General features: G+C 49.3%; 1 protein-coding gene and 1 pseudogene across 3 annotated transcripts; one reads left to right on the forward strand and one right to left on the reverse strand.

Moving 5' to 3' along the window:
* Positions 1 to 22,813: 22,813 nt before the first annotated feature.
* On the reverse strand, positions 22,814 to 34,176 carry LOC147082752 (uncharacterized). Of its 3 annotated transcripts, XM_085980340.1 has the most exons (4): positions 33,790 to 34,176; positions 33,616 to 33,708; positions 33,205 to 33,531; positions 32,009 to 33,036 (listed from the first exon to the last, which is right to left on the reverse strand). In XM_085980340.1, exons 1-4 carry the CDS (start codon positions 33,946 to 33,948, stop codon positions 32,800 to 32,802), a joined length of 816 nt encoding a protein of 271 aa, XP_085836466.1. In that variant the 5' UTR covers positions 33,949 to 34,176; the 3' UTR covers positions 32,009 to 32,799. The 3 variants fall into 3 exon arrangements, with proteins under 3 accessions (XP_085836467.1, XP_085836465.1, XP_085836466.1); XM_085980341.1 differs by lacking the exon at positions 32,009 to 33,036 and adding an exon at positions 22,814 to 23,410 and having other exon boundaries at positions 33,370 to 34,176; XM_085980339.1 differs by adding an exon at positions 22,814 to 23,311 and having other exon boundaries at positions 32,866 to 34,176.
* Positions 34,177 to 49,543: 15,367 nt separating this feature from the next.
* On the forward strand, positions 49,544 to 51,217 carry LOC147082753 (uncharacterized; annotated as a pseudogene).
* The last annotated feature ends 20,872 nt before the right edge of the window (positions 51,218 to 72,089 follow it).

Here is a 72,089-nt window from a genome sequence, read left to right on the forward strand (position 1 = left end):
CCGAAGTTGACAAATAAGGAACCCCAGAAGCTCCGCGACCTTGGAGATCTGCTGTTGGAACTCGAAGCCGCAAAGCAGGATGGCTACCTACCCGGCCTATCATATTTGGACACTTCCAGAGGGGTAAGTCCCATAATTGAGAAGCTTCCATTCAATCTGCAGGAGAAGTGGATATCATTCGGGTCAGAGTTCAAGCTAAAGCACAACGTTACCTTCCCTCCATTCTCTGTGTTTGCCAACTTCATCCGTAAAGAAGCCCAAGCCAGAAACGACCCCAGCTTCAACCTCTTCTCCTCCCACACAGCACTTGCCAGAAGAGACAAGTTTGACAGACATGGAAAGATACCAATATCTGTCCACAAAGTGCAGGTGTCTTCAACCGGGAACCCAAGGGATCAGAAGAAATCTGAGGATATGAGCAAACAATTCCCCATCCATAACAAGCCCCATCCATTAAGGAAGTGCAGAGGCTTCAGGGAGATGTCCCTGGAAGATTGGAAACAGTATCTCAAAGAGAACTCTATATGTTTCAAGTGCTGCTCTTCCACGAACCATCTCGCCAAGAACTGCAAAGTAGATGCAAAATGCACAGAATGTTAAAGTGATCGGCACATTTCAGCACTCCACCCAGGCCCAGCTCCTTGGAAGTCAGAGACACCTCCTCCCACCTCAGAGCACGGCGGGGAGAGAGAGGGAGCTGCCGGTCCAGAGATTACATCCAAGTGCACCTAGGTGTGTGGAGAAGGAGTGAGCGCAAGAGCCTGCTCCAAGATATGCCTCGTTAATGTGTACCCTGTAGGACGTCGCCAGGAATCTGAAAAGATGTATGCCATACTAGACGAACAAAGCAATCGTTCTCTAGCAAGATCCGAGTTCTTCGACATCTTCAAGGTCAAAGGAAGTCCGTCGCCTTACACGTTGAAGAGGTGTGCTGGACTTTCAGAGACAGCCGGCAGGAGGGCCTGTGGTTATGTTGTTGAGTCAGCCAATGGGAAGATTAGTCTCTCCCTTCCTACACTGATCGAATGTAATCAAGTCCCCGACAACCGTTCTGAGATTCCCACTCCGAATGCAGCTCATCATCACCGTCATCTGAGACTCATTGCAGACGAGATCCCACCTCTTGATCCAGACACAGACATACTTCTTTTGTTGGGAAGGGACATCCTGAGGGTACATAAGATAAGGAAACAGATCAACGGTCCACATGACACCCCTTTTGCCCAAAGGCTAGACCTCGGCTGGGTCGTTGTTGGAGACAAGGGTGCTCACAAGCCATCTCAGGTGAGCACACTGTAAGGGGTCGTTTTAACGAGCTTGTGGTGTGCTAGATCGGTTTTGATTTCGCACTGCTTGTGAGCGGTTCCGAAGCGCTCCCCCCTCACCGGTTCTAGACACTGGGCTTATTGCCAGACAACCTTGATGTGTGGCCCAACTTGTGACTCGGAAGACAAATGGATCAGGTGAGACAAGGTGAGTTTTAAATCAGAAATATCTTTATTTTCAAGGAGAATAAACACAGAGAATGCAAGAATCAATTTAGACAAAAATCATTAGCACGTCTCCCAATGGGAACTAAAATTTAACACACAAGGAATAACTTTGACTATCTTAAATCATACAACAATTCTTAATCAGTGGTATACTAAAACGGGGGTGGGAAAAGTGCACGGACACATTGAGGGATAAATCACACTCCTGAATTACAAAACCCTTAATGTTACAAACCCTCCCGTTGCTAAAATATACCTCAACTATGTCAGTTAGGTAGAGTTGGGCCTTTATGCTCACCAGAATTTTAAAAAAAAACCTCCTGGACCTTGGTACTCCTTGTTACGTCCGGGATCTCCAATCTTCCTTATGGGACCGGCTCCTGGACCCGCTCTCCTGCACAAACTTGGAAGTCCTCCGAACTCCTCGAGCCGTCTCCTCTTCCGCACGGTCTTCGAACTCCTGATGGTATCTGGACTTGGACTTCACTGCTTCTGTTGAATCTTGTGGATCTGTCTGAGTCTGGCTGAATCTCTCTCCTGCACAATCTTGAAAGTCCTCCAAACTCCTCAAACCGTCTCCTCTCCACTCGGCCTTCGAACTCCTGATGGTCTTGGATCTGGACTGAACTTCTGAATCTGCTCTCCTGCACAATCTTGTGGGTCCTCCTCGCTCTGTCCTTGACCTTGTGTCTGTGTGAATCTGTGATGGATCTGTCTGAATCTCACTGAATGAAAAAGAAGAAGTCTTGCTGTTGATTTCCCCTCCACAGCTATACTGTTTCCTTGGCCTTATCTCGGCGCCAAATCAGGGGTTTTCTTTTGTCAAGGTAATGGGCAGGCTGCTTTGACAAAAGCAAGTACTTTATTTTAATGTCTTGTAAATGAAACTGATGGGATCTGTCCTGTGTCCCTCTGAGTTTGGTACAGATAATGTTTTTTTTTCTGTGCTCAGCGATTTCAGAGATGGGTTTGCGTTTTGCTAGCAATTAGCGCACCTCCAGGTGCAAATACTATTGTTTACGAGTTCGTTACTGCTGTAACCATATTATCATATTAATAGCAGTAAGTTCTGGAATCTCAGGCTGCTGTAAGATACTGCTGGTGTGTCCTTTTGAACTGAGCCATGAGAACTGCCAACTCCATCTTGTGTTCTCACAATGTGGCCATTTCAGGGGTTTTACCAATCTAGACTGTATTTTCTGGATTTTGCGAATCCTACAACACTCAAGACTTCCATCTTGGAGACTGGTCGTCCAAGTTACCTTACCCCATGCAGTAGTCAAATCCGAGTGACAGAGAAGTTCAGTCATATGGCCCAGCCTCAGAACTCCCCAGCGCTGATCTCCACAAACAGCACACAGATGATCATCACTGGTGAGAACCCGGGTCAGTCAGTCTTCTGTCGCACCGCCAATGACCACAAACTTGCTCCATCGATTGACGACATGAGATTTCTCCAGATTATGGACAATGAGGTCTCACGTGACAGTTCTAACAGCTGGGTTGCACCCTTACCCTTCCAGAACCCCAGACGACGGCTGCCGACCAACAGGGAGTATGCCTATAATCGTCTTAACTCACTCCGTCACACACGAGAGAAGAAGCTGAAGATGAAAGCACACTTCCTAGAGTTTGTCAAGAAAATGCTTGTCAACGATCATGCAGAGATAGCTCCCCCACTCCAGGAAGGTCAAGAGTGTTGGTGCCTCCCTTCCTTCGGAGTCTATTACCCCAAAAAGCCAGAACAGATCCACGCGGTGTTTGACTCCAGTGCACCATATCAGGGAGTCTCTCTCAACGATGTACTCCTCACAGGGCCCGACCTCAACAACAGTCTCTTGGGGGTACTCATGAGATTCAGGAAGGAGCCCGTCGCCATCACTGCCGATATCCAGCACGTTTCACTGCTTTGTGGTGAGAGAAGACCACAGAGACTTCCTCCGCTTCCTGTGGTATCACAACAATGACCCCAACAGAGACATTGTGGACTACAGAACACGTGTCCATGTCTTCAGGAATAGCCCATCCCCTGCTGTCGCCATAAACGGACTAAGGAGGGCTGCCAAGGAAGAAGACGACAACTTTGGCAGTGATGTGAGAGGGTTCATCGAACGAGAGTTCTACGTCAACGATGCACTGAAGTCATTCCTGACCGAAGCAGAGGCCATCAGTACCCTTGGACGAGCTCAGGAATTACTTGCACTATCCAACCTCAGGTTACACAAGATAGCCTCTAACAGACCAGCAGTGATGGAGGCATTCCCCCCTGAAGATCATGCTAAGGACGTCAAGGATCTAGACCTCTTCACTGATGACCTCCCCCTACAGTGTAGCCTAGGAGTGTCTTGGAACATAGCAACAGACACATTCACGTTCCAAGCCTTAGATGACAAGAAACCCTTCACACGTAGAGGAGTGCTCTCTACAGTCAACAGCCTACACGACCCTCTCAGCTTCTTAGCCCGTCACCATACAAGGCAGGCTGCTCCTCAGGGAACTCTCCACACACGCCGAGGAGTGGGATTCACCCCTCCCTGAAGAGATGGAAGCATAGTGGGACAGATGGAGAGACTCACTTCAAGACTTACAGGAGATCCGAATACTTTGCTCCTATACGTCCTTCTCTCCCTCAAATGCCCAATTCAAAGAACTTTGTGTCTTTGTAGATGCATCCGCTAAGGCCATTGCAAGTGTGGCTTATCTGAAGGTCACCACTCAAGATGGACAAAGCAAAGTCGGCTTCGTCTTTGGTAAGGCCAAGTTGGCACCCCAGCCAGACCTCACCATACCCAGATTGGAAGTGTGCACAGCAATATTAGCAGTTGAGATTGCAGAGTTCATAGTAGAGGAAATTGATCTGAGGTTCGACAGCATCACGTATTATATAGACAGCAAAGTGGTGCTAGGATACATCCATAACCAAAGTAGACAGTTCTACGTATACGTGAACAACAGGGTCCAACGTATTAGACAGTCCACATCCCCCGACCAGTGGAGGTACGTTCCCACAGACCTGAACCCAGCTGACCATGGGTCTAGATCTGTAACAGCGTCCCTTCTCAGCAGCACGACTTGGCTGTCAGGACCTGCTTTTCTTCAGGATCAGTACCTGCACTCCTCCGAACTCAATGAGTCATTCGACCTCCTCAACCCTGTTTCTGACTCCGAGATACGCCCACAAATCACAGCGAACGTTACTCAAATCTCTAAGGACCTGATGAGCACCAAATGCTTTGAGCATTTCTCTAAATGGAACACTCTCATAAAGACAGTAGCACACCTAACCCACATAGCTCATACCTTCTCTCAACCTACACAAGAGAGTAGCTGCCATGGGTGGCACATCTGTCATAAGAGTCCCTCTGAAGAGGAGCTCAAGAGAGCCAAAATCCTTGTGATGAAGAGCATCCAACACGAGTGTTACTCAGAAGAGTTGAAGTGCATAGCAGCAGAACGCAACCTAACCCCTCACAGCAGTCTACAGAAGCTGCATCCTATCATCAACACCAACGGACTTCTCAGAGGTGGTTCTTCTTTTGTCGCCAGCGGACTCCAGTGACAAGTAAAGTTAGGATTATGCGGAGTCGCTAACGACCCCAGATGTTCTGGACTTATTACATGCAGATAGCACCCTCTAGTGGTAGTTAGTGTATAGCAGTGTTAGTATACTGCAATAGGTCATTTGACCTTGTTCCTGTTTTAACCCGGAAGTAGTATTCCAGAAAGAACCTACTGAGTTATGGAGAATCTCCCATGAGGGATTCTCAATCCTGTGTCATCTCATCTTATATGCTGGACAGGATGCAATGTCTGTGAGTATCTTTGTTTGTTAACATGATAGCAACTTTGTTTATAAGAAGTTATTAGTTGGTAGTTACCGAAGTTTAGCTCCAGTGCTAGTTAGTTATACAATTAGTCTATTCTATTGTTATAAATATGTTTATATCTCATGTAACATTTAATGTATAGTACTCAGTTCTATGTACAAAACATACTTTGTCTTTGTTTACAGCTTCACAAATTTGTTCAAGTAAAGCTTCAAAACAGCAAACCCACTTGTCGAGGAATTATTTGAATGAGTGTTTAGCTGGCTGGATAACTAGATAGGAGCACGTCTAGCGAGACCAGTACAATGTTTGAAACAAAGCTGATTTATTCAATATTTATACAGAATATTAATCTCCAGTCCAGGTATAGGGGTTATTAAGATCAGCAGAAACACACTCTAACTGCTAGAACGAACATGGTTCAGTGCTCAATACAATCCCAGCAAATCCTGTTCTATTCACTAATTTGGCCTTTCAATGGTGGTGTTTTTACCCAGCATTCCCCGCGGGGAGTATGTGCCGCCCCCAGACTAGAGGAGCCCAGTGCACAGGCGCGGGACCAGCCTGTTTTTTGGAGCATGCGCAGTGCGTGTCATCGCGGAAGACGTTGGGTGTAGACAAGTTCCTGTTAAATTGTTGAGAAGCGGCCAGACGGGGCGGAGTAATGGACCGGCGGTGGGCAGGGACGCTTCAAAAATAACAGCTGTCGGACGCAAGCCCCGAATAATAACCTGAAGGTCTCACATTTGCAGCTTCGGGGCTTCTTCTGGTCACAGGCCCAGACTAACAGCCGCCATCTTAATTCAGTGAGTAGCAAAGCCAATGTGCGGTCATCTTGGTGAGGAATAGAGTGGGCGGGGCTTCAGTGACTTACCAACCGGGTCCTAGTGGCCGGGAGAGTAAATCATTGACTCAGTTATTTGATTCAGACTCTCCACACTTCAGATTTCTCACCATCTCTCCTGAAGGCGCTGGTAAAAGCAGAGCATACGGTTAACATCACACACAATTGTAACAGAAAAGCCCCAGAGCTGGGCCCCCTTTGTACAGTCCCAGAGTTGAAATGCCCATGTACAGTCCCAGGGCTGGAATCTGTTAGATCCGTGATTCTTTAAATGGGATGTTTCCCCAAGAACTACACGGAGGCTGTAACTTAACAATCAACAGGTGTTTACTGGAGTGGAGTAGTCTCAAGACTGAAGTACAGAAACCTGCTCCGGCTTTATATACAGGTGTGGTCACTGCCGGTACTTACAGTATACAGGAGCTTTAAAACAGCTCTCTCTTAAAGGTACATACACAACAGAATCCCCATGTACAGTCCCAGGGCTGGAATCCTCATGTACAGTCCCAGGGCTGGAAACCCCATGTACAGTCCCAGGGCTGGAATCCCCATGTACAGTCCCAGGGTTGGAATCCCCATGTACGGTCCCAGGGTTGGAATCCCCATGTACGGTCCCAGGGTTGGAATCCCCATGTACGGTCCCAGGGTTGGAATCCCCATGTACGGTCCCAGGGTTGGAATCCCCATGTACAGTCCCAGGGTTGGAATCCCCATGTCCAGTCCCAGGGTTGGAATCCCCATGTACAGTCCCAGGGGGTTAGAATCCCCTTGTACAGTCCCAGGGTTCGAATCCCCATGTACAGCCCCAGGGTTGGAATCCCCATGTACAGTTCCAGGGTTAGAATCCCCATGTACAGTCCCAGGGTTGGAATCCCCATGTACGGTCCCAGGGTTGGAATCCCCATGTACAGTCCCAGGGTTGGAATCCCCATGTACGGTCCCAGGGTTGGAATCCCCATGTACAGTCCCAGGGTTGGAATCCCCATGTACGGTCCCAGGGTTGGAATCCCCATGTACAGTCCCAGGGTTGGAATCCCCATGTACAGTCCCAGGGTTGGAATCCCCATGTACAGTCCCAGGGTTGGAATCCCCATGTACAGTCCCAGGGTTAGAATCCCCATGTAGAGTCCCAGGGTTAGAATCCCCATGTACAGTCCCAGGGTTGGAATCCCCATGTACAGTCCCAGGGTTGGAATCCCCATGTACAGTCCCAGGGTTGGAATCCCCATGTACGGTCCCAGGGTTGGAATCCCAATGTACAGTCCCAGGGTTGGAATCCCCATGTACGGTCCCAGGGTTGGAATCCCCATGTACAGTCCCAGGGTTGGAATCCCCATGTACGGTCCCAGGGTTGGAATCCCCATGTACAGTCCCAGGGTTGGGATCCCCATGTACAGTCCCAGGGTTGGAATCCCCATGTACAGTCCCAGGGTTGGAATCCCCATGTACAGTCACAGGGTTGGAATACCCATGTACAGTCCCAGGGTTGGAATCCCCATGTACAGTCCCAGGGTTAGAATCCCCATGTACAGTCCCAGGGTTGGAATCCCTATGTACAGTCCCAGGGTTAGAATCCCCATGTACAGTCCCAGGGTTGGAATCCCCATGTACAGTCCCAGGGTTGGAATCCCCATGTACAGTCCCAGGTTTGAATCCCCATGTACAGTCCCAGGGTTGGAATCCCCATGTACAGTCCCAGGTTAGAATCCCCATGTACAGTCCCAGGGTTGGAATTCCCATGTACAGTCCCAGGGTCGGAATCCCTCAGCAACACCGAGTGCAGGTCTCAGGCCCCAAGTCAGAGCCGGCGGACGTGCGGCCAGGACCCCGGCACCATTAACCCCAGGGTGCAGCACCTCCCCCAGACAAGAAACACAACAACTTGCATTTATACAGCAGAGGGAGCAATTCAGAGCCGGTTAGCATCAGGGTGGGTGGTGGATGTGGAACTCGGTCCCTGGCCTCCTGTGTTGGTCTTTCTTGTTGCATCAGTTTGAGCTGGAGTGGAGAGGGGGGAGAAGCTGCTGGGTTTAACCCTCAGTACTTCTGAGCCCAGAAGGACCCAACAATTTCCAATGTGGGACTGTGAAGGGAGGTGGATTCTAGGGGAGATTAAGTTACTAAACAGACACTGTCCATACAGTGTAAAAGATGATTGTTTTAGGAACAAGTATTTCTGTAGAGGCTTTCAATCCATTTTATATACAGGGTATACAGATTTTTAAAATTCATTCAATGTGGGTGTCACTAGCAGGGCCAGCAGATATTGCCAGTCCCCAGTTGCCCGTTGAGAAGGTGATGAGTCATAGAGTCATAGAGTTATACAGCACAGAAAGAGGCCCTTCGGCCCATCGTGTCTGCGCCATCCATCAATCCCTGTCCAGTCTAATCCCATTTTCCAGCATTTGGTCCATAGCCTTGTATGCAATGGCATTTCAAATGCTCATCCAAATGCTTCTTGAATGTTGTGAGGGTTCCTGCCTCTACCACCCTTTCAGGCAGTGAGTTCCAGATTCCAACCACCCTCTGGGTGAAAAGGTTCCTCCTCAAATCCGCTCTAAACCTCCTGCCCCTTACCTTGAATCTGTGCCCCCTTGTTATTGACCCCCCTACTAAGGGGAAAAGTTCCTCTTTATCTACCCTATCTATGCCCCTCATCATTTTGTACACCTCAATCAGGTCCCCCCTCAGCCTTCTTTGCTCCAAGGAAAACAACCCCAGCCTGTTTAGTCTTTCTTCATAGCTGAGGCGCTCCATCCCAGGTAACATCCTGGTGAATCTTCTCTGCACCCTCTCCAATGCAATCACATCCTTCCTATAGTGAGGCGACCAGAACTGCACACAGTACTCCAGCTGTGGCCTCACCAGCGTTTTGTACAGCTCCATCATAACCTCCCTGCTCTTATATTCTATGCCTCGGCTAATGAAGGCAAGTATCCCATATGCCTTTTTAACCACCTTATCTACCTGTTCCGCTGCCTTCAGGGATCTATGTACATGTACACCAAGGTCCCTCTGACCCTCTGTACTTCCTAGGGTCCTACCACTCATTGTGTATTCCCTTGCCTTATTTGTCCATCCAAAATGCATCACCTCGCACTTTTCAGGGTTAAATTCCATTTGCCACTTTTCCGCCCATCTGACCAACCCGTTTATATCGTCCTGTAGCCTGAGGCTTTCCTCCTCGCAATTTACCACCCCACCAATTTTCGTGTCATCTGCGAACTTACTTACTGATCATACCTTTTACATTCTCATCCAAATCATTTATGTAGATCACAAACAGCAAGGGACCCAGCACCGATCCCTGAGGTACCCCACTGGACACAGGCTTCCAGTCACAAAAGCAACCTTCGACCATCACCCTCTGCCTCCTGCCCCTCAGCCAGTTTAGGATCCAACGCGCCAAGGCACCCTGGATCCAATGGGCTCTTACCTTCTTGACCAGTCTCCTATGCGGGACTTTGTCAAAAGCTTTACTGAAATCCATGTAAACCACATCCACAGCATTTCCCTCATCCACACACCTAGTCACCCCCTCGAAAAATTCAATCAGATTGGTCAGACATGATTTACCCTTGACAAAGCCATGCTGACTATCCCCGATTAATCCTTGCCTCTCCAAGTGGAGACTAATTTTGTCCCTCAGAATTTTTTCCAATAATTTCCCTACCACAGATGTTTGGCTCATTGGCCTTTAATTCCCTGGTTTATCCCTGCTACCCTTCTTGAATAATGGTACTACGTTAGCTGTTCTCCAGTCCTCTGGTACATCCCCTGTGGCCAGAGAGGTTCTGAAAATTTGTGTCAGAGCCCCTGCAATCTCCTCCTTTGCCTCACACAACAGCCTGGGATACATCTCGTCCGGGCCTGGGGATTTATCCACTTTTTGGCCTGCTAAAACCGCTAGTACCTCCTCCCTCGATGCTAATATGTTCAAGTGTGTCACAGTCCCCTTGCCCGATTTCTATGTCTACATCGTCTTTCTCCATAGTGAACACAGATGCAAAAAATTCATTTAAAACCCCGCCTACATCATCTGGCTCTACACACAGATTGCCACTTTGGTCCCTAATGGGCCCTACCCTTTCCCTGGTTATTCTCTTGCCCTTAATATACTTACAAAACATCTTAGGATTTTCCTTTATTTTGCTCGCCAGTGTTATTTCATGGCCTCTTCTCGCCCTCCTAATTTGTTTTTTAAGTATGCCCCTGCACTTTTTATACCCCTCTAGGGCTTCCTCCGTCTTTAGTCTTTTGTAACTGCCAAAAGCCCCCCTTTTATTTCTAATGCATTTTTGTATATCCCTTGTCATCCAAGGTTCCCTTTGCTTGTTGGTCCCACCCTTGACCTTTACAGGAACATGTTGGCGTTGTACTCTCTCTATTTCCCTTCTGAAAGTCTCCCACTGCTTTGATGTGGATTTTCGTATAAGTAGCTGCTCCCAGTCCACTTTGGCCAGATCCTGCCTTATCATATTAAAATCAGCCTTCCCCCAATTTAGAACCCTTATTTCCGGGCCGTCTTTGTCTTTTTCCATGACCACCTTAAATCTCACCGAATTATGGTCACTGTCGCCAAAATGCTCTCCTACTGACACTTCCACCACTTGCCCGGCTACATTCCCTAGAATTAGGTCCAGTACCGCCCCCTCTCTTGTAGGACTTTCTACATGTTGGCTCAAAAAGCTCTCCTGGATACACTTTAAGAATTCTACACCCTCTAAGCCTTTCACACTCTGACTATCCCAATTAATATTGGGGAAGTTGAAATCCCCCACTATTATTACCCTATTATTTTCGCACTTTTCTGAGATTTGCCTACATATCTGTTCCTCTATCTCCCCCTGACTGTTTGGGGGCCTATAGTACACTCCCAGCAAAGTGCTTGCCCCCTTTTTGTTTTTAAGTTCTACACATATGGCCTCATTAGAGGAACCCGCTAATATATCATCCCTCCTTACAGCAGTAATTGATTCCTTAATTAATATTGCAACACCCCCTCCCCTTTTACACCCCCCTCTGTCTCGCCTGAAGATTCTATACCCCGGAATATTGAGCTGCCAGTCCTGACCCTCCCTCAACCATGTCTCCATGATAGCAACAATATCGTACTCCCATGTGTTCAACAACAATTTCAGTTCATCCACCTTATTTGCAAGACTCCTTGCATTAAAATAAATGCCTTCCAGCCTTGCCATATTCCCTTTTGCCTTCACATATTTGCTCTGCCTTCCCAGCTGATTTGTTTTTTCCTCTGTATTTGGCTGTAAATCACCCCCTACTATAGTTCCACTCTGTATCCCATCCCCCTGCCAAGTTAGTTTAAACCCCCCCCAGCAGTGCTAGCAAACCTCCCCGCAAGGATATTGGTCCCCCTCTCGTTCAGGTGTAAACCGTCCGACTTGTACAAGTCCCACCTTTCCCAGAAGCAGACCCAGTGATCCAGGAAACTAAAGCCCTCCCTCCTGCACCATCCCTTTAGCCACGCATTCATCTGTTCTATCTTCCTATTCCTGTACTCACTAGCACGTGGCACCGGGAGTAATCCAGAGATTACAACCTTTGAGGTCCTGCTCTTTAATCTTCCACCTAGCTCCCTAAATTCTTGCTGCAGGACCTCATCCCTCTTTTTACCTATGGCGTTGGTACCAATGTGGACCACGACCTCTGGCTGTTCACCCTCCCCCTCCAGAATGCCCTGCAGCCGCTCAGTGACATCCTTGACCCTGGCACCAGGGAGGCAACAAACCATCCTGGATTCACGTCTACGGCCACAGAAACGCCTATCTGTTCCCCTTACTATAGAATCCCCTACCACTATTGCTCTCCCACTCTTTTCCCTCCCTTCCTGGGCAGCAGGAGCACCCCCAGTGCCAGGAAGTTGGCTGCTGCTGCCTTCCCCTGGTGAGTCATCCCCCTCAACAGTATCCAAATCGGTATACCTGTTTGAGAGGGGAATGGTCACAGGGGTCTCCTGCACAACTGCCTGCTTCTATTGCTCCGCCTGGTGGTCACCCATTTCCTTTCTTCCTGTGCAGCCCTTACCTGTGGTGTGACCAACTCACTAAACGTGTTATCCACGACCCTCTCAGCATCTCGTGAATGCTCCACAACCCATCCACCCGCAGCTCCAGCGCCTCAATGTGGTCTGCTAGTAGCCGCAGCTGGATGCATTTCCGGCACACGTGGTCATCAGGGGCACCGGCTGGGCCTTCTTCTTGAAGCTCTACCATCCGTGTGGTGAAGGTACTCTCAGAATGCTGTTAGGTGAGGAGTTCCAGGATTTTCACCCAGCGATGATGTAGGAACGGCGATACATGCCCAAGTCAGGATAGTGTGTGACTTGGAGGGGAACTGGAAGGTGATGGTGTTCCCATGCACCTGCTGCCCTTCTCCTTCTAGGTGGTGGAGGTCGCGTGTTTGGGAGGTGCTGTCAAAGTTCTAGTCGAGTTGCAGATGTATAAAGTCGCTCTCCTTCACCCCTCCCCCTCCCACCTCGCGCTCTCTCTCCTCCAATAGAGGCCAGAGTCTTGTGTAGGCCCAGGACATTAGTGAACCAGTTGGGTTTTTACGACAATCCGGCAGCTTTCATGGTCACTTTTTTCTAGTGCCAGCCCCACAAATTCCCAGATTCATTCATCTCAATTTCACCACCTGCCTTTGTGTTTTTGTGAGTTCCCTCTCACCCTCCCTTTTTCCTCTTTTAAATTCATTTTACAGGGTAATAGAAGGGGAGGCTTTTCAGATGGGAAACTCAAACCAAACATCACTTCAAGATCTGACAGAGTCACTCGATTCATCAGGACCTTTGAGCATGGAAGCAGTAAGCACCGTTCAGAGCAGGGAGAAACCGTACACGTGTTCTGTGTGTGGACGAGGCTTCAGCCGATCCTCTGGCCTGTCGAGACACAAGCGCAGTCACACCGGGGAGAGGCCGTTCACCTGCACTGAGTGTGGGAAGGGATTCACGTGTTCACCCAACCTGCTGACACACCAGCTAGTTCATACTGGGGAGAGGCCATTCACCTGCTCTGAGTGTGGGAAGGGATTCACTCAATCATCCCATCTGCTGACACACCAGCGAGTTCACACTGACGACAAACCTTTTAAATGCCCGGACTGCGGGAAGTTCTATAAAAGTTCTGGGGAACTGACGCGCCATCAGCGTGTTCACACTGACGAGAAACCGTTCAGGTGCTCACACTGTGGGACTGGGTTCAGGCAATCATCTCACCTCACTGTACACCAGCGAGTTCACACTGGGGAGAGACCGTTCACCTGCTCCATGTGTGGGAAGGGATTGACTCAGTCATCCCACCTCCTGAGACACCAGTGAGTTCACAAGTGACTGCAGGGGTTGGATTCTGATGTTTTTGCTGCTGTTTAGTACATCCTGGACTGAATCGTGTTCACACTGACAGCTGGGGTTTGTTTCTGCTGATGTGAATAACCCCTGTAACTGGGCTGGAGTTTAATATTCTGGATATATGTCAAATAAATCCATTAGTTTTAAACACATTGTTGTGGATTTTTATCGTTCCCACCTGAGTGTTTAGCATCACCTGGCTGGAGCTCAGAAAGGACAATCTGTGGGAGGATCGTACGGCGGTAACCGAACTATAGCCTGGACGCAGTCCGTCAGGGCCACACTGAGAGGGGCAAACGGCACTTTGGTCTTTCTTGTCTCACTTCACTGACAGCAATGTCCCCGTGCAGGTTAATCTTGAGGCCTGTAAGGAATGTGTCCCAGCCGCTCTCTCCCATGGGTCACAGCTCCTGGGCATGGAACAGAAGGCTCCTTTACAACTGTGTTTAGAGTCAGGAAGAACAACAGTGAATGCTGGAAACATGCTGTCAAATCAGAGATTGGTGTCAAACTGCGATCTGTTCCTGACTGAAAGTGAAACAGCAGGGTTAAGTTTCCAGTCTAAAAATGACTGGTAATTATTCTATGAAGGCTTAATGTGTTCGTAGAATCATAGAATGGTTACAGCACAGAATGTGGCCATTCGGCCCATTGAGCCCGTGCCGGCTCTCTGCAAGAGCACTTCAGCTAGTCCCACTCCCCCACCCTTCCCTCGTAGCCCTGCAAATTTTTGTCCTTCAGGTACTCATCCAATTCCCTTTTGAAAGCCACGATTGAATCTGCCTCCACCACCCTTTCAGGCAGTGCATTCTAGATCCTAACCACTTACTGCGTAAAAAGTTTTTCCCCATGTCATCTTTGGTTCTTCTGCCAAACACCTTAAATCTGTGTCCTCTGGTTCTCGACCCTTCCACCAATGGGAACAGTTTCTCTCTATCTACTCTGTCCAAACCCCTCATGATTTTGAACACCTCTATCAAATCTCCTCTCAATTGTCTCTGCTCCAAGGAGAACAACCCCAGCTTCTCTAGTCTATCCACGTAACTGAAGTCCCTCATTCCTGGAATCATTCTCGTAAATCTTTTCTGCACCTTCTCTAAGGCCTTCACATAGGAGCAGGAGTAGGCCATTCGGCCCTTCGAGCCTGCTCCGCCATTCAATATGATCATGGCTGATCCTCTATCTCAATAACATATTCCTGCTCTCGCCCCATACCCCTTGATGCCTTTTGGGTCTAGAAATCTATCTATCTCCTTCTTCAGTATAGAAACATAGAAGAAAGGAGCAGGAGTAGGCCATTCGGCCCCTCGAGCCTACTGCACCATTCAAAGCGATCATGGCTGATCATCCAAATTCAGTACCCGGTCCCTGCCTTCTCCCCATACCCCTTGATCCCTTTAGCCTTGAGAAATATATCCAACTCTTTCTTGAATATATTTAATGAATTGGCCTCTACTGCCTTCTGTGGTAGAGAATTCCACAGGTTCACCACTCTCTGGGTGAAGAAATTCCTCCTCATTTCTGTCCTAAATGGCCTACCCCTTATCCTTAGACTATGACCCCTGGTTCTGGACTCCCCGACCATCGGGAACATTCTTCCTGCATCCAGTCTGTCCAGTCCTGTCAGAATTTTATAAGTTTCAATGAGATCCCCTCTCATTCTTTTAAACTCCAGCGAGTATAAGCCCAATCGACCCAATCTCTCCTCATACGTCATTCCTGACATCCCAGGTATCAGTCTGGTGAATCTTCGCTGCACTCCCTCCATGGCAAGAACATCCTTCCTCAGATAAGGTGACCAAAACTGCACACAATACTCAAGATGTGGTCTCACCAAGGCCCTGTACAACTGCAGCAAGACATCCTTGTTCCTGTACTCAAACCCTCCCACTATGAAGGCCAACATACCATTTGCCTTCTTAACTGCCTGCTGCACCTGCATGCTTACCTTCAGCGACTGGTGCACAAGGACACCCAGGTCTCGTTGCACTTCCCCTTCTCCCAATCTATTGCCATTCAGATAATAATCTGCCTTCCTGTTTTTGCTACCAAAGTGGATAACCTCACATTTATCCACGTTATATTGCATCTGCCATGCTTCTGCCCAATCATCCAACCTGTCCAAATCATCCTGGAGTTTCTCGGCATCCTCCTCACAGCACACACGCCCACCCAGCTTTGTGTCGTCTGCAAATTTGGAGATATTACATCTAGTTCCCTTGTCTAGATCATTAATATATATTGTAAATAGCTGGGGTCCAAGGACCGATCCCTGCGGTACCCCACTAGTCACTGCCTGCCACTCGGAAAAAGAAACATTTATTCTAACTCTTTGCTTTCTGTCTGCCAACCAGTCCTCTATCCAAGTCAATACCTTGCCCCCAATCCCATGTGCCTTAACTTTACACGCTTATCCCTTATGCGGTACCTTATCGAAAGCCTTCTGAAAGTCCAAATACAACACAACCACTGGTTCTCCCTTATCTATTTTACCAGTTCCATCCTCAAAAAATTCCAGTAGATTAGTCAAGCACGATTTACCCTTTGTAAATCCATGTTGACTTTGTCCAATCCTGTCACTGTTTTCCAAGTGCTCTGCTATTACATCTTTTATGATGGACTCCAGCATTTTCCCCAGTACCGATGTCAGGCTTACCAGTCTGTAATTCCCTGTTTTCTCTCTACCACCTTTTTTGAATAGTGGGGTAACATTATTTAGTGACTTGGCCTCCACAGCCTTCTGTGGTAGAGAATTCCACAGGTTCACCACCCACTAAGTGAAGAAATTTCTTCTCATCTCCGTACTAAATGCTCAACCCCGTATCCTCAGACTGTGACCCCTCGTTCTGGACCCTCCAGCCAGGGGAAACATCCTCTCTGCATCCAGTCTGTCTAGCCCTGTCAGAATTTTATACATTTCAATGAGATCCTCTCTCATTCTTCCAAGCTCTAGTGAATACAGGCCTAGTCGACCCACTCTCTCCTCATACGACAGTCCTGCCATCCCAGGAATCAGTCTGGTGAACCTTCCCTGCACTCCCTCTATGGCAAGTATATCCTTTCTTAGGTAAGGAGACCAAAATTGCACACAGTTCACCAGGTGTGGTCTCACCAAGGCCCTGTATAACTAGTAAGACATCCTTGCTGCTGTACTCAAATCCTCTTGCAATGAAGGCCAACATACCATTTGCCTTCCTAACTGCTTGCTGCACCTGCATGTTTGCTTTCAGTGACTGGTGTACAAGGACACCCAGGTGCCTCTGTACATCAACATTTCCCAATCTATCACCATTTAAATAATACTCTACCTGTCTGTTTTTCCTACCGAAGTGGATAACTTCACATTTTACACGTTATACTTCATCTGCCATGCATTTGCCCACTCACTCAACTTGTCTAAATCGCCTTGAAGCCTCTTTGCATCCTCCAACTCATAATCCCACCTAGTTTTGTGTCATCAGCAAACTTGGAAATATTACATTTGGTTCCCTCATCCAAATCATTTATATATATTGTGAATAGCTGGGGCCCAAGCACTGATCCCTGCTATACCTCACTAGTCACCGCCTGTCACCCCGAGAAAGCCCCATTTATTCCTACTCTCTGTTTCCTGTCTGTTAACCAATTTTCAATCCATGCCGGTATATTACCCCCGATCCCATGTGCTTTAATTTTGCACACTAACCTCTTATGTGGGACTTTATCAAAGGCCTTCTGAAAATCCAAATACAGCACATCCACTGGTTCTCCCTTATCTATTCTACCAGTTACATTCTCAAAAAACACCAGTAGGTTTGTCAAACACGATTTCCCTTTCATAAATCCATGTTGACTTTGTCTAATCCCGTTGATATTTTCTAAGTGTCCTGTTATCACATCCTTTATAATAGACTCTAGCATTTTCCCTACTACTGATGTTAGGCTAACCGGTCTGTAGTTCCCTGTTTTCTCTCTCCCTCCTTTTTTAAATACCCCGTCTTTATCAATTTTTATCCCATCCGGTATCTCCACTACCTCCTCCTTCACTATGTCTATGGCAGGATCCTCTTCCTTGGTGAAGACAGATGCAAAGTACTCGTTTAGTACCCCAGCCATACCCTCTGCCTCCATGCATAGGTCTCCTTTATGGTCCCTAATTAGCCCCAACCCTCCTCTTACTACCCGTTTACTATTTATATGCCTGTAGAAGACTTTTGGATTACCTTTTATGTTGGCTGTCATTCTATTCTCATTCCCTCTCTTTGTCCCTCTCAGTTTCTTTTTCACTTCTCCTCTGACCTTTCTATATTTAGCCTGATTCTCAGATGTATTTGCAACCTGACATCTGTCATATGCGCTCTTTTTCTGTTTCATCATATTCTCTATCTCTTTTGTCATCCAGGGAGCCCTGACTTTAGTTGCCCTTCCTTTCCCCCTTGTGGGAATGTACCTCAACTGTACCTGAACTATTTCCTCTTTAAAGGCAGCCCATTGTTCCATTACAGTTTTGCTGCTAATCTTTGATTCCAGTTTACCCGGGCCTGATCCGTTCTCATCCCACTGAAATTGGCCTTCCCCCAGTTTAACATTTTTACTCTAGATTGCTCCCTGTCCTTTTCCATAGCTAATCTAAACCTTATGATACTATGATCACTGTTCCCTAAATGTTCACCTACTGACACTTGCTGCACTTGACCTACCTCATTCCCCAGAACCAGATCCAGCAATGCCTCCTCCCTCATTGGGCCGGAAACGTACTGATCAAGAAAGATCTCCTGAACACACTTCAGAAATTCTTCCCCTTCTCTGCCTTTAACACTATTACGATCCCAGTCTATATTAGGATAGTTGAAGTCCCCCATTATCACTACTCTATAGTTCTTGCACCTCTCTGTAATTTCTCTGCAAATTTGCTCCTCCATATCTTTCCCACTATTTGGTGGTCTATAGAATACACCCAGTAGTGTAATGGCACCTCTATTATTTCTTAACTCTAGCCATATAAATTCTGTCCTTGACCCCTCCAGGACATCCTCCCTCTCCAGCACTGTAACATTCTCCTTAACCAATACTGCCACAGCACCTCCTATCTTTCCATCCCTATCTTTCCTGAACACATTATAACCAGGAATATTTAATACCCAATCCTGCCCTTTTTTGAGCCAGGTCTCAGTTATTGCCACAACATCATATTCCCATGTGGCTATTTGGGCCTGCAGCTCACTTACCTTGTTTACTACGCTTCGTGCGTTCACATACATACACTGTAAACCCATCTTAGACCATCCTGTATTCTCTCTTAGTTTGACCCCACCTAATACCTTACTATTTCGCACTTTAGTGCTCTCTGCCTCTCCCAATCCTTTGAGCACTTTATTTCTCCTTTCTAATGTTACATCCTGGTGCCCATCCCCCTGCCAAATTAGTTTAAACCCTCCCCAACAGCACTAGCAAACCTCCCCGCGAGGATATTAGTCCCGGCTCTGTTGAGGTGCAACCCGTTCGGCCTGTACAGGTCCCACCTCCCACAGAACTGGCCCCAATTCCCCAGGAATCTGAAGCCCTCCCTCCTGCACCATTTCTCCAGCCACACATTCATCTGCTCTATCCTCCTATTTCTATACTCATTCGCTCGTGGCACTGGGTGTAATCCAGAGATTACTACCTTTGAGGTCCTGCTTTTTAATCTCTTTCCCAGCTCCCTAAAATCTGTCTGCTGGACCTCATCCCTCTTTCTACCTACGTTGTTGGTACCAATAAAGACAACGACCTCTGGCTGTTCACCCTCCACCCTCAGAGTGTCCTGCAGCCACTCAGTGACATCCTTAACCTTGGCACCAGGGAGGCACCATACCATCCTGGAGTCAGGTCTGCAGCTGCAGAAACGCTTGTCTGCTCCCCTAACTATTCACTCCCCTACCACTATTGCTTTCCCAGTCTTCCTCCTCCACCCCTGTGCAGCTGAGCCACCCGTGGTGCCATGGACTTGGCTCTGGCTGTACTCCCCAGAGGAACCATCACCCTCACCAGTACTCAGCACAGAATACTGGTTGGAGAGCGAGATGCACTCCGGGGACTCCTGCACTACCTGCCTGGTCCTCCTTCTGTCTGGCAGTCACCCATTCCCTCTCTGCCTGCACACTCATTAGCTGCAGGGTGACCACCTCCTGAAACATGCTATCCACATAGCTCTCAGCCTCGCGAATGCACCGCAGTGACACCAGCTGCTGCTCAAGCTCCAAAACCCGGAGCTCGAGCTCCTCCAGCTGACGACACCTCCTGCACACGTGGTTCTCCAGGACATGGGAAGTGTGGCAGTGCTGATTAAGGAAGACATTGTAGTGTTGGAAAGGGAGGATGTTCTTGAGGGGACAAGGACAGAATCCATTTGGTTAGAGTTGAGGAGCAAAAAGGGTATGATCCCACTATTGGGGGTATTCTATAGGCCTCCAAATAGTGAGAGGGAGGTAGAGGAGCAAATGTGCAGGGAAATCGCAGAGATGTGCAAGTGCTAAAGAGTGGTGATATTGGGTGACTTTAATTACCCAAATATCGATTGGGATAATGCTAGGGTAAAGGGAAAGGAAGGGGAGGACTTTCTGAAATGTGTTCAGGAGATTTTCCTTGACCAGTATGTTCTTGCCCCAACTAGGAAGGAGGCTTTGCTGGATCTGGTGCTGGGGAATGAGGTGGGCCAGGTCGACCGAGTGTCTGTGGGAGAACACTTGGGTAACAAGTGATCATCGTATCATATGATTTAGATTAGCAATGGAGAGGAGCAAGGAACAATCTAGAGTGGAACTTCTAAACTGGAATAGGGCTAACTTCAATGGGATGCGAAAGGATCTAGCCAGGGTAAAATGGAACCAAAGACTGACAGGAAAAACTGTAATGGAGCAATGGGTGATCTTTAATGAGGAGATGTTCCAAGTACAATTTCAAAACGCACATCATTATAAAATACATTTCCTGATTCAATTACTTCAAGTCCATATAATCAATTTTAATTTCACAAACAAATTATGCTCAGACTTTGTGATTTTACAAAGAAGAAAAAAGTAACAATTGCGTTTGGATTAGAGTCATTTATCCTCCCCTTCGAGCAATGTGTCTTGGAAAATAGGATTACACAGGATATACGGCAGAGAAACACACCATTCGGCCCAACCAGTCCATGCCGGCGTTTATGCTCCACTCGAGCCTCCTCCCATCTTTCCTCATCTAACTCTATCAGCATAACCCTCTATTCCCTTCTCCCTCATATGCTTGTCTAGCCTCCCCTTAAATACATCTATACTATTCGCTTCAACCACTCCCTGTGGTAGCGAGTTCCACATTCTCCCCACTCTCTGGGTAAAGAAGTTTCTCCTGAATTCCCTATTTGATTTCTTGGTGACTATCTTATATTGATGGCCTCTAGTTATGCTCTTCCCCACAAGTGGAAACACTCTCTCTGTATCTACTGTATCAATTAGGACTGTGTCCTAATCCAAATTGTACACTCTCGGTAGGCTCGGGAGCCGCAAGCCTACATTTTGTTGCACTGCACTTGTGCACTAACAATGACAATAAAAGTTGATTTTGATTTGATTTGATTTGAATAACTTTCATAATTTTAAAGACCTCTATTAGATCACCACTCAGCCTTCATTTTTCAAGAGAAAGGAGACCCAGCCTGTCCATCCTTTCCTGACAGGTATACCCTCTCATTTCTGGTATCATCCTTGTAAATCTTCTCTGCACCCTCTCCAGTGCCTCTATATCCTTTTTATAATATGGTGACCAGAATTGTACGCAGTACTCCAAGTGTGGTCTAACCAAGGTTCGATACAAGTTCAGCATAACTTCACTACCTTTCCATTCTATAACAATTCAATTCTATAACAATCGATCCCAATAATTTAACCCAATGGGTTAAAGTCTTAAGTCCAATTTTGTCAGCACGCTGCGACATTCGATGTCTGCAGATAACGGCAGATACATTCTTAAAACTGCTGGATCTCTTGCTCTGCCATCAACCTCTTATCAAACTGGAGCTGGCATTGCCTAATATGGTCGTCTCTGGCTACTGCACAGTCCAGAGACACAAGTCTGCATTTTCTTCAACACACATCAACAACATTAGAAGCAGTAAAAACACTGTGGCCTTCCTGGGGCAGCACAAACCACTAGTCTCCAGACTTTTCTTATCCCAACATCATATTTCTGATCGAAACATTCTATGATGAAAATATCCAAGGCCAGTTGGTTGCAAACACCAGCTGTTGCTCAGTGAAATCTCGCTCTCTCTCTCTAATGATACCAACCACATTTTCCCCGATATCGAATGAACTAAACATGAACACCTTTCAGAGGCTGAATTAACTGAGTTCCATATGTCAACACCCATCTCATCTTCCATTCACTTCAATTGAAAGGAAACCGACAGATTGGACCAGTCAGGATTTGAAAGATATTTACAACAGATTCTAGATGTTCTTAGAGTTGAGATCTTTCTCTATTCTGTCTGTGATGAAATATGTCATTCATCAGACTCTGTATTTAACTACATATATTGTATTGCCTGCTCCGGTGTTTTACCTTGTATTGTATATAGTGCACCGCCCCCTTTCTCCCCATTGGATGTGTCGGCTCCGCCCATACCTGGCCCTACTTAAGACAAGCCCAGGCTTGTCTTGCAGCAGAACAGCAGAACGCTTGGTGAAGACACAGGCATCTTTCTTTGCTAATAAAAGCCTTGTTTTATTCAGTTAACTTTGAGTCTTGAAGTTATTGAGGCGCATCACTGTCCACTCGAGGAGTTAGATAACAGACTTTCTCCTGTGAATATAGAGCTGGGGTATTGGCCGTGATGTGTTCACTTGTTTATCTTGTTGACTCTAAACCTTTGCCAATTATTTGATGTGATCTGTTTATTTGTACGAATTTTTTAAAATACACTTGCCGAGTGGATTCAAATTTAAATTGAAAGTAGGTTTGCAGGCGTGATGCTCTATTCACACATCGAAGGTGAGAGAGATGCTGTGGGACACATGCTACGTCCAGTAGCTGAAAGTGATTAACAGACTGGGTTTTGTGTTTAGTGATCCCGGGCGTGTTAGCGAGACCTTCCCTGGATACCAAGGCTAGGATAGGCAGTCTGGAAAGTATGGGGAGCTGGGACTTGTCCATGAGAGTAACCGAAGGTACGAGAATTGAAATAATCTCGAGTTAGAAAGGAGAAAAGGCCCAAAAATGGAGCAGTCAGTAACAGGACATCAATTAGTCTTCTCTTATCTTGGAGGCATCAAATATTGACACACTGTTATTTGAAATATCAAAATATTAAACTCCAGCCCAGTTATTGGGGTAATTAACATCAGCAGAATCAAACTCCGACTGTCAGGATGAATACCATTCAGTCCATGATACAATTAGCAGCAATAGCAGCAGAATCCAACCCCTGCAGTCACTTGTGAACTCGTTGGTGTGTCAGCAGGTGGGATGACTGAATGAGTTCCTTACCACACTCAGAGCAAGTGAATGGTCTCTCCCCAGTGTGAACTCGCTGGTGTATCAGCAGGCTGGATAACAGAGAGAATCCCTCCCCACACTCAGAGCAAGTAAACGGCCTCTCCCCAGTATGAACTCGCTGGTGAGTTACAAGGTAGGATGAACAAGTGAATCCCTTCCCACACTCAGAGCAGGTGAACGGCCTCTCCCCAGTGTGAAGTTGCTGGTGTCTCAGCAGGCTGGATGACGAAGGGAACCCCTTCCCACACACGGAGCAGGTGAACGGCCTTTCCCCGGTGTGAACTTGCTGGTGTATCAGCAGGTGGGATGAATTGGTGAATCCCTTCCCACACACGGAGCAGGTGAATGGTCTCTCCCCGATGTGACAGCTCCGATGAATTTCCAGCTTATACAGGGAACTGAATCCCTTCTCACAGTCGCCACATTTCCACGGTTTCTCCATGGTGCGGGTGTCCTTGCGTCTCTCCAGGTTGGACGATCAGTTGAAGCCTCGTCCACACACAGAACACGTGTACAGTTTCTGCCCACTGTGAATGGTGCAATGTTTTTTCAGGCTGTGTAACTGGTGAAAGCTCTTTCCACAGTCAGTGCACTGGAACGCTCTCACTCAGGTGTGTGTGTCTCGGTGCTTTTCCAGTCACACTGATGTTTGAAATCTTTTCCCACAGACAGAACAAACAAATATTTCTCGTTCCACATTCAAAGGCTGATGATATTCAGGTCCTGATGAATCGAGTGACTGTCAGATCTTGACATGATGTTTGGTTTGAGTTTCCCATCTGCAAATCCTCCCCTTCTAATACCCTGTAAAAGGAGTTTACAAAGTTCATCAATGTAAGTACATGAAATAAATTTAGAACAGACAATTCTAGTTTCTAGGGATCATTCTTTGCTCTCTTGTTCCTCCAAAGCTGTAAATCCTCATCCCACATAATGTCCCTCCTCCCTGGGCTGAAATCCATACTCACCGCACATCTCGAGACAGTTTGTCCTCTGCTCCCAGTTTTCTCCACCAACTCTGGTTGGGTTCATTCTGCACTCACTTGTTCCCTCAAGACCCTGCCCCCCTTTGGTCCTTTACAAAGATGGCCACGCATGTGCTCTAATGCTCCAGAAAGTAAGATGGCGGCGCACAAACCCTCACCATTCCATTACAAAGATGGCGGCCCTTAACCTGAGCCTGTTCCCGATAAAAAGCCCCGGAGCTGCAATCGCGGAACCTGTAGGTTCTCATTCGGGGCTTGCGGCCTACACCAGGAGCTTATGAAGCTCACCCATCAGGTGCATTACCTCTCTGCGCCCCGCTGATTCGTAATCGGTGCAAAACCGCGTCTGCAACCTTTCTACGCTTGTCGCACTCGCCTGGAACTGATCACAGTGACACTGCGCATGCTCCAAATACAGACGGGCACTGCGCCTGCGCGCCGGGCACCTACAGCGTGAATAGGGCACAGTCTTCCCCGCGGGGCATGCTGGGGAGCAGCCCCGCCATTGAAAGCCCCATTGGTGAATGGAGAATGAGTTTCTATGATCCGATTGAGAGAAAATTCATCAATTATTCACACAGAAACCAAAGTGCACGGGCACTCTGCCATGGTTCAGTCCTGATTGTGATTAATAACAGAATACAAACCCCTGCAGTCTCATGTGAACTCACTGGAGTCTCAGCAGGTGGGGTGAATTTCTTCCCACACAAGATATTGAAACAGCCTCTCTCCAGTATCAATGCGCTGATCGTGCATCAGCTGCTTTGAACTTTGAAAACTTTTCTCACAGTTGGAGTATCAACTGTTCTCAATGTGGACACTGGAAGTATTTAAACGGTCTCACTCTGGTGTGACTGTGCTGGTGTGTCAGTAAATGGGATGATCGTAACAACATAAGAAATAAGAGCAGGAGTAGGCCATACGGCCCCTCGAGCCTGCTCCACCATTCAATAAGATCATGGCTGATCATCGACCTCAACTCCACTTTCCCGCCCAATCTTCATATCCCTTGACTCCCCTAGAGTCCAAAAATCTATCTATCTCAGCCTTGAATATACTCAAAGACTCAGCATTCACGGCCCTCTGGGGCAGAGAATTCCAAAGATTCACAACCCTCTGAGTGAAGAAATTCCTCCTCATCTCGGTCATAAATGGCCTACCCCTAATCCTGAGACTATGCCCCCTAGTTCTAGACACTCCAGCCAGGGGAAACACTGGAGCTGGTTTCACCACCATGACCATTCCCCATACTGAGGCTCTCTGATTCTCATTTTATAGACCCAGTGGTCCCTGGATTTGGTGCCACATATAAGTGAACCCTGGGTTTGGTTTCTTAGTGTAAGTCGTTCCTGGATTTGGTGTCACAGTCTAAGTGGTCACTGGATTTGGTGTCTCAGTGTAAGTGGTCACTGGATTTTGTATCACTGTGTAAGTGGTCCCTGGATTTCATCTCACAGTTTAAGTGGTTCCCTGGATTTTGGTTCACAATGTAAGTGGTCCCTGGATTTGGTGTCTCAGTGGAACGGATTCCTGGATTTGGTGTCTCAATGTAAGCGGTCCCAGGATTTAGGGCGACAGTGTAAGTAGTCCTTGGATTTGGTGTCACGGTGTAAGTGGCTCCTGGAATTGTTATCTCTGTGTAAGTGGTCCCTGGATTTGGGGCCACAGTGGAAGTAGTTCTTGGATTTGGTGTCACGGTGTAAGTGGCCGCTGGAATTGTTGTCTCAGTATAAGTTGTCCCTGGATTTGGTGTCACAGAGTACGAGATCCCTGACTTTGGTGTCTCAATGGAAGATGTCCCTGGATTTGGTGCTTTACTGTAAGTGGTTCCTCGATTTGGGGTCTGTGGTAAACCACTGTTTGTTATTGTTGTTGTTGTTGTTGCACACTGTTGTGCTTATGCATGCCTCAGCTGACTCCGCCCCTGGCTCCACCCACATGCCCGGGTATAAAGGTGACTGCTCTGCAGCCCCCTGCCCTTTTGGATACCAGGCAACCACGAGAGGCATGCTCTGTTCTTTGCTAATAAAAGCCTATTAATTAACTCTCTGTCTTTTATGAGGAATTGATAGCAAAGCAAAATGTCGGGTCCAAATGTTGAACAGCAGGAGCTGCATCAACCGACGGTGCCAAACGCTGAGCAGCAGGCGCTGCTGCGAGCCCTCAGACCAACATGCCTGGACCTAGACCCCCAAGAAGCGGGTTCGGCTACCAAATTCGCACAATGGCTGCGTTGCTTCGAGGCTTACCTGGAAGCCTCAACTGTGACCCTAGACGAAAACAAGCTGAAAATCCTGGCCTCAAAGGTGAGCCACCAAGTTTATACTCTAATCCAGGACGCGACGACCTACGCGGCAGCTATCGATCTGCTTAAAGGGCAATACGCACGCCCGGTAAATATGGTCTATGCCAGGCACCTCTTCAGATCCCGCAGACAGCAACCCGGGGAATCGGTGGAGGCTTTCCTACGGGCACTGCGGATACTCGGCCGAGGCTGCGATTGCAAAGAAGTATCAGCCGCAGCACACACGGAGGGACTGATCCGAGATGCTTTCGTTGCGTGTCTAAGGTCCGACTACTCCCGGCAGAGACTGTTGGAGAAGGGAGAAATAGACCTGAGAAAGGCAGTGTCCCTCGCGCTCTCGCTCGACACGGCCCATAGGAATATGGACGCTTTCTCCCCTAACCGCTCCGCACCGTGGACGCCGCAACCTTGGGTCATGGGACCGCCACCTCCAACTGCTGCAGCGATGTCCAAGGCACAGAAATGTTATTTTTGTGGCCAGGCAAAACACCCCACAGCACGCTACCCGGCGAAAAACGCCACCTGCTTCGGCTGCGGGAAGAAAGGACACTATGTCAGCGCCTGCAAAGGCAAAACCGCTAACGCCAGCAGCGCCGCGTGCGAACCGTGGGGGCAGCCATCTTGTCCGCCATCTTGGGCTCCCCCAGCCGCGTGGGGATTGGGATCATGGGCACCGCCATTTTGTCCGCCATCTTGGACGCCTCCAACTTCAATCACGGGGGACCCAGACTCAACCACCGCCTCATCTGACGACCACATCGACTCGCTTGACCATACGCTGGCCTCCGTGATGCTGGACCAATCTCTCCCTCATCAACTGTCCAGGTCCATGATGGACATTACGGTAAACGGCCGCGCCACTACCTGCCTTTTTGACAGCGGGAGCACGGAGAGTTTTATCCACCCCGACACGGTGCGCAGTTACTCTCTCCAGGTCCTGCCGACGCGCCATCGGATCTCTATGGCTTCCAAAGCCCAGGCAGCGGACGTCGGTGGCTACTGTGTGGTGACCCTTTCGGTACGGGGCACAGAATACAAAAATTTTAAACTTCTGGTCCTGCCCCATCTCTGCGCTGCCGTTCTACTGGGGTTGGATTTTCAGTGCCACCTTAAAAGTGTCACATTGGCGTACGGCGGACCTCTCCCCCCACTCACAGTCTGCAGCCAGCAGCTTTTAAATCGCCCGCCGCGCACCATCTGCAGCCTCTCTACCCTTAAAGTCTCCCCCCCCTCCTTGTTCGCTAACCTCACCCGCGACTGTAAGCCCATCGCTACTAAAAGCAGGCGTTACAGTGCCGGGGATAGGAGTTTCATTAAATCCGAGGTAGCGAGACTCCTGAAGGAAGGGATTATTGAGAGTAGCACCAGCCCATGGCGAGCACAAGTGGTGGTGGTGAAGACTGGCGGAAAACAGCGCCTAGTTATTGACTACAGCCAGACGATCAATCGCTACACCCAGTTGGATGCATACCCACTCCCCCGCATATCTGACATGGTCAATCAGATAGCACAATACCGGGTGTTCTCGACGATTGATCTGAAGTCGGCACACCACCAGCTCCCTATCAGGGCTGAGGACCACCAGTACACAGCTTTTGAAGCTGACGGTCATCTCTACCATTTCCTCAGAGTTCCCTTCGGCGTCACCAACGGGGTTTCAGTCTTCCAACGGGAGATGGACCGGATGGTTGACCAGAACGCGCTCCAGGCCACTTTCCCCTATCTAGACAACGTCACCATCTGCGGCCACGACCAGCAGGACCATGACGTTAACCTAGAGAAATTCCTCCGTACGGCCCAGCGGCTGAACCTAACATACAACAAGGACAAGTGTATGTTTCGTACCACGCGCCTTGCCATTCTTGGCTGCGTAGTGGAGAACGGAGTCATCGGCCCCGACCCCGACAGAATGCGCCCCCTTATGGAGCTCCCCCTCCCCCACTGCCAAAAAGCACTGAAGAGATGCCTAGGGTTTTTCTCATACTATGCTCAGTGGGTGCCCAACTATGCGGACAAAGCCAGACCCCTCATCAAGTCTGCCTCCTTCCCCCTGACAGCAGAGGCATGTGCAGCCTTCACTCTCATAAAAAGAGATATTGCGAAGGCCACAATGCACGCAGTGGATGAGTCCATCCCTTTCCAAGTGGAGAGCGACGCATCCGATTTTGCCCTAGCTGCAACCCTTAACCAGGCGGGGAGACCCGTGGCCTTTTTCTCAAGGACCCTCCAGGGCCCCGAGATTCGACACTCCTCTGTCGAAAAGGAGGCTCAGGCCATTGTGGAAGCTGTGCGACATTGGAGGCATTACCTGGCCGGAAAACGATTTACCCTGCTCACTGACCAGCGTTCAGTAGCTTTTATGTTTAATAATAAGCAGAGGGGCAAAATCAAGAATGACAAGATCTTGAGGTGGAGAATCAAACTCTCCACCTACAATTACGATATCTTGTACCGGCCCGGGAAACTCAATGAGCTCGCAGATGCCCTATCACGTGGTACATGCGCCAACGTGCAGGTCGATAGACTGAAGACCCTCCACAATGACCTCTGCCACCCGGGGGTCACCAGGTTCTTCCATTTCATCAAATCCCGTAACCTGCCCTACTCCATCGAGGAGGTGAGGACCTTGACCAGGAACTGCCAAATCTGTGCCGAGTGCAAACCGCATTTTTATAGGCCAGACAGAGTGAGCCTGATCAAAGCCACGCGCCCCTTCGAGCGGCTGAGCGGCGATTTTAAAGGGCCCCTCCCCTCCTCTGACCGCAATGTGTACTTCCTCAATATAATTGACGAGTACTCCCGTTTCCCGTTTGCCACCCCTTGCTCAGACATGACCAGTACCACGGTCATTAAATGTCTGAATGACCTCTTCGCCTTGTTCGGTTTCCCGAGCTATATTCATAGCGATGGGTGCTCATCCTTTATGAGCGACGAACTTCGTCAGTACCTGCTCGCGAGAGGTATTGCTACAAGCAGGACCACCAGCTACAACCCCCGGGGGAATGGCCAGGTGGAAAGAGAGAATGCGACGGTCTGGAAGGCAGTCCTTTTAAACTTGAAATCTAAGGGCCTTCCGACCTCTCGCTGGCAGGAGGTCCTCCCTGCGGCGCTCCATTCCATTCGGTCACTGCTTTGTACAGCCACCAATGCCACCCCTCATGAGAGACTGTTCTCCTTCCCCAGGAAGTCCACTTCGGGGATCTCGTTACCGACATGGCTGACTTCTCCAGGACCCGTCCTACTGCGGAAGCACGTGAGGTCCCATAAGACGGACCCCCTGGTCGAGAGGGTGAGCCTCCTCCACGCCAACCCTCAGTATGCTTACGTGGTGTACCCGGACGGGCGGGAGGACACAGTCTCCATACGAGACCTCGCACCTTCGGGTGCTCCCGAAACACTTCCTTCGCCACCCACGCCTACCCCCAGTATGCTTACGTAGCGTACCCGGACGGGCGGGAGGACACTGTCTCCACACGAGACCTCACACCTTCGGGTGCCCCTGAGACACCACCATCGCCACCCACCACTGCCCACACCCCGACCCCTGTAGACGGCATGCCGCAGCCCCAGGACCCGCCATTGACTACGCAACCTCTCATCAATGAGACGCCAGGTTCGGCGTTGGATGCTGCACCATCACCGCCGCTGCTACGACGATCAGGACGGCATACAAGGCCACCTGATAGACTTAACTACACGAACTTTTGAGTTTACACGAACTTTTAGTACACTTCACCCCGCCGGACTCAATTTTAAACAAGGGGTGAATGTGGTAAACCACTGTTTGTTGTTGTTGTTGTTGTTGTTGATGCACACTGTTGTGCCTATGCATGCCTCAGCTGACACCGCCCCTGGCTCCACCCACATGCCCGGGTATAAAGGTGACTGCTCTGCAGCCCCCTGCCCTTTTGGATACCAGGCAACCACGAGAGGCATGCTCTGTTCTTTGCTAATAAAAGCCTATTAATTAACTCTCTGTCTTTTATGAGGAATTGATAGCGTATCAGGGTCACAGTGTGAATAGTCACTGGATTTGCTAGGAGGCTGTGATTGGAGGTTCAGCGCACACGAGCAGGGAGGGGGACCGGTGGGTCCCAGGGTTAGTACTCTTTCACCCGGCAACATTGACATCATTGCATGATTGCCCACGGAGTTTAAATCTCTGACAGGTTTGCGTTTTAGCAGCACTTCCTCACTGGAACTGAGTGCAAACCCACAGCCCAGCAATGTGTTCAACACTGGATGATCCCATACGACCCTATTCCCCATTAACACTGTCCATATTAATTCACCAGAAACAGCCCAGTGCCCGCAAGTAACGGCAGCCCCACGTCTGACATCAGTTAAATAGACAATTCAAAACATTGTAAAGAGAAAATAAACCACATTATAGTTCAACAGAGCTTATTAATGGGCAGTGAAAGTCTTTCACCCCAACTCATCTGTCACCCCTACTCTCCAACCCCTCTCACCCCAACTCCTCTTTCACCCCTACTCTCCAACCCCCTCACCCGAGCTCGTCTTTCACCCCTACTTTCCAAGCCCCCTCACCCCAACTCCTCTTTCACCCCTACTCTCCAACCCCTCTCACCCCAACTCCTCTTTCACCCCTACTTTCCAAGCCCCCTCACCCCAACTCCTCTTTCACCCCTACTCTCCAACCCCTCTCACCCCAACTCCTCTTTCACCCCTACTCTCCAACCCCCTCACCCAAACTCCTCTTTCACCCCTACTCTCCAACCCCCCTCACCCCAACTCCTCTTTCACCCCTACTCTCCAACCCCCTCACCCCAACTCATCTTTCCCCCTACTCTCCAAACCCCCTCATCCCAACTCATCTTTCACCCCTACTCTCCAACTCCCCTCACCCCAACTCCTCTTTCACCCCTACTCTCCAAACCCCCTCACCCCAACTCCTCTTTCACCCCTACTCTCCAACCCCCCTCACCCCAACTCCTCTTTCACCTCACTCTCCAATCCCCCTCACCACAATTCCTCTTTCACCCCTACTCTCCAAACCCCTCACCCCAATTCCTCTTTCACCCCTACTCTCCAAACCCCCTCGCCCCAACTTCTCTTTCACCCCTACTCTCCAAACCCCTCACCCCAATTCCTCTTTCACCCCTACTCTCCAAACCCCCTCGCCCCAACTTCTCTTTCACCCCTACTCTCCAAACCCCTCACCCCAATTCCTCTTTCACCCCTACTCTCCAAACCCCCTCGCCCCAACTCCTCTTTCACCCCTAATCTCCAACCCCCCTCACCCCAACTCTTTTTTCACCCCTACTCTCCAATCCCCCTCACCCCAACTCCTCTTCCCCCCCCCTTTCATCTTCCATTGATATTTGGAACCTGTCAGAATTTGAAAGATATTTACAAATGATTTGATTGTTTCTTAGAGTTGGGATCTTTCTTCATTCTGTTGTCTTCTGATTGAAATGAAACCGATAGTTTTTACCAGTCGGGATTTGAAAGGTATTTACAACAGATTGAAGATGCTCTTCGAGTTTGGATCTTTCTCTATTCCATCCACTCGAGGAGTTAGATAACAGACTTTCTCCTGTGAATATAGAGCTGGAGTATTGGGCCATGATGTGTTCACTTGTTCATCTTGTTTAATCTAAAAATTGAGTCTTGTGATTTCAGACACCAGATAATCAAGCTCACAACAACAGGTTGTCTTTTACTGACTTTATTAACAGCATTGCAAAAATACACAGTATAGTTACCTGTCCAAAGACAGAGATAATACAGTGCATTCAGAGCTTCCTTCTCCCCAGGTCTGTTGTAACAAGCTGCGGCTACACTGGCGAGAGTTATACTGAACTTGTTTACTGCATTCGTGATCTGGCCCTGCTCAAACCTGAGACATCTGTGCATTGATCTGACTGTCACCACAAGGCTGTGTCCCTGTCACACAGACACCGTTTCCATGTTTCACATCTCCATACACAGACCATCACTTTACACATCCCCTTCCATCCTCAATCAACATCAGAAAAATAAATTATCTGCTCAATACCATCATGCTGTTTGTGGGATCTTGCAGTGCGCAAATTGGCAGCCGCATTTCTCACATTCCAACAGTGACTACACTTCAAAAGTATTTCATTGTCTGTAAAACGTTTGGGACGTCCTGAGGTTGTGAAAGGCGGGATAGAAATTCAAGTCTTTTTGATTTCATAACAGCAAAAGTTACACTGGGACAAATGTTCAGTCATTTTCTGGAAGATCTGGAGAGCTGGGACTTGATAGTAACAGAAGGTATGAGAACTGAAATTATCTAGACTTAGAAAGGAGAAAAGGCCCAGAAATGGAGCAGTCGGTAACAGGACATCAGTTAGTCTGCTCTTATCTCAGTGACATCAAATACTCGATTCACTGAGTGTTTGACATTTATCCAGAATACTATAACCTCCAGCCCAGTTATAGGGGTTACTAACATCAGCAGAAACAAACTCCAACTGTCAGAATGAACATGGTTTAGTCCTGGATGAGATTAACAGCAACAATAACAGCAGAATCCAACCCGTGCAGTCGCAAGTGAACTCGCTGGTGTTTCAGCAGGTGGGATGACTGAGTGAATCCCTTCCCACACTCAGGGCAGGTGAACGGCCTCTCCCCAGTGTGAACTCGCTGGTGTCTCAGCAGGTGGGATGACTGAGTGAATCCCTTCCCACACACGGAGCAGGTGAACAGCCTCTCCCCAGTGTGAACGCGCTGGTGTGTCAGCAGGGTGGATGATCGAGGGAATCCCTTCCCACACACGGAGCAGGTGAATGGCTTCTCTCCAGTGTGAGTGCGTTGATGTATCAGCAGAACCTTTGTGCTTTTAAAGCTCATTTCACAGTTAGAACATTTAAAAGGTCCCTTATCAGTGTGAACAACTTGGTGTTCTATGAGGCAGGATGATTGAGTGAATCCCATCCCACAGATGGAGCAGGTGAACGGTCTCTCTCCAGTGTGAACTCGTTGGTGTGTCAGCAGATACTTTGTGCTTTTAAAGCTATTTTCACAGTCAGAACATTTAAAAGGTCTCTTATCAGTTTGAACAAGTTGGTGTTTCATAAGGCAGGATGATTGAATGAATCCCTTTCCATACTCAGAGCAGGTGAACGGTCTCTCCCCAGTGTGAACTCTCTGGTGTGTCAACAGGTGGGATGACTGAGTGAATCCCTTCCCACACATGGAGCAGGTGAATGGTCTCTCCCCAGCGTGAGTGTGTTGATGTCCCAGCAGGTGCTGTTTGCTTTTAAAGCTCTTTTCACAGTCAGAACATTTAAAAGGTCTCTTATCAATGTGAACAAGTTGGTGTTTCAGCAGGCTGGATGACTGGGTGAATCCCTTCCCACACATGGAGCAGGTGAATGGCCTCTCCCCAATGTGAGTGTGCTGGTGTGTCAGCAGATTCTTTGTGCTTTTATAGGTCTTCCCACAGTCAGAACATTTAAAAGGTCTCTTATCAGATTGAACAAGTTGGTGTTCAGTGAGGTTGGATGACTGAGCGAATCCCTTCCCACACACGGAGCAGGTGAATGGTCTCTCCCCAGTGTGAATGCGCCGATGAGTATCCAGTTCAGATGGGTAATTGAATCCCTTCCCACAGTCCCCACATTTCCCCAGTTTCTCCATGGTGCGGGTATCCTTGTGTCTCTCCAGGTTGGACGATCAGTTGAAGCCTCGTCACACACAGAACTCGTGTAAAGTTTCTCCCCGCTGTGAATGGTGCGATGTTTTTTCAGGCTGTGTACCTGGTTAAATCTCTTTCCACAGGCAGTGCACTGGAACACTCTCACTCGGGTGTGTGTGTCTCGGTGCTTTTCCAGTCACACTGATGTTTGAATTTTTTTCCCACAGACTGAACAGATAAACAATTCTCCTTCCACATTCAAAGGCTGATGATATTCAGGTCCTGATGAATCGAGTGACTCTGTCAGATCTTGACGTGATGATTGGTTTGAGTTTCTCGTCTGTAAATCCTCCCCATCTAATACCTGGTAAAAGGAGTTTACAAAAGCCATCACTGTAAATACATAAAGAGATCGCACATTGTTGCTCCTCTCACTGCCTGGGGGAATGGGGCAGATATTTAAAGGGACAGGGACTTCCCAGTCTCGTTTATCTTGGAGTGTCAGAGGACTTTACCAACAGAGCTCCCATTAACAGTCGCTCCCTTCTGTACTGTGCAGTGATTGTAAACCTGTCTATTTGAATGACATGATCCTTTCTAAAATGTCTCACTGTTCTTTGATGATCCATTTGTCTTGCTTGGTTAATTTTCATAGATTTCAGAATTTTGCAGTGTGACGAAGGTTTCCTTTAAAGATGGAATAGCATTTGTTTCAAAATACTCTGTTCTTCTCCACCCCCTCCCCCGCCAAACTTTAGAACACTCTGCACTACTGACTGGGAAGGTCCCAAGTTCTATCCTTAATCTGTGCTGTTAGTTGATCTCTGACAAGGCAGCAGTTCAGGGGCTATGATTGTCCTCAGTACCACTGGGCTGTGAAGAGTAAAAATCAGCCAGTGCCCCTTCTCTTGATACCAATCCAGTGACCTCAACTGGGAAGTGTGTGGCTGTCAGTTGAGGACAGGATTGGACTCGGCTGTGATGCCTACCACAGTGGAAATGCTGCTGGCACTCACTGAGTTGGCTGACGGTGAGGCACTAGAGGTTAGCTAATGTCTGTGGAATTGCACTCAGCCAGATTCAGCACAACTTACAGAACAAAAATCCCAGACGATGTAATGAATGTTGTTTTTAGACAGTAAGGATGGAAGGAGAGTGTGTAGAATGGAGAATTTACAGCTTAGGAGGGACAGGAGGAGACAGAATGTTCCATAGAAACTAGAATTGTCTGTTCTGAATTTCTATCCTGTACTTAATGTAACAACTTTTGTAACCACCATTTCAGGGTATTAGAAGGGGAGGATCTGCAGCTGGGAAACTCAAACCAAATATCGCGTCAAGATCGGACAGATTCACTCGATTCATCAGGACCTGAATATCATCGGCCTTTGGATATAGAAGGAAAAAGCACCAATCACAGCGGGGAGAAACAGGACACGTGTTGTGTGTGTGGATCCACCTTCAACCAATCGTCTAGCCTGTGAGACGCGTGCGCCCACCTGAATCAACAGTGTAAATGTGGGGACTGTGGAAACGGATTTAGTTGCCCGTCTGAGGTGGAAACTCATCAATACGGGAACACCAGGGAGAGGCCAGCTGAGCATGGAAAAAGATTCACTCGCTCAACTCACCAACTGACAAACTCACTTGTTCGCAATGGGGAGAATCGGTTCACTGCTCTGTATGTGGAAAGGGATTCAATCGATCATCCCATTTACTGACACACCAGCAGTCACACTGGCGAGAGACCGTTTAGATACTTCGCGTGTGGGAAGGGATTCACTCCGTTGTTCCAACTGTTGACACTCCAGAGTGTCCACATTGAGAACAGTTGCTGTAAATACTCTGACTGTGAGAAAAGCTTTCAAAGTTCAAAGCAGCTGATGCACGATCAGCACATTGATACTGGAGAGAGGCTGTTTCAATATCTTGTGTGTGGGAAGAAATTCACCCCACCTGCTGAGACTCCAGTGAGTTCACATGTGACTGCAGGGTTTGGATTCTGTTATTAATCACATCCAGGACTGAACCATGGCAGAGTGCCCGTGCACTTGGGTTTCTCTGTGAACTATTGATGAATTCTCTCTCAATGGGATCACAGAAACTCATTCTCCATTCACTAATTGGGGCTTGCAATGTTCCCCAGCATGCCCCGCGGGGGGATTGTGTACCGTCACTCTGGAGGAGCCCAGTGCGCAGGCGCAGCACATGCCTGTATTTGGAGCATGTGCAAAGTCACTGATCACGCCGGGCGAGTGAATTAAAAGCAGAAAGGTTGTAGACGCGTTTTACGCCGATTACGAATCACCGGGGTGCAGGGAGGTAACGCAGCCGACGGGTGGGCTTCATAAACACCTGGTGTAGGCCGCGAGCCCCAAATGACAACCTACACGTTCAGTGTTCCAGCTCGGAGGCTTTTGCCCAGTAACAGGCCCTGGTTAACGGTCACCATCTTTGCAAAGGAAAGCTGTGGGTTTGTGCGCCGCCATCTTGCTTCATCAAAAGGTAGAGCGCATGCGCATCCATCTTTGTAAAGGAACTACTAGTAGGCGGGGCTTCAGGGTCTCAGTGAGTGAGCCAGAGTCAGCACCTTCAGGGGAGGAGAACCAGTGAGTGTAGAACTGAACCCAGCCAGAGTCAGCACCTTCAGGGGAGGAGAGGGAGGGGAAGCAGTGAGTGTAGAACTGAACCCACCCAGAGTCAGCACCTTCAGGGGAGGAGAGGGAGGGGAACCAGTGAGTGCAGAACTGAACCCACCCAGAGTCAGCACCTTCAGGGGAGGAGAGGGAGGGGAACCAGTGAGTGTAGAACTGAACCAGCCAGAGTCAGCACCTTCAGGGGAGGAGAGGGAGGGGAACCAGTGAGTGTAGAACTGAACCCACCCAGAGTCAGCACCTTCAGGGGAGGAGAGGGAGGGGAACCAGTGAGTGTAGAACTGAACCAGCCAGAGTCAGCACCTTCAGGGGAGGAGAGGGAGGGGAACCAGTGGGTGTAGAACTGAACCCAGCCAGAATCAGCACCTTCAGGGGAGGAGAGGGAGGGGAACCAGTGAGTGTGGAACTGAACCCAGCCAGAGTCAGCACCTTTTATAGAGTCATGACAGCACAGAGTCTATCAGGTCACTCCTCAACCTCCTTTGCTCTAATGAAAACAAATCCAGCTTCTCCAACCTGTCCTTGTAGCTAAGATCCCCCATCCCTGGAACCATTCTGGTAATTCTCCTCTGCACCCTCTGAAGTGCCCCCACATCCCTCCTAAAGTGTGGTGACCAGAACTGGATGCAGTACTCCAGTTGTGGCCTAACCAGCGCTTTATAAAGGTTCAGCATAACTCTTCTACTTTTGTACTCAATACCTCTATTTATGAAGCCGAAGATCCCATATGCTTTGTTAAACACTCTCTCAATATGTCCTGCCACCTTCAGGGACCTATGCACATTAACACCCAGGTCTCTCTGTCCCTGCACACTCTTTAAAACTGTGCCACTAAGTGTCTATTGCCTCTCCCTTCATCAATCCTCTCTGTTACTTCATCAAAAAATTCAATTGGATTAGTCAAACACAATCTTCCTTTTACAAACCCGTGTTGCCTTTCCTTTATTAGCTTAAACCTCTCCAAATGTCCGTTAATTGTTTTCCTTGATTATTGTTTCTAAAACTTTACCTACCACTGATGTTAAACTGACCGGCCTGCAGTTACTAGGATTTTCCTTACACCCTTTCTTGAACAATTGTGTCATATTTGCCACTTTCCAATCCTCAGGCACCTCCCCCACATCTAGGGAAGTTTGGAAAATTATGGCAAGCCCTTCCGTTATCTCCTCCCCTAATTCCCTTAGCAACCTGTATTGCAAGCCATCTGGTATTTCATTCAAACTCTCCACACTATGGATTTCTTACCATCTCTCCTGAAGGCGCTGGTAAAAGCAGAGCATACAGTTAACATCACACACAATTGTAACAAAAGAGCCCCAGTGTTGGAATCCCCATGTACAGTCCAGGGGTTGGAATCCCAATGTACAGTCCCAGGGTTGGAATCCCCATGTCCAGTCCCAGGGTTGGAATCCCCAAGTCTGGAAGACTTTTCGGCAGTTGGAGGAGAAGCGGGAGTTGGGGAAAGCTTGCACAGTCGTTGCAACTTCGAGAAGAGAGCTGGGAGAGCTGGAACACAGACACAGCTCCGGAGACAGCTTTTGAGCTGGGCAAAGAGGAGTTGGTTTGGGAGAAGATCACCGAACTCCTCTCCACCATCGGAGGAGGAAGAAGAATTAAGCCAACATCAGGAAAGTCGTTCGAAGCCAGTGTCCCGCCCCGGGGAAAAACATCGGGAGATCATCGACCATCCCCGGGCCGTAGCCGAAGCGAAAGGGGCCATTGAACCAACTTGGGAGAAGAGACAAAAAAATAAATCCTCAAGAGAAGAAACCTTCCAGCCACTCCGGCTCAGGAGAAGAGACCAAACAAAATGAGAGAAGAAGCCTTCGGAGGGGCTCGCCGACATCCAGGCCCGCCGGTGTCCAGCCGCCCCCGACCCCCACCTCAGGAGAGAGGTGTGGCGCAGCTCACAGAGGTTCCACGATCCACGAGGAGACAGAGCACCTGAAGGGATGAAAACACAGACTTGACTTCAAAACCTTGCACTTCCTAGTGGGATTGGTGAGCATGTTTCTGGCCCTTCACAATCAGATCTAGATAGGTTTAATAAGGGGGTGGATTTAAGGGTACAATTAACATGAGTTGTCCCTCGATGTTCCATGTGTTTCCTTACTTCATGATGATCTTTGTACAGTATAAGATGCCTGCATTTGCCTTAGTTAGTATGATGTCGTTATGATTTGTTTGTGTTTGTTTTTCCCTCCCATGTACTCTCTTATCTGCTTGCATTTGATTTGATATTTTTCCTTATGCAATAAAGTTTCATTTTGATTCATCAAACTTGGTCTACAAGAGTCTTCTCTACATTGTAGTTCCTGCCCCAAAGTCCAGAGTATAGAATCTAAGGGGTGAGTGGGTCGAACCACTCAAGGTTTTACTGTGCAAAGAGAGAGAGGCCTCTAGAGAGAGAAACCTCAGGGACATCGCTCACCAGGAAAACCCCTTACAATCCCACGGCTGGAATCCCCATGTCCAGTCCCAGGGTTGGAATCCCCATGTCCAGTCCCAGGGTTGGAATCCCCATGTCCACTCCCAGGGTTGGACTCACCATGTCAAGTCCCAGGGTTGGAATCCCCTTGTGCAGTCGCAGGTTTAGAATCCCCGTGTAGAGACCCAGGGTTGGAATCCCCATGTCCACTCCCAGGGTTGGAATCCCCATGTACAGTCCCAGGGTTAGAATCACCATGTACAGTCCCAGGGTTAGAATCCCCGTGTACAGTCCCAGGGTTAGAATCCCCGTGTACAGTCCCATGTTTAGAATCCCCATGTACAGTCCCAGGGTAGAAATCCCCATGCACAGTCGCAGTGTTGGAATCCCCAGGTACAGTCCCATGCTTAGAATCCCCATGTACAGTCTCATGGTTAGAATCTCCATGTACAGTCGCAGGGTTGGAATCCCCATGTACAGTCCCAGGGTTGGAGCCCACATGTACAGTCCCAGGGTTAGGATCCCCATGTACAGCCCCAGGGTGAGAATCCCCATGTACAGTCCCAGGGTTAGAATCCCCGTGTACAGTCCCAGGGTTGAAATCCCCAGGTACAGTCTCATGGTTAGAATCTCCATGTACAGTCGCAGGGTTGGAATCCCCATGTCCATTCCCAGGGTTGGAATCCCCATGTCCAGTCCCAGGGTTGGAATCCCCATGTCCAGTCCCAGGGTTGGAATCCCCATGTCCAGTCCCAGGGTTGGAATCCCCATGTCCAGTCCCAAGGTTGGAATCCCCAAGTCCAGTCCCACGGTTGGAATCCCCATCTCCAGTCCCAGGGTTGGAATCCCCATGTCCAGTCCCAGGGTTGGAATCCCCATGTCCAGTCCCAGTGTTGGAATCCCCATGTCCAGTCCCAGGGTTGGAATCCCCATGTCCCGTCCCAGGGTTGGAATCACCATGTCCCGTCCCAGGGTTGGAATCCCCATGTCCAGTCCCAGGGTTGGAATCCCCATGTCCAGTCCCAGGGTTGGAATCCCCATATCCAGTCCCAGGGTTGGAATCCCTGTGTAGAGACCCAGGGTTGGAATCCCCATGTCCACTCCCAGGGTTGGAATCACCATGTCCAGTCCCAGGGTTGGAATCCCCTTGTACAGTCCCAGGGTTAGAATCCCCGTGTACAGTCCCAGGGTTAGAATCCCCGTGTACAGTCCCATGTTTAGAATCCCCATGTACAATCCCAGGGTAGAAATCCCCATGCACAGTTGCAGTGTTGGAATCCCCAGGTACAGTCCCATGCTTAGAATCCCCATGTACAGTTTCATGATTAGAATCTCCATGTACAGTCGCAGGGTTGGGATCCCCATGTACAGTCCCAGGGTTAGAATCCCCGTGTACAGTCCCAGGGTTAGAATCCCGATGTACAGTCCCAAGGTTGGATTCCCCATGAACAGTCCAAGGGTTAGAATCCCCATGTACAGTCCCACATTTTGAATACCTATGTACAGTCCCAGGGTTACAGTCCCCTTGTGCAGTCCCAGGGTTGGAATCCCCATGTTCAGTCCCAGGGTTAGAATCTCCATGTGCAGTCCCAAGGTTGGATTCCCCATCTACAGTCCTGGTGTTGGAATTCAAATGTAGAGTCCCAGGGTTGGAGACCACATGTACAGTCCCAGGGTTAGAATCCTCATCTACAGTCCCAGGGTTAGCATCCCCATGTACAGTCCCAGGGTTCGAATCCCCTTTTGCAGTCCCAGGGTTGCAGTCCCCTTCTGCCGTCCCAGAGTTAGAATCCCCATGTACAGTCCCAGGGTTAGAATCACCATGTACACTCCCAGGTTTGGAATCCCCATTTACAGCCCCAGGGCTGGAATTCCCATGTACAGTCCCAGGGTTAGAATCCCCATGTACGGTCCCATTGTTAGAATCCACATGTACAGTCCCAAGTTTGGATTCCCCATGTACAGTCCCAGGTTTACAGTTCCCTTGTGCAGTCCCAGGGTTAGAATCCCCATGTACAGTCCCGTTGTTGGAATCCCCATGTACAGTCCCAGGGTTGGAATCCCCATGTACAGTCTCAGGGTTGGATTCCCCATGTACAATCCCAGGGTTACAGTATCCTTATGCAGTCCCAGGGTTGGAATCCCCATGGACAGTCCCAGGGTTAGAATCCCCATGTACAGTCCCATAGTTGGAATCCCCATGTACAGTCCCAGGGTTGGAGCCCCCATGTACAGTACCAGGGTTAGAATCCCCATGTACAGTCCCAGGGTTAGAATCCCCACGTACAGCCCCAGGGTCGGAATCCCCATGTCCAGTCCCAAGGTTTGATTCCCCATGTACAATCCCAAGGTTAGAATCCCCGTGTACGGTCCCAGGGTTAGAATCCCCATGTACAGTCCCAAGTTTGGATTCCCCATGTACAGAACTAGGGTTAGAATCCCCATGTACAGTCCCACATTTCGAATACCCATGGACAGTCCCAGGGTTACAGTCCACTTGTGCAGTCCCAGGGTTGGAATCCCCATGTTCAGTCCCAGCGTTAGAATCTCCATGTACAGTCCCAAGGTTGGATTCCCCATGTACAGTCCTGGGGTTAGAATTCCAATATAGAGTCCCAGGTTTGGAGCCCACATGTACAGTCCCAGGGTTAGAATCCCCAAGTACAGTCCCAGGGTTAGCATCCCCATGTACAGTCGCAGGGTTGGAGCCCACATGTACAGTCCCAGGGTGAGGATCCCCATGTACAGTCCCAGGGTTAGAATCCAGATGTACAGTCCCAGGGTTGGAATCCCCATGTAGTGTCCCAGGGTTAGAATACCGAGGTACAGTCCCAGGGCTGGAATACCCAAGTACAGTCCCAGGGTTGGATTCCCCATGTACAGTCCCAGCGTAAGAATCCTCATGTACAGTTCCAGGGTTGGAATCCCCATATACATACCCAGGGTTGGAACCCCCATGCACAGTCGCAGGGTAGAATCCCCATGTACAGTCCCAGGGTTTGAATCCCAATTTACAGTCCCATAGTTAGAACTCCCATGTACAGTCCCAGGGTAGAATCCCCATGTTCACTCCCAGGTTTGGAATCCCCATGTACAGCCCCAGGGCTGGAAGTCCCATGTACAGTCCCAGGGTTAGAATCCCCATGTACAGTCCCATTGTTAGAATCCACATGTACAGTCCCATGTTTGGATTCCCCAATACAGTCCCAGGGTTACAGTCCCCTTGTGCAGTCCCAGGGTTGGAATCCCCATGTACAGTCCCAGGGTTAGAATCCCCATGTACAGTCCCGCTGTAGGAATCCCCATGTACAGTCCCAGGGCTGGAATACCCATGTACAGTCCCAGGGCTGGAATACCCATGTACAGTCCCAGGGTTGGATTCCCCATGTACAGTCCCAGGGTTTGATTCCCCATGTACTGTCCCAGGGTAAGAATCCCCATGTACAGTCGCAGGGCTGGAATCCACATGTACAGTCCCATTGTTAGAATCCACATGTACAGTCGCAGGGTTAGAATACCCATGTACAGTCGCAGTGTTGGAACCCCATGTACAGTCTCAAGCTTGCAATCTCCATGTACAGTCCCAGGGTTGGATTCACCATGTACAGTCCCGGGGTTGGAATTCAAAAGTACAGTCCCAAGGTTGGATTCCCCATGTACAGCCCAGGGGTTGGTATCCCAATGTACAGTCCCAGGGTTTGAATCCCCATGTACTGTCCCAGGGTTGGAATCCCCATGTACCGTCGCAGGGTTAGTATCCCCATGTACAGTCCCAGGTTTAGAATCCCTATGTACTGTCCCAGGGTTAGAATCCCTGTGGGAGAAAACGTATTAAACATTAAGGCATGCTGGGATACTTGACCACTTTACTAATTGAACAAAGGACACTAAACTAGTTAAAACTAAAAGAACTGCTGACTGCCATAATGAAGTCAAGCTGACCTTTTGGCTTAGGACATCTGGTGATAAAATGTGAACATGTTAATCTGTTTCTTGAGAACAATGGAACCTATGAAACCTTATGTTGAAATGTAATGTAAGCTAATCACCTGAAGTTGTTTACCTTGCTGTATAACTATGAGTGCTGTACATTAGTAATTTAGAGTGCTGGTGGGCAGTAGGGACTGCTGCAGACTCTCCGTGATATCACGTAATAAATTCCTAAAGCGAACCTCGAAGTCTCCGTCTGATAGTTAATTTCCTCGACAGAATTTGGCGTAGTCTGGCAGGATCCCTAACAACGGGATATAAAAGAACTAAGAAGGTCTAAGTTGGGTATAGCGTCGACCTTGTATATCACTTGGCCCACTTAGGCTCCAATTAGTCAAAGGAAATTTAAAAAGGGACTCTCCTAAAAATAAAAGGAAAGTGCCCGGTGCCTCCCAGCTGAAAGGGGGAGAGCACCTAGCGCGTTCCAGCTGAAAGGGGGACGGCGCGTGGTTGCCTAGTTATCCGGTCGGTGACTCATGCTGAGCCAAGAAGCCCGTCAGGCTGAGTCAAGACTGCTGAGAAGAGAGAAAAGACTATGGCACCGAATTAAGTAGCTACAAAGCGAATAAAGGGTTGACTTCAGGATTCGCGGATGGAAAAACCGGTGAGCGCTCATTGTATTTTGTGTATATAAAATAACCCGCGGTTGTATAACCAGTAAGTTTAAAACTAAGTTACAGGAGTAAGGAGAAGATGGGAAATAACGGCAGTCGAGCGGATTCGTCCGAGCCTGCGGCAAGGTAGAACAGGAGGCTGCAAATGGTAAAATCAAGATATGTAAAAGAACGAATGACAGAATAAAAAAGCTCGTGCAACATCGAAAAAAGGTAGGAGATCCCATCATTCCACCGGGATCGCCAGCCGATACTGTAATAAAAGAAACAGGAGACGATCGGTATGCGGTAACTTTTAGTAGTGATCTGTATGGATGGTCGGGTGGAGATTGGCCTTATGGGGGAAGTTTTAAAATACCTTTAATAAAAGAATGGGAAGAAATTACTAGAAGTGAAGGAGGGGATCCTGAGTGGGACTAACGATAGGGCTGCTCTAAGACAGCAACCGGCATGATTTCCGATGCTGCCTCCATACAATCCAGCAGGTCTAGCGGCACCACAGCCAGTTGTACCCCTACCAGGGGCACAGCCTGGAGCTCCACCCCCACCCGCAGATGAACCCATAATTGAACCTCCTCCTCCAGCAGAGGCACTCGGAGCAGGAGCTGCTGCACTGCCTGGTAGTAATGTGCAGGACCTACCCTCATGTAACGGACCTACAACTAGGTCACAAACAAAAGAAACAGCCCCTAGAGACAGAGGCGCGCTCGAACCTGACACTACTACCCATCAACTTCCTCGAGTCATGATAGGAGAGGTGGCAGTGTTAAAACCGTGGTCCCCAGCGGAAGCTAGAGTTATGATAGCCGAGGCACCAGACCCCTTAAAGAAGCCCACTGCCTTTCATAATTGGCTAGAACAAATATGTACCATTTACAGCCCTCTTCCTGGGGATGTGCTAATGCTGCTAAAATGTGCGTTTGGGTCCTCATGGTCGACCATAAGGGACGGATTTGCTGTTCCCCCGGGAGAAAATGGAGATTGGCGACAAGATGATGTACAACTGGACCAGGGAAATGAATCTTTTGCTCACTGGTTAGAACATAGAGGTAAAGAGGCTATAATGAGAGGAGCCAAGAAGCATAGTGACATAGGAGAAGTTACTCGATGTCTGCAAAGAAAGGAGGAGACAATTCCTGATTTTGTAGCTCAATTTAAAAGCAAGTGGGAGGAACATGCGGGAGTTCCGTTAGCAGACAATGGACCTTTGGCAGTACAAACACTGCTAAACTGCATGTTACCCTTTCAAGCTCAAGCCTTTAAAATGATTAATCTAAATTGGCAGACTCAGCCCTGGGTGGACGTAGTTACTGCTCTGGTAAATATGGATAGGGAAGGACTCTTTACTCAGTCGAAAGAGCAAAAGCCAAAAACAGCGGGGCAATATTTCCAACAGAATAGAAGAGGATTTGCAGGAAGAGGAGGTTATGGTAGAGGCAGAGGAAGGGGAAGAGGACAATGGCAAATGAGAGATAGATCACAGGATGAATGTAGGAACTGTGGGAAAAGAGGACATTGGGCTAGAGATTGCCTATGCCCCCCAAGGCCACAGCAGGGATACGCCCAACAAGGAGGGTATCCAGCTCCAGGGGCAGAAGGAACTTCCTTTTCTTTCAGTAAACCTAATCCATCCGCATAGGGGTGCCACGGAGAAGCGGTGGTACAGGCGGCTGTGATCAGATTGTCCAAATCCATGAGAGAACAGCCTATGGCTACAGTTAAAATAGGAAATAGCCATTTGGACCTTCTGGTCGATACCGGTGCAACAATGTCCTCTGTACCCCCCTCCGTGGGTATACCCGCCATTCAATTTAACGTTGTAAGCATGGGAGTAGCCGGTATCCCTATGTTAGAACCCCTCTCCAAACCTACCGAAATTCAAGTGCACGGGCAATCCGTCACAGACACCCTCATAATTTCTCAGACCGCCCCTCTCCCTATGTTGGGAAGACAGGCTTTATGTAAATTGGGAGCAGTTATATACTGCACTCGAGACGGCATGTTCATTGAACTGCCTCAAATACAAACTCATCAGCTAATGAATTTAATGATAGAGGAAAAGCAAGTAGAAGGAGCCCCCATTTTGTACTGCTGGCAGCTGAATAGCAATCCTTATGGCCAATTGGTAGAAAATGTATACCAAGCCTTGCAGGAATTGGAAGATCCTCAGGGGCAGTATTTACAATATCTAATTGAAACCAGTAGAGAAAAGAAACGGACCCATTGTACGGCATGGTACACGCATAAAGAAACACCCAATTATCAAGAATTGGTTTGCACATACCTAAACCAGCCAGAATTGCTGCAGATTTCACCTTATTTATTCTTTGGAGATAAAGGCCTGGGAATGTTGGTTCACCATAAAAATCAGCAATATACCTGGACCAGGTTGCCGCAGGGGTATACTGAAAGTCCTGCGGTGTATGCGGCAGCGTTTAAAAATGACTTGGAGGAATGTCAGTTATCGGATCAGTCCACCTTAATCCAGTACGCAGATGACCTTTTGGTTGCCTCCCGAACGGGGCCAGACTGCCAAGAAGATACTATAAAATTGCTCCAGCATCTGGCTAGCAGGGGACACAGGGTGTCCTCCGAGAAGTTGCAGTTTTGCCAAACATCCGTCCAGTATTTGGGTTTTCAGTTGGAGTATGGACAGCGAAGATTGGGACTGGAAAGAATAAGGGCAGTGGATAAAGTGCTGATCCCGTGAACAAAGAAGGACATTTTGTCGTTTCTGTGAATGGTGGGTTATTGTAGACAATGGATATATGACTACAGAGAAATGGATGCGGTCTTACGATCAGCTACGCTGCAGACAGAGCCCCCCATAGTCGAATAGACGCCAGAACGAGATAAGGCATTCAGTGATCTTAAAAATGCTATGGTCAGTGCTCCCGCGTTAGGACTACCTAAGTATAATAAGCCTTTTCAGTTATACGTCAATGAAAGAGAAGGCTTTGCAACAGGAGTACTGGCACAAGAACATGGGGGAGGAAAAAGGCCTGTAGCATATTACTCTGTAGCCTTACCAGCCGTAGTGAGAGGCATGCCAGTCTGCTTACGAGCCGTTGCTGCAACCGCCACAATAGTGGAAAAATCCATCCCTATTGTGCTTGATCACCCTTGTGTGGTAATTGTTCCCCACGCAGTGCTGCTATTATTAAATTCGGCAGCTACTCAGCACTTTACGGCGGCAAGAAGGACTGGGTATGAGATAATCCTCTTGTCACACTCTAATTATACCTACCAGCGATCACCAGCTGTCAACCCGGCGACCTTTGTGCCAATACCAACAGAACATCCAGGTGAACCAAAACACGACTGCTTGTTAACTGTTGAAGCCACCACTACACCCAGGCCAGATTTGCTAAGTGATCCTATTGATAATCCTGACTTGATCCTCTTCACGGATGGTTCTTCGCATCGACCCAGTGATGATCAACTATTAGCAGGTTATGCAGTGGTGACTGCTCATGAATTATTGGAAGCTTATGCGTTGCCACCTGGCACATCTGCACAAGCAGCTGAACTATATGCATTAACCAGAGCCTGTATTTTGGCTAAAGATCAAAGCGTCAATATCTATACTGACTCCCGTTATGCAGTTGGGGTAGTGCATGATTTTGGACAATTATGGAAAAACAGAGGTTTTATTACATCCTCAGGAAAATCTATTAAGCATGCGCAAATGGTGTTAAATTTGTTGGAGGCTATTCAGTTGCCAAGTAAAATTGCAGTACTAAAATGTGAGGCCCACACCATGGCAGGTGATGAAGTCTCGTGTGGAAATAGGTTTGCTGATAGTGCGGCTAAAGAGGTCGCACTGAGGCAGGCCCCACAGCTTCAAGCCACCAAAAATACCGTTAGTAACTTTCCTCCAGAACTTCCTAGTAGCATTGATGCTGATCTACTATGACAGGCCCAAAGTCAGGCAACAGTCCAAGAAAAACGTACTTGGAGTAAGGCAGGTTGCTATCAAGATCATGATATATGGATGCATCCTGATGGCCGAGTGGTTTGCCCACGAAGCTTGTTTTTGCCCCTGTCTCGCCTGGCACATGGACAGGCTCACATGGGCAAAGGAGGGATGGCACATGCATCGTCCCAACAATGGTATGCACCAGGAATAACGGTAACATTTGAAAAAGTTGCCAGAACATGTTTAGTATGTCAGCAGAACAATAGAGGGAAATCGCCCGCAAATTTTGATCACCTACCCCAACCAGAGCTGCCCTTTGAGAATCTACAGATAGATTTTGTACATACGCCCGCAGTAAAAGGATTTAAGTACATACTGGTAATAGTAGATATGTTCTCCAGATGGGTAGAGGCATACCCCACTAGGAGGGATGATGCCAGAACAGTAGTAAGCATTCTGCTAAAAGAAATAATACCTAGATTTGGAATACCTATGGGAATAAACAGTGACAGAGGAACTCATTTCACCAGCAAACTGATAAAAAACTTAACTGAAGCCCTTGGATTTCAATGGAAATTGCACATACCTTACCAGCCACAATCCTCAGGAATAGTGGAAAGAGTGAATGGGGAAATCAAGGCCGCCCTAACCAAAGTATGCCAGCAAAATGGGTTGCAATGGTCGGATGCCATGCCAGTAGTAATGTATGCCCTGAGAAATCAGAAAAATAGAAACACAGGTCTGACACCACATGAGATCTTGATGGGCCGGCCTATGACAACAGGCACACGCCCACCCATGACTCCAGAGAAGGTGGCATTAATTTGGAATGATGAAAAATCATTAAAATATGCTCAGGCCATGTGTGAAACAGCAGGAAGAATACATGAGAAAGTGAGACAGGCCCAGACGCGCCCCACAGAAGGAAACATGCACCCCTTTAAACCCGGAGATCAAGTTTATGTGAAAGCGCTAAATAAAGAATCTTTTTCTCCTAGGTGGAAAGGACCATATTTGGTGCTGCTTACAACTCGAACAGCTCTCAAATTGAAAGAAAAACCTGATTGGGTACACGCTACAAGGTGCAAGTTGCATCATCCGGAGGAAACACCAGAGGTGGAGTATAAACATACTGCACCAGACACCACTTCAGAAACGGGAAAAGATCTGTGCCCACCATAATTTGGCACTCCATTGAAGGACTGATTACTTTCGGATTGCTATATATGTTTATATTTAATGCTGTATAACAATAATTAGGATAATTTAAAGATTTCTAGGATAAATCAGGAAATATGTTAAACCAGATAATAATAATCGGCCTAGGTGTAATAAGGACAGCCACCTGGACCATCCTGCCTACTGAAAAAACAGAATGGGCAGGCCAGTTAGGATGGAAGGCGAGAGACAGTAACCAATCGCAGGGAACTTACACTTGTAACAATGGCACCATTTGTGTAATTGCTAATTGGACGATTAATTGCGAAGCCTGTGGGATGTTCGAAATGAAATCTGGGATGGATAAAATAGTATTTAGCCAAGGATCTAATATAACTCTAAGTATAAAATGGGAATAAGGAGTGAACATAAGTTGTAGGATAGAGAATGACACTGACATACTAAACAATTATACTAAATTATGGAAATGGTATAAAAATGACACAAGAACCGGAGACATAGAACAACCGATATATTTGAAAGACGGTCAGGCGTACGGATGCGTGAATGCAACTCTTAAAGAAGGAAGACCTCACTGGTATGGGGAAACATTCTTTGCAAAGAAAACGAAACAGATAGAAAGTCCTATGGACCATTTGCAAAGATTGCATTCTACCTGTACCCCGGTCTTGATCTCCCCATATACTCTAAATTTGACAGTACAGGTACAATATGAGGATTAAAAAAAAAGATACTGGATGTAGTATTACTACTATACAAGCCAAATTGAAAAAGAGAGTTAGGATCGGGAGAAGGAGAAGGGACTTGGCAACGGTCTTGGGAGGAGTAGGAACTGGTATGGGAGCCCTTAATGCAATAGATATTGAAACATTGCAGAATAAAATACAGCAAGTAAGAGGGCTGACAGGAGATGCTATAAAATTAAGAAATGCTTGGGACAATGGACTGACAGCAGCGATGTTAACACAGTGGATATCAGATACAATGAGTTGGAAGCAAGTAAATAAGGTAGAAAAGGAACAAGAGAATGTTGCAAAGGGACAAGAGAAAGTCAATAATCATACTCAATGTATGTTTAAAGAAATTACCAAGCAGTCACTGAGGGCTGAGCTAGAGCGAGTCGCTATGTCAGGACATGCTCCTAGTTGGATGAGAATTTTCGGATTTGGAAGAAATAATCTAGAAGTAAAGCCTGATCGAAGATATACTAAATGTGACCTTAAGGGATGTAATTTTACAATGAAAGTGGTAAATGTGACAAAAGCCAAAACCTGGTGTCAGTTCTTGGTATTGCCCCAACTGTTTGGAGAAAACTTTTGGTATCCCGAATTTCATGGTAAATGGATAGATCAGGGGAATAAGACCCACAATGCCTCAGATTGCCAAGATTGGCCGTTTGGATAAGTATGCCCATTGCATACCCCTATATATGAACTTTGCTCATTACAACATAGTAGAGGTACATGCATTTGGAATTTGAAACCTTGTAATGATACTACCTTGCATGAGATAGGCCAGAACTATCTGTGTATTAGCAGTGCCTGGCCTATATATGTAGACGGGATTTTGAAAAGGCCCCCTTTAAACACTTGCATAAAAGATGTTTATACTGTGTTTGACCCACATACCAACAAGACATATCAGTTGGGAAAATGGGCTACGGTAATGCAAAGAAGAACTGTATTGGGGATAGAAAATGCCCCCCCTACAGTTAATTTGGCTAAGCTGACGAAATTTTTGAAAAACAATGAAAAGATAGCAGAAGCCTTAGCGAAAAGAGGAAGAGATCTGCACCATTTAAAAGCAGTGATGGATTATGATGAGCAAGGTTTGATTCAAATAGCTACGCAAATAACAGATTTGACGGTACACCACTGGTGGGATGTGTTTAAAGGATGGTCACCTAAAGCATCCGCAGTGCTGGAATTGTTTGTTCGCCCGATGGTTATAATTTGTGTAGTGACAGGAGTTTTATTTATATTAATTTGTATAATGTGGATAAGAGTGAGATATCTGTTAGCGCAAACAGTAGAATCAGTAGCATCTGTAAAAAGAGCTACGAAAGTACTAGAGAGAAAGGAAAGAAAAAGAGCAAACCAGGATGACTATGATGAAGAAGATTGTCTAAAAATGCGTCCTTTCCCAAAGGGATATTATCCTCCCTATGAAAACGAACTGAATACAATGCCGTAAAGCAGTGTTGATCAGTAAAGATCAACAAGGAGGGAATTGTGGGAGAAAACGTATTAAACATTAAGGCATGCTGGGATACTTGACCACTTTACTAATTGAACAAAGGACACTAAACTAGTTAAAACTAAAAGAACTGCTGACTGCCATAATGAAGTCAAGCTGACCTTTTGGCTCAGGGCATCCGGTGATAAAATGTGAACATGTTAATCTGTTTCTTGAGAACAATGGAACCTATGAAACCCTATGTTGAAATGTAATGTGAGCTAATCACCTGAAGTTGTTTACCTTGCTGTATAACTATGAGTGCTGTACATTAGTAATTTAAAGTGCTGGTGGGCAGTAGGGACTGCTGCAGACTCTCCGTGATATCACGTAATAAATTCCTAAAGCGAACCTCGAAGTCTCCGTCTGATAGTTAATTTCCTCGACAATCCCCATGCACAATCCTATGGTTAGATTCCCCAGCTTCAGTCCCAGGTTGAATTCCCCATGTTTAGTCCCAGGGTTAGAATCCCCATGTACAGTCCCAGGGTTAGAATCCCCATGTACAATCCCACGGTTAGAATCCCCATGTTCAGTCCCAGATTGAATTCGCCATGTTTAGGCCCAGCTTTGAAATCCCCATGTACAATCCCATCGTTAGAATCCCCATGTACAGTCCCAAGGTTGGAATCCGCATGTACAGTCCCATGGTTGGAATCCCCATGAACAGTTCCAGGTTTTGAATCCCCATTTACAGTCACAGGGTTGGAATTCCTATGCACACTCGCAGGGTTGCAATCACCATGTACATTCCCAGAGTTAGTATCCCCATGTACACTCCCAGGGTTGGAATCCCCATTTACAGCCCCAGCGTTGGAATCCCCGTGTACAGTCCCAGGGTTGGAATCCCCATGTACAGTCCCAGGGTTAGAATCCCCGGGTACAGTCCCAGGGTTAGATTCCCCATGTACAGTCCCAAGTTTGGATTACCCATGTACAGTCCCAGGGTTGGAATCCCCATGTCCACTCCCAGGGTTGGAATCCCCATGTCCACTCCCAGGGTTGGAATCCCCATGTCCACTCCCAGGGTTGGAATCCCCATGTCCACTCCCAGGGTTGAAATCCCCATGTCCAGTCCCAGTGTTGGAATCCCCTTGTACAGTCGCAGGGTTAGAATCCCCGTGTACATTCCCAGGGTTAGAATCCCTGTGTACAGTCCCAGGGATAGAATCCCCGTGTACAGTCCCAGGGTTAGAATCCCCGTGTACAGTCCCAGGGTTGGAAACCCCATGCACAGTCGCATGGTTGGAATCCCCAGTTACAGTCCCATGGTTAGAATCCCCAGGTAGAGTCTCGTGGTTAGAATCCCTGTGTACAGTCCCATGGTTAGAATCCCCATGTACAGTCCCAGGGTTGGAAACCCCATGCACAGTCGCATGGTTGGAATCCCCAGTTACAGTCCCATGGTTAGAATCCCCAGGTAGAGTCTCGTGGTTAGAATCCCTGTGTACAGTCCCAGGGATAGAATCCCCGTGTACATTCCCAGGGTTAGATTCCCCATGTACAGTCCCAAGGTTGGATTCCCCATGTACAGTCCCTGGGTTAGAATCTCCCATGTACAGACCCACATTTCGAATACCCATGTACAGTCCCAGTGTTGCAGATCCCTTGTGCAGTCCCAGGGCTGGAATCGACATGTACAGTCCCAGGGTTAGAATCTCCATGTACAGTCCCAAAGTTGGATTCCCAATGTACAGTCCTGGGGTTGGAATTCCAATGCACAGTCCCAGGGTTAGAGCCCACATGTACAGTCCCAGGGTTGGAGCCCACATGTACAGTCCCAGGGTTAGAATCCCCGTGTACAGTCCCAGGGTTAGCATACCCATGTACAGTCCCAGGGTTGGAGTCCACATGTACAGTCCCAGGGTTAGCATCCCCATGTACAGTCCCAGGGTTGGAATCCCCAATTACAGTCCCAGGGTTGGAGCCCACATGTACAGTACAAGGGTTAGAATCCCCATGTACAGTCCCAGGGTTAGAATCGCAAAGTATAGTCCCAGGGTTAGAATCCCCATGTACAGTGCCAGGGTTAGAATACCCATGTACAGTCACAGGGATGGAATACCCATGTACAGTCCCAGGCTTGGATTCCCCATGTACTGTCCCTGGGTAAAAATCCCCATGTACAGTCGCAGGGCTGGAATCCACATGTACACTCCCAGGGCTGGAATCCCCATGTACATCCCCAGGGTTGGAATACTCATGTACAGTCCCATTGTCAGAATCCCCATGTACAGCCCCAGGGTTGGAATCCCCATGTACAGTCCCATTGTTAGAATCCCCATGTACAGTTCCAAGGTTGGAGTCTCCATGTACAGTCCCGGGGTTGGAGTCCCAATGTACAGTCCCAGGGTTGGATTCCCCATGTACAGCCCAGGGGTTGAAATCCCCATGTACAGTCCCAGGGTTGAAATCCCCATGTAGAGTCCCAGGGTTTGAATCCCCATGTATCGTCGCAGGGTTAGAATCCCCATGTAAAGTCCAAGAGTTAGAATCCCTACGTACTGTCCAGGGTTAGAATCCCCATGTACAATCCTATGGTTAGAATCCCCATGTTCTGTCCCAGGGTTGGAATCCCCATGTCCAGTCCCAGGGTTGGAATCCCCATGTACCGTCGCAGGGTTAGATTCCCCATGTACAGTCCCAGAGTTAGAATCCGTATCTACTCTCCAGAGTTAGAATCCCCATGTACAATCCTATGGTTAGAGTCCCCATGTCCAGTCCCAGGGTTGGAATCCCCATGAACAGTTCCAGGTTTGGAATCCCCTTTTACTGTCACAGGGTTGGGATTCCCATGCACACTCGCAGGGTTGGAATCACCATGTACATTCCCAGGGATAGTATCCCCATGTACACTCCCAGGGTTGGAATCCCCATGTACAGTCCCAGGGTTGGAATCGGCACGTACAGTCCCAGGGTTGGAAGCACCATGTACAGTCCGAAGGTTGGAATCCCCATATACAGCCCCAGCGTTGGAATCCCCGTGTACAGTCCCAGGGTTGCAATCCCCATGTACAGTCCCAAGTTTGAATTACCCATGTACAGTCCCAGGGTTGGAATCCCCATGTCGAGTACCAGGTTTGGAATCCCCATGTCCAGTCCCAGGGTTGGAATGCCCATGTCCAGTCCCAGGGTTGGAATCCCCATGTACAGTCCAGGGGTTGGAATTCCAATGTACAGTCCCAGGATTGGAATCCCAATGTACCGTTGCAGGGTTAGAATCCCCATGTACAGTCCCAGGGTTAGAATCCCTATGTACTGTCCCAGGGTTAGAATCCCCATGTCCAGTCCCAGGGTTGGAATCCCCATGTCCAGTCCCAGGTTTGGAATCCCCATGTCCAGTCCCAGGGTTGGAATCCCCATGTCCAGTCCCAGGTTTGGAATCCCCATGTCCAGTCCCAGGGTTGGAATCCCCAAGTCCAGTCCCAGGGTTGGAATCCCTATGTACTGTCCAGGGTTAGAATTCCCATGTCCAGTCCCAGGGTTGGATCCCCATGTCCAGTCCCAGGTTTGGAATCCCCATGTCCAGTCCCAGGGTTGGAATCCCCATGTCCAGTCCCAGGGTTGGAATCCCCAAGTCCAGTCCCAGGGTTGGAATCCCCATGTCCAGTCCCAGGGTTGGAATCCCCATGTCCAGTCCCAGGGTTGGAATCCCCATGTCCAGTCTCACGGTTGGAATCCCCATGTCCAGTCCCAGGGTTGGAATCCCCACGTCCAGTCCCAGGGTTGGAATCCCCATATCCAATCCCAGGTTTGGAATCCCCATGTCCAATCCCAGGGTTGGAATCCCCATGTCCACTTCCAGGGTTGCAATCCCCATGTCCAGTCCCAGGGTTGGAATCCCCTTGTACAGTCGCAGGGTTAGAATCCCCGTGTACAGTCCCAGGGTTAGAAACCCCATGTACATTCCCAGGGTTAGAATCGCCATGTACAGTCCCAGGGTTAGAATCCCCGTGTAAAGTCCCATGGTTAGAATCCCCATGTACAGTCTCGTGGTTAGAATCTCCATGTACAGTCGCAGGGTTGGAATCCCCATGTACAGTCCCAGGGTTGGAATCCCCATGTACAGTCCCAGGGTTAGATTCCCCATGTACAGTCCCACATTTCGAATGCCCATGTGCAGTCCCTGGGTTGCAGACCCCTTGTGCAGTCCCAGGGTTAGAATCGACATGTACAGTCCCAAGGTTGGATTCCCAATGTACAGTCCTGGGGTTGGAATTCCAATGTAGAATCCCAGGGTTGGAGCCCACATGTACAGCCCCAGTGTTGGAGCCCACTTGTACAGTCCCAGGGTTAGAATCCCCATGGAGAGTCCCAGGGTTAGCATCCCCATGTACAGTCCCAGGGTTGGAGTCCACATGTACAGTCGCAGTGTTAGAATCCCCATGTACAGTCCCAAGTTTGATTCCCCATGTACAGTCCTAGGGTTGGAGCCCACATGTACAGTCCCAGGTTTAGGATCCCCATTTACAATCCCAGGTTTAGAATCCCCATGTACAGTCCCAGGGTTAGAATACCAATGTACAATCCCAGGGCTGGAATACTCAAGTACAGTCCCAGGGTTGGATTCCCCATGTACTGTCCGAGGGTAAGAATCCCCATGTACAGTTCCATGGTTGGAATCCGCATGTACATTCCCAGGGTTGGAATCCCCATGCACAGTCGCAGGGCAGAATCCCCATTTACAGTCCCAGGGTCTGAATTCCAATGTGCAGTCCCATGGTTAGAACTCCCATGTACAGTCCCAGGGTTTGAATCCCCATGTACACTCCCAGGTTTGGAATCCCTATGTACAGCCCCAGGGCTGGAATTCCCATGCACAGTCCCACGGTTGGAATCCCCGTGTACAGCCCCATTGTTAGAATCCACATGTACAGTCCCAAGTTTGGATTACTCATTTACAGAAGCAAGGTTACAGTCTCCTTGTGCAGTCCCAGGTTTGGAATCCCCAAGTACAGTCCCAGGTTTAGTATCTCCATGTACAGTCCCGTAGTTGGAATCCCCATGTACAATCCCAGGGTTGGAATCCCCATGTACAGTCTCAGAGTTGAATTCCCCATGTACAGTCCCAGGGTTACAGTATCATTGTGCAGTCCCAGGGTTGGAATCCCCATGTACAGTCCCAGGGTTAGAATCCCCAAGTACAGTCCCGTAGTTGGAATCCCCACCTACAATCCCAGGGTTGGAATCCCCAATTTCAGTCCCATGGTTGCAGTCCACATGTACAGTATAAGGGTTAGAATCCCCATGTACAGTCCCAGGGTTAGAATCGCAAAGTATAGTCCCAGGGTTAGAATCCCCATGCACAGTGCCAGGGTTAGAATACCCATGTACAGTCCCAGGGATGGAATACCCATGTACAGTCCCAGGGCTGGAATACCCATGTACAGTCCCAGGGTTGCATTCCCCATGTACAGTCCCATGCGTGGATTCCCCATGTACTGTGCCTGGGTAAGAATCCCCATGTGCAGTCGCAGGGCTGGAATCCACATGTACACTCCCAGGGCTGGAATCCCCATGTACAGCCCCAGGGTTGGAATCCCCATGTAGAGTCCCAGTGTTAGAATCCCCATGTACAGTCCCATTGTTAGAATCCACATGTACAGTCCCAGGTTTGGAATCCCCTTGTACAGTCCCGGGGTTGGATTCTCCATGTACAGTCCCGGGGTTGGAGTCCCAATGTACAGTCCCAAGGTTGGATTCCCCATGTACAGCCCAGGGGTCGAAATCCCAATGTGCAGTCCCAAGGTTGAAATCCCCATGTACAGTCCCAGGGTTGGAATCCCCATGTATCGTCGCAGGGTTAGAATCCCCATGTACAATCCCATGGTTAGAATCCCCGTGTTCAGTCCCAGGTTGAATTCCCCATGTTTAATCCCAGGGTTAGAATCGCCATGTACAGTCCGAGGGTTAGAATCCCCATGTACAGTCCCATGGTTAGAACCCCCATGTAGAGTCCCATGGTTAGAATCCCCGTATACAGTCCCAGGGTTAGAATCCCCGTGTACAGTCCCATGGTTAGAATCCCTGTGTAGAGTTCCAGGGTTGGAATCACAGTGTAATGTCCCAGCAGTGGAATTCCCATGTATAGACCCAGGGTTGGAATCTCCATTTACAGTCCCATCACTAGAATCCCCATGTACAGTCCCAGGGTTGGAATTCCCATGCACACTCGCAGGGTTGGAATCACCATGTACAGTCCAAGGGTTAGAACTCCCATGTACAGTCCCAGGGTTAGAATCCCCATGTACACTCCCAGGGTTGGAATCCCCATGTACAGTCCCACGGTTGGAATCCCCATGTACAGTCCCAAGGTTGGAATCTCCGTGTACAGTCCCAGGGTTGGAATCCCCATGTCCACTTCCAGGGTTGGAATCCCCATGTCCAGTCCCAGGGTTGGAATCCCCTTGTACAGTCGCAGGGTTAGAATCCCCGTGTACAGTCCCAGTGTTAGAAACCCCATGTACATTCCCAGGGTTAGAATCGCCATGTACAGTCCCAGAGTTAGAATCCCCGTGTAAAGTCCCATGGTTAGAATCCCCATGTACAATCTCGTGGTTAGAATCTCCATGTACAGTCGCAGGGTTGGAATCCCCATGTACAGTCCCAGGGTTGGAATCCCCATGTACAGTCCCAGGGTTAGATTCCCCATGTACAGTCCCACATTTCGAAAGCCCATGTGCAGTCCCTGGGTTGCAGACCCCTTGTGCAGTCCCAGGGTTAGAATCGACATGTACAGTCCCAAGGTTGGATTCCCAATGTACAGTCCTGGGGTTGGAATTCCAATGTAGAATCCCAGGGTTGGAGCCCACATGTACAGTCCCAGGGTTAGAATCCCCATGTACACTCCCAGGGTTGGAATCCCCATGTACAGTCCCACGGTTGGAATCCCCATGTACAGTCCCAAGGTTGGAATCTCCGTGTCCAGTCCCAGGGTTGGAATCCCCATGTACAGTCCCAAGGTTGGAATCCCCATGTACAGTCCCAGGGTTACTGTCCCCTTGAGCAGTCCCAGGGTTGGAATCCCCATGTACAGTGCCAGGGTTAGAATCCCCATATGCAATCCCAAGGTTGGATTCCCCATGTACAGTCCCGGGGCTGGAATCCCAACGTACATTCCCAGGGTTGGAATCCCCATGTTCAGTCCCAGGGTTGGATCCCCCATGTACAGACAAAGGGTTGGAATCCACATGTACAGCCCCAGTGTTAGAATCCCCATGTACAGTCCCAGGGCTGGAATCCCCATGTACAGTCCCAGGGCTGGAATCCCCATGTGCAGTTCCAGGGTTAGAATCCCCATGTACAGTCCCAGGGTTAGAATCCCCATGTACCGTCACACGGATAGAATCCCCATGTACAGTCCCAGTGTTAGAAACCCAATGTACAGTCCCAGGGTTATATTCCCCATGTACAGTCCGAGTGTAACAATCCCCATGTACAGTCCCAGGGCTGGAAGACCCACGTACAGTCCCAGGGTTGGATTCCCCAAGTACAGTCCCAGGCTAAGAATCCCCGTGTACAGTCCCAGGGTTAGAATCCCCATGTACAGTACCAATGTTGAATTCCCATGTACAGTCCCATGGTTAGAATCTCCATGTAAATCCCCAGGTTTTGAATGCCCATGTAAAGTCTCAGTGTTGGATTCCCCATGTAGTCCCAGCGTTACAGTCCCCTTGTGAAGTCCCAGTGTTAGAATCTCCATGTACAGTCCCCGGGTTGGAATCCCCATGTACAGTCCCAGGGTTGGAATCCCCAATTACAGTCCCAGGGTTGGAGCCCACATGTACAGTACAAGGGTTAGAACCCTCATGTACAGTCCCAGGGTTAGAATCGCAAAGTATAGTCCCAGGGTTAGAATCCCCATGTACAGTCCCGTAGTTGGAATCCCCATGTACAGTCCCAGGGTTGGAATCCCCAATTACAGTCCCAGGGTTGGAGCCCACATGTACAGTACAAGGCTTGGAATCCCCATGTACAGTCCCAGGGTTAGAATCGCAAAGTATAGTCCCAGGGTTGGAATCCCCATGTACAGTGCCAGGGTTAGAATACCCATGTACAGTCACAGGGATGGAATACCCATGTACAGTCCTAGGCTTGGATTCCCCATGTACTGTCCCTGGGTAAAAATCCCCATGTACAGTCGCAGGGCTGGATTCCACATGTACACTCCCAGGGCTGGAATCCCCATGTACAGCCCCAGGTTGGAATACTCATGTACAGTTTCATTGTTAGAATCCCCATGTACAGCCCCAGGGTTGGAATCCCCATGTACAGTCCCATTGTTAGAATCCTCATGTACAGTTCCAAGGTTGGCATCTCCATGTACAGTCCCGGGGTTGGAGTCCCAATGTACAGTCCCAGGGTTGGATTCCCCATGTACAGCCCAGGGGTTGAAATCCCCATGTACAGTCCCAGGGTTGAAATCCCCATGTACAGTCCCAGGGTTTGAATCCCCATGTATCGTCGCAGGGTTAGAATCCCCATGTAAAGTCCCAGAGTTAGAATCCCTATGTACTGTCCAGGGTTAGAATCCCCATGTACAATCCTATGGTTAGAATCCCCATGTTCTGTCCCAGGGTTGGAATCCCCATGTCCAGTCCCAGGTTTGGAATCCCCATGTACCGTCTCAGGGTTAGATTCCCCATGTACAGTCCCAGAGTTAGAATCCCTATCTACTCTCCAGGGTTAGAATCCCCATGTACAATCCTATGGTTAGATTCCCCATGTCCAGTCCCAGGGTTGGAATCCCCATGAACAGTTCCAGGTTTGGAATCCCCTTTTACAGTCACAGGGTTGGAATTCCCATGCACATTCGCAGGGTTGGAATCACCATGTACATTCCCAGGGATAGTATCCCCGTGTACACTCCCAGGGTTGGAATCCCCATGTACAGTCCCAGGGTTGGAATCCCCAAGTACAGTCCCAGGGTTGGAAGCACCATGTACAGTCCGAAGGTTGGAATCCCCATGTACAGCCCCAGCATTGGAATACCCGTGTACAGTCCCAGGGTTGCAATCCCCATGTACAGTCCCAGGGTTAGAATCCCTATGTACTGTCCCAGGGTTGAATCCCCATGTCCAGTCCCAGGGTTGGAATCCCCATGTCCAGTCCCAGGTTTGGAATCCCCATGTCCAGTCCCAGGGTTGGAATGCCCATGTCCAGTCCCAGGGTTGGAATCCCCATGTACAGTACCAATGTTGAATTCCCATGTACAGTCCCATGGTTAGAATCTCCATGTAAATCCCCAGGTTTTGAATGCCCATGTAAAGTCTCAGTGTTGGATTCCCCATGTAGTCCCAGCGTTACAGTCCCCTTGTGAAGTCCCAGTGTTAGAATCTCCATGTACAGTCCCCGGGTTGGAATCCCCATGTACAGTCCCAGGGTTGGAATCCCCAATTAAAGTCCCAGGGTTGGAGCCCACATGTACAGTACAAGGCTTGGAATCCCCATGTACAGTCCCAGGGTTAGAATCGCAAAGTATAGTCCCAGGGTTAGAATCCCCATGTACAGTGCCAGGGTTAGAATACCCATGTACAGTCACAGGGATGGAATACCCATGTACAGTCCTAGGCTTGGATTCCCCATGTACTGTCCCTGGGTAAAAATCCCCATGTACAGTCGCAGGGCTGGATTCCACATGTACACTCCAAGGGCTGGAATCCCCATGTACAGCCCCAGGTTGGAATACTCATGTACAGTTTCATTGTTAGAATCCCCATGTACAGCCCCAGGGTTGGAATCCCCATGTACAGTCCCATTGTTAGAATCCTCATGTACAGTTCCAAGGTTGGCATCTCCATGTACAGTCCCGGGGTTGGAGTCCCAATGTACAGTCCCAGGGTTGGATTCCCCATGTACAGCCCAGGGGTTGAAATCCCCATGTACAGTCCCAGGGTTGAAATCCCCATGTACAGTCCCAGGGTTTGAATCCCCATGTATCGTCGCAGGGTTAGAATCCCTATGTAAAGTCCCAGAGTTAGAATCCCTATGTACTGTCCAGGGTTAGAATCCCCATGTACAATCCTATGGTTAGAATCCCCATGTTCTGTCCCAGGGTTGGAATCCCAATGTCCAGTTCCAGGTTTGGAATCCCCATGTACCGTCGCAGGGTTAGATTCCCCATGTACAGTCCCAGAGTTAGAATCCCTATCTACTCTCCAGGGTTAGAATCCCCATGTACAATCCTATGGTTCGATTCCTCATGTCCAGTCCCAGGGTTGGAATCCCCATGAACAGTTCCAGGTTTGGAATCCCCTTTTACAGTCACAGGGTTGGAATTCCCATGCACATTCGCAGGGTTGGAATCACCATGTACATTCCCAGGGATAGTATCCCCATGTACACCCCCAGGGTTGGAATCCCCATGTACAGTCCCAGGGTTGGAATCCCCAAGTACAGTCCCAGGGTTGGAAGCACCATGTACAGTCCGAAGGTTGGAATCCCCATGTACAGCCCCAGCATTGGAATACCCGTGTACAGTCCCAGGGTTGAATCCCCATGTCCAGTCCCAGGGTTGGAATCCCCATGTCCAGTCCCAGGTTTGGAATCCCCATGTCCAGTCCCAGGGTTGGAATGCCCATGTCCAGTCCCAGGGTTGGAATCCCCATGTACAGTCCAGGGGTTGGAATTCCAATGTACAGTCCCAGGATTGGAATCCCAATGTACCGTTGCAGGGTTAGAATCCCCATGTACAGTCCCATGGTTAGAATCCCTATGCACTGTCCCAGGGTTAGAATCCCCATGTCCAGTCCCAGGTTTGGAATCCCCATGTCCAGTCCCAGGGTTGGAATCCCCAAGTCCAGTACCAGGGTTGGAATCCCGATGTACTGTCCCAGGGTTAGAATCCCCATGTCCAGTCCCAGGGTTGGAATCCCCATGTCCAGTCCCTGGTTTGGAATCCACATGTCCAGTCCCAGGGTTGGAATCTCCATGTACAGTCCCAGGGTTGGAATCCCCAAGTCCAGTCCCAGGGTTGGAATTGCCATGTCCAGTCCCAGGGTTGGAATCCCCATGTCCAGTCCCAGGGTTGGAATCCCCATGTCCAGTCTCAGGGTTGGAATCACCATGTCCAGTCCCAGGGTTGGAAACCCCATGTCCAATCCCAGGGTTGGAATCCCCATGTCCACTTCCAGGGTTGCAATCCCCATGTACAGTCCCAGGGTTGGAATCCCCTTGTACAGTCGCAGGGTTAGAATCCCCGTGTACAGTCCCAGGGTTAGAAACCCCATGTACATTCCCAGGGTTAGTATCGCCATGTACAGTCCCAGAGTCAGAATCCCTGTGTAAAGTCCCATGGTTAGAATCCCCATGTACAGTCTCGTGGTTAGAATCTCCATGTACAGTCGCAGGGTTGGAATCCCCATGTACAGTCCCAGGGTTGGAATCCCCATGTACAGTCCCAGGGTTAGATTCCCCATGTACAGTCCCACATTTCGAATGCCCATGTGCAGTCCCTGGGTTGCAGACCCCTTGTGCAGTCCCAGGGTTAGAATCGACATGTACAGTCCCAAGGTTGGATTCCCAATGTACAGACCTGGGGTTGGAATTCCAATGTAGAATCCCAGGGTTGGCGCCCACATGTACAGTCCCAGGGTTGGAGACCACTTATACAGTCCCAGGGTTAGAATCCCCATGGAGAGTCCCAGGGTTAGCACCCCCACGTACAGTCCCAGGGTTGGAGTCGACATGTACAGTCGCAGTGTTAGAATCCCCATGTACAGTCCCAAGTTTGGATTCCCCATGTACAGTCCTAGGGTTGGAGCCCACATGTACAGTCCCAGGTTTAGGATCCCCAATTACAATCCCAGGGTTAGAATCGCCATGCACAGTCCGAGGGTTAGAATCCCCATGTACAGTCCCATGGTTAGAATCCCCATGTAGAGTCCCATGGTTAGAATCCCCGTGTACAGTCCAAGGGTTAGAATCCCCATGTACAGTCCCAGGGTTAGAATCCCTGTGTAGAGTTCCAGGGTTGGAATCACAGTGTAATGTCCCAGCGTTGGAATTCCCATGTATAGTCCCAGGGTTGGAATCCCCATGTACAGTCACATCATTAGAATCCCCATGTACAGTCCCAGGGTTGGAATTCCCATGCACACTCGCAGGGTTGGGATCACCATGTACAGTCCAAGGGTTAGAACTCCCATGTACAGTCCCAGGGTTAGAATCCCCATGTACACTCCCAGGGTTGGAATCCCCATGTACAGGCCCAGGGTTGGAATCCCCATGTACAGTCCCAGGGTTGGAATCCCCATGTACAGTCCCAGGGTTGGAATCTCCGTGTACAGTCCCAGGGTTGGAATCCCCATGTACAGTCCCAAGGTTGGAATCCCCAAGTACAGCACCAGGGTTGGAGTCCCCGTGTACAGTCCCAGGGTTGGAATCCCAGTGTACACTCCCAGGTTTCGAATCTCAATGTGCAGTCTCAGGGTTGGATTCCCCATGTACAGTCCCAGCGTTACTCTCCCCTTGAGCAGTCCCAGGGTTGGAATCCCCATGTACAGTGCCAGGGTTAGAATCCCCATGTGCAATCCCAAGGTTGGATTCCCTATGTACAGTCCCGGGGCTGGAATCCCAATGTACATTCCCAGGGTTGGAATCCCCATGTTCAGTCCCAGGGTTGGATCCCCCATGTACAGACCCAGGGTTGGAATCCACATGTACAGCCCCAGTGTTAGAATCCCCATGTACAGTCCCAGGGCTGGAATCCCCATGTACAGTCCCAGGGCTGGAATCCCCATGTGCAGTTCCAGGGTTAGAATCCCCATGTACCGTCACACGGATAGAATCCCCATGTACAGTCCTAGTGTTAGAATCCCCATGTACAGTCCCAGGGTTGGATTCCCCATGTACAGTCCGAGTGTAACAATCCCCATGTACAGTCCCAGGGCTGGAAGACCCACGTACAGTCCCAGGGTTGGATTCCCCAAGTACAGTCACAAGGTAAGAATCCCCATGTACAGCCCCAGGGCTGGAATCCCCATGTACAGTCCCAGAGTTAGAATCCCCGTGTACAGTCCCAGGGTTGGAATACCCATGTACAGTCCCAGGGTTAGAATCAACGTGTACAGTCCCAGGGTTAGAATCCCCATGTACAGTACCAATGTTCAATTCCCATGTACAGTCCCATGGTTAGAATCTCCATGTAAATCCCCAGGTTTTGAATCCCCATGTACAGTCTCAGTGTTGGATTCCCCATGTAGTCCCAGCGTTGCACTCCCCTTGTGAAGTCCCAGTGTTAGAATCTCCATGTACAGTCCCAGGGTTGGAATCCCCATGTACAGTCCCGGGGTTGGAATCCCCATGTACAGTCCCAGGGTTAGAATCCCCATGTACTGTCTCAGTGTTAGAAACCCCATGTACAGTCCCAGGCTTCGAATCCCCATGTACAGTCTCAGGATTGGATTCCCCATGTAGTCCCAGGGTTACAGTCCCCTTGTGCAGTCCCCGGGCTGAAGTCCCCATATACAGCCCCAGGGCTGGAAGCTCCATGTACAGTCCCAGGGCTGGAATCCCCATGTACAATCCCAGGGCAGGAATCCCCATGTACAGTCCCAGGGCTGGAATCCCCATGTACATTCCCAGGGCTGGAATCCCCATGTACAATCCCAGGGCAGGAATCCCCATGTACAGTCCCAGGGCTGGAATCCCAATGTACAGTCCCAGGGCTGGAATCCCCATCTCGAGTCCCAGGGTTGGATTCCCCATGTCCAGTCCCAGGGTTGGAATCCCCATCTCGAGTCCCAGGGTTGGAATCCCCATGTCCAGTCCCAGGGTTGGAATCCCCATGTCCAGTCCCAGGGTTGGAATCCCCATGTACAGTCCAGGGGTTGGAATCCAAATGGACAGTCCCAGGGTTGGAATCCCCATGTACAGTGCCAGGGTTAGAATCCCTATGTGCTGTCCCAGCGTTAGAATCCCCATGTACAATCCCACGGTTGGAATCCCCATGACCAGTCCCAGGGTTGGAATCCCCATGTCCAGTCCCTGGGTTGGAATCCCCATGTCCAGTCCCAGGGTTGGAATCCCCATGTCCAGTCCCAGGGTTGGAATCCCCATGTCCAGTCCCAGGGTTGGAATCCCCATGTACACTCCCAGGGTTGGAATCCACATGTCCAGTCCCAGGGTTGGAATCTCCATGTCGAATCCTAGGGTTGGAATCCCCATGTCCAGTCCCAGGGTTGGAATCTCCATGTCCAGACCCAGTGATTGAATCCCCATGTACAATCCCAGGGCAGGAATCCCCATGTACAGTCCCAGGGCTGGAATCCCCATGTACATTCCCAGGGCTGGAATCACCATGTACAGTCCCAGGGCTGGGATCCCCATGTACAGTCCCAGGGCTGGAATCCCCATGGACAGTCCCAGGGTTAGAATCCCCGTGTACAGTCCCAGGGTTAGAATCCCCGTGTACAGTCCCAGGTTTAGAATCCCTGTGTGCAGTCCCAGAGTTAGAATCCCCATGTACAGTCCCATGGTTAGAATCCCCATGTACAGTCGCAGGGTTGGAATCTCCAGGTACAGTCCCATGGTTAGAATCCCCAGGTACAGTCTCGTGGTTCGAATCTCCATGCACAGTCCCATGGTTAAAATCCCCATGTACAGTCCCAAGGTTGGATTCCCCATGTACAGTCCCATGGTTAGAATCCCCATGTCCAGTCCCAGGGTTGGAATCCCCATCTCGAGTCCCAGGGTTGGAATCCCCATGTCTAGTCCTAGGGTTGGAATCCCCATATCCAGTCCCAGGGTTGGAATCCCCATGTACAGTCCAGGGGTTGGAATCCAAATGGACAGTCCCAGGGTTGGAATCCCCATGTACCGTCGCAGGGTTAGAATCCCCATGTATAGTGCCAGGGTTAGAATCCCTATGTGCTGTCCCAGCGTCAGAATCCCCATGTACAATCCCACGGTTGGAATCCCCATGACCAGTCCCAGGGTTGGAATCCCCATGTCCAGTCCCTGGGTTGGAATCCCCATGTCCAGTCCCAGGGTTGGAATCCCCATGTCCAGTCCCAGGGTTGGAATCCCCATGCCCAGTCCCAGGGTTGGAATCCCCATGTCCAGTCCCAGGGTTGGAATCCACATGTCCAGTCCCAGGGTTTGAATCCCCATGTCCAGTCCCAGGGTTGGAATCTCCATGTCGAATCCCAGGGTTGGAATCCCCATGTCCACTCCCAGGGTTGGAATCCCCATGCCCACTCCCAGGTTTGGATTCCCCATGTCCAGACCCAGTGATTGAATCCCCATGTCCAGTCCCAGGGTTGGAATCCCCTTGTACAGTCCCAGGGTTGGAATCCCCATGTCCAGTCCCAGGGTAGGAATCCCCATGTCCAGTCCCAGGATTGGAAACCCCATGTCCAGTCCCAGGGTTGGAATCCCCTTGTACAGTCGCAGGGTTAGAATCCCGGTGCACAGTCCCAGGGTTAGAATCCCCGTGTACAGTCCCAGGGTTAGAATCCCCGTGTACAGTCCCAGATTTATAATCCCCGTGTGCAGTCCCAGGGTTAGCATCCCCGTGTACAGTCCCATGGTTAGAATCCCCATGTACAGTCGCAGGGTTGGAATCTCCAGGTACAGTCCCATGGCTAGAATCCCCAGGTACAGTCTCGTGGTTCGAATCTCCATGCACAGTCGCAGGGTTGGAATCCCCATGTACGGTCCCAGGGTTGGAATCCCCATATGCAGTCCCATGGTTAAAATCCCCATGTACAGTCCCAAGGTTGGATTCCCCATGTACAGTCCCATGGTTAGAATCCCCATGTACAGTCCCAGGGTTAGAATCCCCATGTACAGTCCCAGGTTTAGAATCCCCATGTACAGTCCCAGGGTTAGAATCCCCATGTGCAGTCCCAAGGTTGGATTCCCCATGGACAGTCCCTGGGTTGGAATCCCCATGTACAGTCCCATATTTCGAATACCCATGTACAGCCCCAGTGTTACAGTCCGCTTGTGCAGTCCCAGGGTTGGAAACAACATGTACAGTCCCAGGGTTAGAATCTCGATGAACAGTCCCAAGGTTGGATTCCCCATGTACAGTCCTGGGGTTGGAATTCCAATGTAGAGTCACAGGGTTGGAGCCCACACGTACAGTCCCAGGTTTGGAGCCCACATGTACAGTCCCAGGGTTAGAATCCCCATGTACAGTCCTAGGGTTAGCATCCCCATGTACAGTCCCAGGGTTGGAGCCCACATGTACAGTCGCAGTGTTGGAATCCCCATGTACAGTCCCAAGGTTGGAATCCCCATGTACAGTCCCAGGGTTAGAATCCCCATGCACATTCCCAGGGTTAGAATCCCCTTTTGCAGTCCCAGGGTTACAGTCCCCTTCTGCAGTCCCAGTCTTAGAATCCCCATGTACAGTCCCAGGGTTAGAATACCGATGTACAGTCCCAGGGCTGTAATAGCCAAGTATAGTCCCAGGGTTGGATTCCCCAAGTACAGTCCCAGGGTTAGAATCACCATGTACACTCACAGGTTTGGTGTCCCCATGTACAGCCCCAGGGCTGGAATTCCCATGCACATACACAGGGTTAGAATCCCCATGTACAGTCCCATTGTTGAATCCACATGTACAGTCCCAAGTTTGGATTCCCCATGTACAGTCCCAAGGTTACAGTCCCCTTGTGCAGTCCCAGGGTTGGAATCCCCATGTAGAGTCCCAGGTTTAGAATCCCCAGGTACAGTCCCGTAGTTGGTATTCCCATGTAAAGTCCCAGGATTGGAATCCCCATGTACAGTCTAAGGGTTGGATTCCCAATGTACAGTCCCAGGGCTACAGTATCCTTGTGCAGTCCCAGGGTTGGAATCCCCATGTACAGTCCCGTAGTTGGAATCCCCATGTACAGTCTCACGGTTGGAATCCCCATGTACAGTCCCAGGGTTGGAGCCCACATGTACAGTACCAGGGTTAGAATCCCCATGTACAGTCCCAGGGTTAGAATCCCCACGTATAGTCCCAGGGTTAGAATCCCCATGTACAGTGCCAGGGCTAGAATGCCCATGTACAGTCCCAGGGCTGGAATACCCATACACAGTCCCAGGGCTGGAATACCCATGTACAGTCCCAGGGCTGGAATACCCATGTACAGTCCCAGGGTTGGATTCCCAATGTACTGTCCCAGGGAAAGAATCCCCATGTACAGTCGCAGGGCTGGAATCCACATGTACACTCCCAGGGCTGGAATCCCCATGTACAGCCCCAGGTTTGGAATCCTCATGTACAGTCCCAGGGTTAGAATCCCCATGTACAGTCCCATTGTTAGAATCCACATGTACAGTCGCAGGGTTAGAATACCCATGTACAATCCCAGGGTTGGAACCCCATGTACAGTCCCAAGGTTAGAATCTCCATGTACAGTCCCGGGGATGGATTCCCCATGTACAGTCCTGGGGTTGGAATCCCAATGTACAGTCCCAAGGTTGGATTCCCCATGTAAAGGCCAGGGGTTGGAATCGCAATGTACAGTCCCAGGGTTGGAATCCCCATGTACAGTCCCAGGGTTGAAAACCCCATGTACCATCGCAGGGTTAGAATCCACATGTACAGTCCCAGGGTTAGAATCCCTATGTACTGTCCCAGGGTTAGAATCCCCATGTACAATCCTACGGTTAGAATCCCCATGTTCAGTCCCAGGTGGAATTCCCCATGTTTAGTCCCAGGGTTAGAATCCCCAAGTACAGTCCGAGGGTTAGAATCCCCATGTACTGTCCCAGGGTTAGAATCCCCAAGTACAATCCCACGGTTAGAATCCCCATGCTCAGTCCCAGGTTGAATTCGCCATGTTTAGTCCCAAGTTTGAAATCCCCATGTACCGTCTCATCATTAGAATCCCCATGTAGAGTCCCAGGGTTGGAATCCCCATGTGCAGTCCCATGGTTAGAATCCTTATGTGGAGTCCCATGGTTGGAATCCACATGTACAGTCGCAGGGTTAGAATCCCTGTGTACAGCTCCAGGGATGGAATCACCATGTAAAGTCCCAGCGTTGGAATCCCCATTTACAGTCCCAGCGTTGGAATCCCCATGTACAGTCCCAGGGTTGGAATTGCCATGCACACTCGCAGGGTTGGAATCATCATGTGCAGTTCCAGGGTTGGAATCCCCATGTACAGTTCCAGGTTTGGTATCCCCATGTACAGTCCCAGGTTTGGAATTCCCATGCACACTCGCAGGGTTGGAATCACCATGTGCAGTCTCAGGGTTAGAATCCCCATGTACACAACCAGGATTGGAATCCCCATTACAGACCCAGGGTTAGAATCCCCATGTACTGTCTCAGGGTTAGAATCCCCATGTACAGTCCCAGGTTTCGAATCCCCATGTACAGTCTCAGGGTTGGATTCCCCATGTAGTCCCAGGGTTACAGTCCCATTGTGCAGTCCCAGGGCTGGAATCCCCATATACAGCCCAAGGGCTGGAATCCCCATGTACAGACCCAGGCCTGGAATCCCCATGTACAATCCCAGGGCTGGAATCCCCATTTACATTCCCAGGGCTGGAATCCACATGTACAGTCCCAGGGCTGGAATCCCCATGTACAGTCCCAGGGCTGGAATAACCATGTGCAGTCCCAGGGCTGGAATACCCATCTACAGTCCCTGGGTTGGATTCACCATATACCGTCCCAGGGTAAGAATCCACATGTACAGTCCCAGGGCTGGAATCCACATGTACAGCGTCAGAGTTGGAATCCCCATGTACAGTCCCAGGGTTAGAATCCCCATGTACAGCCCCAGGGCTGGATTCCCCATGTACAGTCCCAGGGTTAGAATCCCCATGTACAGTCCCAGGGTTAGAATCCCCATGTACAGTCCCAGGTTTGGATTCCCAAATACAGTCCCAAGGTAAGAATCCCCATGTACAGTCCCAGGGCTGGAACCCCATGTACAATCCCAGGGCTGGAATCTCCATGTCCAGTCCCAGGGCTGGAATCCCCATGTACATTCCCAGGGCTGAAATCCCCATGTACAATCCCAGGGCTGGAATTCCCATGTACAGTCCCAGGGCTGGAATCCCCATGTACAATCCCAGGGCTGGAAAACCCATGTACAGTCCCAGGGTTAGAATCTCCATGTACAGTCCCAGGGCTGGATTCCCCATCTACAGTCCCAGGGTTAGAACCCCCATGTACAGTCCCAGGGTTGGATTCCCCATGTACAGTCCCAGGGTAAGAATCCCCATTTACAGTCCCAGGTCTGGAATACACACGTACAGTCCCAGGTTTGGATTCCCAAATACAGTCCCAAGGTAAGAATCCCCATGTACAGCCCTAGGGCTGGATTCCCCATGTATAGTCCCAGGGTTAGAATCTCCATGTACAGTCCCAGGGTTAGAATCCCCATGTACAGTCCCAAGGTTGGATTCCCATGTACAGTCCCATCGTTAGAATCTCCATGAACAGTCCCAGGGTTGGAATCCCCATATACAGTCCCGGGGTTGGAATCCCCATTCCAGTCCCAGGGTTAGAATCCCCATGTAATGTCTCAGGGTTCGAATCCCCATATACAGTCCCAGGTTTCGAATTCCCATGTACAGTCTCAGGGTTGGATTCCCCATGTAGTCCCAGGGTTACAGTCCCCTTGTGCAGTCCCAGGGCTGGAATTCCCATGTACAGTCCCAGGGCTGGAACCCCATGTACAATCCCAGGGCTGGAATCTCCATGTCCAGTCCCAGGGCTGGAATCCCCATGTACATTCCCAGGGCTGAAATCCCCATGTACAATCCCAGGGCTGGAATACACATGTGCAGTCCCAGGGCTGGAATACCCATCTACAGTCCCTGTTTTGGAATCCCCATATACCGTCCCAGGGTCAGAATCCTCATGTACAGTCCCAGGGCTGGAATCCACATGTACAGCGCCAGAGTTCGAATCCCCATATACCGTCCCAGGGTCAGAATCCTCATGTACAGTCCCAGGGTTAGAATTTCCATGTACAGTCCCAAGGTTGGAATCCCCATGTACAATCCCAGGTTGACTTCGCCATGTTTAGTCCCAGGTTCGAAATCCACATGTACAGTCCCAACGTTAGGATCCCCATGTACAGTCCCAGGATTGGAATCCCCATGTGCTGTCCCATGATTAGAATCCCCATGTAGAGTCCCATGGTTAGAATCCCCGTGTACAGTCCCAGGGTTAGAATCCCTGTGTAGCGTTCCAGATTTGGAATCACCGTGTAAATTCCAGCATTGGAATCTCCATGTACATTCCCAGCATTGCAATCCCCATGTACAGTCCCAGGGTTCGAATTCCCACGCACACTCGCAGTGTTGGCATCACCATGTACAGTCCCAGGGTTAGAACTCTCATGTACAGTCCCAGGGTTAGAATCCCCATGTGCACTCCCAGGTTTGGAATCCCCATGTTCAGTCCCAGGGTTGGAATCCCCAAGTACAGTCCCAGGGTTGGAATCCCCATGTTCAGTCCCAAGGTTGAAATCCCCATGTTCAGCCCCAGGGTTGCAATCCCCATGTACAGTCACAGGGTTGCGTTCCCCATGTACAGTCCCAGGATTGAAATTTCCATGCACAGTCCCAGGATTGGAATGTCCTTGTACAGTCCCAGGATTGGAAACTCCATGGGAAATCCCAGGTTTGGAATCCCCATGTGCAGTTCCCAGGTTGGACTACCTATGTGCAGTCCCAGTGTTGGAATCCCCATGTACAGTCCCAGGTTTAGAATCCCCATGTGCAGTCCCAGGGTTGCAATCCCCATGTACAGTCCCAGGGTTGCGAACCACATGTACAGTCCCAGGGTTGCAATCCCCATGTACAGTCCCAGGGTTGCAATTCCCATGTACAGTCCCAGGGTTGCAATCGCCATGTACACTCCCAGTGTTGCAATCCCCATGTAGGGTCCCAGGGTTGCAATCTCCATGTACAGTCCCAGGGTTGCAATCCCCATGTACAGTCCAAGGGTTGCAATCCCCATGTACAGTCCCAGGATTGCAATCCCCACGTAAAGTCCCAGGGTTGCAAACCCCATGTACAGTCCCAGGGTTGCAATCCCCATGTACAGTCCCAGGGTTGCAATCCCCATGTGCAGTCCCAGGGTTGCAATCCCCATGTACAGTCGCAGGTTGTGCAATCCCCATGTACAGTCCCAGGGCTGGAATCCCCATGTACAGTC

Source organism: Somniosus microcephalus, unplaced genomic scaffold (assembly GCF_052327205.1).
Source record: "Somniosus microcephalus isolate GS21.2 unplaced genomic scaffold, FLI_Smic_1.0 scaffold114, whole genome shotgun sequence".
NCBI lineage: Eukaryota > Metazoa > Chordata > Chondrichthyes > Squaliformes > Somniosidae > Somniosus > Somniosus microcephalus.

Bases quoted from the DNA above. Each gene is read 5' to 3' on its own strand.
- LOC147082752 (XM_085980339.1), bottom strand. From the start codon at position 33,948: ATGGAGAAACTGGGGAAATGTGGGGACTGTGGGAAGGGATTCAATTAC. The intron at 23,312-32,865 runs GTTCACTTGCGA...CTGATACACCAG, and splicing joins ACCTGCTGAAACACCAGCGA to CAAGTTCACACCGGGGAAAG.